At 47.0% G+C, this 71,865-nt stretch overlaps 1 protein-coding gene across 6 annotated transcripts; it reads right to left on the bottom strand.

Annotated features, from left to right (window-relative positions):
• Positions 1 to 10,372: 10,372 nt before the first annotated feature.
• Positions 10,373 to 49,238, bottom strand: ICE1 (interactor of little elongation complex ELL subunit 1). 6 transcript variants are annotated; one of them, XM_080933562.1, is made up of 19 exons: positions 48,994 to 49,238; positions 42,355 to 42,413; positions 41,882 to 41,918; positions 39,863 to 39,879; positions 39,167 to 39,278; positions 37,657 to 37,733; positions 36,857 to 36,894; positions 35,216 to 35,298; positions 34,949 to 34,988; positions 34,808 to 34,864; positions 31,672 to 31,758; positions 30,507 to 30,907; positions 24,075 to 28,670; positions 23,027 to 23,195; positions 21,109 to 21,269; positions 18,098 to 18,288; positions 16,908 to 17,014; positions 14,495 to 14,593; positions 10,373 to 11,568 (listed from the first exon to the last, which is right to left on the bottom strand). In XM_080933562.1, exons 1-19 carry the CDS (start codon positions 49,072 to 49,074, stop codon positions 11,357 to 11,359), a joined length of 6,624 nt encoding a protein of 2,207 aa, XP_080789688.1. In that variant the 5' UTR covers positions 49,075 to 49,238; the 3' UTR covers positions 10,373 to 11,356. The 6 variants fall into 6 exon arrangements, 5 of the variants coding, with proteins under 5 accessions (XP_080789688.1, XP_080789684.1, XP_080789685.1 ...); XM_080933558.1 differs by lacking the exons at positions 39,863 to 39,879; positions 41,882 to 41,918; positions 42,355 to 42,413 and adding an exon at positions 36,507 to 36,572 and having other exon boundaries at positions 48,994 to 49,108; XM_080933559.1 differs by lacking the exons at positions 41,882 to 41,918; positions 42,355 to 42,413; positions 48,994 to 49,238 and adding an exon at positions 36,507 to 36,572 and having other exon boundaries at positions 39,863 to 39,975.
• Positions 49,239 to 71,865: the final 22,627 nt, after the last annotated feature.

Genomic DNA, 71,865 nt, shown 5'->3' on the forward strand with positions numbered 1-71,865 from the left:
AAAACCCAAGCTTTCCCCTGGGCCTCTGTGGGGAGCTTGCTCTGTGTGCCCACATGCAACCTCAGACAAGCCTGCTGCTCCCAGACAGGTCCCTGGGTCACTTTGTGCTCAGAGCACCGAAGGCCTCTGTCCCCAGCATGCGTTCTCCGCCCCACAATACTGAGCTGTTGTGGAGCTGGGGGCTCTCAGTCTTATCTAGTCTTTGGTATCCTGGACCCGAGACAAGGGCTGTGGGAAAGGCTCGGCTGTTTGGAGGATCCCCTAGAATTATAACCTGTGCAATAATTATGTTTGCTAAATCCACATCAAGTCCCCTTCCCCGTGCACATGAAGACTTTATTTGCTGTCACATCTAAAAGAGTGACTGTAGCTCTGGACACCACAAGAAGTTGCCTCATTTCTAGAATGGAGTTCATTCTTTTTTTTTTTTTTCATGCAAACTCTAACATTCACATAAAAAGCATATGATTTTGTGACATATACATCAAATTTGACTTGAAAGAAAGTCTCTCTTCTACATCCTACACACAGAGCAGACATCTTCCTCCATGTTTAGCCACCACTCTCTATCATTGTGTTTCCAAGGGATGTTTCCTGTTTTTTGTTTCTTTTTGGTGTGTGTGGGGGGATATATGTGTGTGTTTCTGCATGTATGTGGTATATACACATGTGAGTGTGTGTTTAAGTAGTATGTGTGAGAGAGAGAGTGTATGTGTGGTGTGCATGGTTTTGCCTTTATAATTTGAAGCATGCCTTTGTGCTTCTAGGAGCTTCATATGTCCTTCAAGCCTTCTTAAAATTTTTATAATCTCTCCTTCTGGCATGCTCTCCGCTTATGCCTCTATTAACCTCTAAACACGCTGAGCTCCCTGCTGCTTTGTACTCTGAGCCTGATACATAATGAATACAGTCTCCTGACCCCATGCACAGCCCTTTCTGTTGGTTGTCTTGGAACATTTTCTCGGGCTTCTCATGTTTTTACATTTGTAGGTATGTGAAGCCATGCTCCTTGAAAGTTTGTCTATAAGAATCCTCCTTTCTCCCTTTTTCCTTTTGTGGTGGCAAGGTCTCACATACCCCAGGCAGGCCTTTAATTCCCAGTCTTTCTCCCCACCCTCTGAGTTTTAGGATTACCAGCCTGTACCATCATATCCTGCCCCTGCTGGGCCAAGAATGCCAGTGAGGAGAGCAGCATTTGCCCAGATCCTCAGCTCTTTCTCCAGCAGAGCAACTGGTTTCAGCTCCGGCTCCAGCTCTGGCTCCGGCACTCCCTCTGTGGCCAACTCTTCCCTGTCCTTTCTCACCTCTAAGAGACTCCTTCACTCTCTGCCAGCTCACCTGTGCAGGGCACAATAACCATCTGGTACTCCGTGTCGCAGGGACAGTCTCTATGGGAATCCCTCCTCCTCTGCCTGTCAGTCCTGTTGTCAACCACACTGTTCAGACCACCACATGGCCATGTCAACTGTGCACATTCAGACTCTAGGTAAGAGACGAGGCCCAACCTATTAGCTAAGGGGCCTCACCATCACCAAGTCTGCTGTGCAGAGCACCAGAAGGGACAGCTTTGGTCTGCTTGCAGGCTACTTCTCCATCACAGCTGGAGAAAAATGAAATGTTGATGTGATCTCTACACACTCTGTAGTGCAGTGACCATGCCCACCCTCAGAAGGGTGATTCCTGCACCGGCAGACAGACCCTACCTGTGTCTTCCCCGTGTCTCACTCCTCTCTCCTCTCAGATGCTGCAGTGCTGCTTCTCCAATGAAGCCCCGTCAGCTGGGCTGCGTGAAGGACCAGCAGATATTTGAGCTGCAGACAAGCAAACTGACAATGTTCTTGTCTTTGTGGAGCCAAGTTGCTTCCTGTGGTAGAGCAAATCCACTGACCTGGGCAGAAAAAGAGCATCTTTCAGTCCCCAGGAGACAATGGCGCCAGCTACCAAGCAAGCCAGGCCTTTCCACATCTGCTCTACCCTTCTTCAGTTACTGGAAATGTCCAGATATAGGTCCTGGACACACATCTTACCTTTGGTGAACAGGCTGTGGGGCCCAGAGGGCAGGCTCTACAGAAAGTACCTTTCAAAAGACTCTGCTGTCACCGAGTTGTAGTCTGCCCGTGCCTCGGGCTCTAGAAGCAGGTATAGTGAAAACAACACTCTGCCCTGAGGAAGACTGAGTGTTGTATTCCTTGATTAAAAGAAAGTGTATTCTCTCTCCAGCAAGGAGGCTGAAAAGCTCACTGAACCTCAGCCTGTAGCAACTTTAATAGTTAACAAGGTGCGCTGGGATACTCTGAACTGGAACATAAAAACAAGTCCTGGCTCACCCTCACTCATGGTCACCAGTCACAAACTAAAGTTAGGGCAAGGCAAAGCAACCCAAACCTTCCCATTCTGGTTGGACACTTGCTAGTTCTGTTGAGATGACATGGAGTCAGACTCTTCCTGGGCAATGGGACAATGAGTGTTAACATACAATGCTTTAAATGTCACTTTATTAAAACTGTATTGGCACTTCATACCCACAGTCCACTCAAGAGACACAGGAGGAAAGAGTAGGAGACCAGCCTGGACTACAGGGTGACTTCAAGCCAGCCTGGGCTACAGAGTAGGGCAATGTCTCAAAAATTATTTTGTAGTTTACATGTCTTGCTTCATCTTTTCTACATACAAGCATGAGGTCAGAGGCCTGTCCCCAACTCATTCTGCACCTGAACCATGAGAATTCCAGGAAGCCACACAGTAACCGTGCTTGAGGAGGCATCTAAAGTCTCAATGTTGCCTCTGAGGTCCCTCCCTGGCTCCTTAGAGGCCTGGTCACATCTACTTTACCTCTGAAGAACTTGTTCATATCATCTATGACCACAGTAGTAGACCCTTTCCTAATACATGAGAGGCCCTGGGTTTGACACCCAATGCAGCAAATGGATGCATAAGTAATAGGGGCATGAGAAGGAGGATAGAGGTGAATTGTTTGAAAGACATTTTGTTCCTAAATGTGTTCTGAGCAGAAGCCTTCAGACCAAGGCGCAGAGCACCCCCTGCTGGGAAGTGGAGGTTGCCAAGGCAGATTTTCCACCTGGCCTTGGGTGGCCAAGTACAGGGACCTCTGTCTTGAGACTTCTGCATTCAAGCCCTTATTTCCTGTCTAGCACTAGCTCAGCCTTACTGTAGAATCTGAATGAACAGGACACCTGTGAAAACAATGTCAAATATTGCCAGATGCAGTGTTTCCCCCTTGAGTGCCTTTAAAGAAGGTGTACTTTTAAAGGAGACATGCCTTTAAGAGGGTGTGCCTTTAAGAGGGTGTGCCTTTAAGAGGGCTAGGCAGTTAAAGAACTGGAGAAAGTATGGAAGAGAGCTTGCTTTCTGGATTTACATCTTGCTTAATTCCCCAAATTCAGCAAGATTTATCCTTAATAGTGAGTTGCCAGGCAAAGATGTGGGTTTGGGGGTTGCATTGCAGATTTATCAGTTGGGGTAAGCAGCTGTCTAGTTGGACCAAGGCCCAGGCCAGAGAGAGGCATCCATCCATGCCTGCACTGTAAAGCTAGTCACCTACCCATGGCTGGAGAGGCCAAGGAGCTGAGAGAAGAGCCAATATTGCCACTTCCAAAGACAACATGACTTTTACCTGTTTTCATCTGTCCAGGTGGGTGAAGTTCTCACCCTTCACTAAGGAAGTAACAGAGACTCTTAGGGAGGCACACACCAATCAAAATGCAGAGGATAAGGCATTGTGTGTGTTGGGGGCAGTGAAGTGATACATGACATTCTAAAAGGACAATAAAATTTAAAGTTACACAAAATCATAGCAAAACCCAGAACATTTATTTTCTCATTACCAAACAAGCTTCACAAAAAGGGTGTGTTTGTGAATACACAAAATATACTTGAAGTATGACTCTGGACCATGGCTGATGTGATGAAGGTTGAATTTCAATCTCTACAAATGTAGAATAAAAGCATCAAGAAGGAGGGAGTGTTTGGCCCAGGGAGTGACACTGTTGGGAGGTGTGGACCTCTTGGAGTAGGTGTGTCACTGTGGGTGTGGGCTTTAAAACCCTACCTCTAGTTGCCTGGAAGCCAGTATTCTGCTAGCAGCCTTCAGATGAAGATGTAGAACTCTCAGCTCCTTCTGCACCATGTCTGCCTGGATGCTGCCTTGTTCCTGCCTTGATGATAATGGAATGAACCTCTGGACCTGTAAGCCAGCCCCAATTAAATGTTGTCCTTATAAGAGTCATGGTGTCTGTTGAAAGCAGTAAAACCCTAAGACAGAACTGTGCTTGCTCGACTACAGTCTTCCTGTTAGGCCCATTGTGAATGGATACTATTTGCTTAGGCCACACCTCGCCTGTCTCTCTTCTGCAGTAGATATACAGCAACCGCCTGAGGGTGGCTCTGCAGCATCATACACTTGGATCTGCAAACTCAAATCGCACAAAGAATGTGTTTGCATTTCAAAGTACCAGCAGCTGGACCCAATTCCAATTTGAGGCCTTGCTTACTATTTTAGATTTAGTTTCTAAGGTATCCCATGGAAGAGAAAGTGTGGTGCGAGTGTAAACTCCACACGGTTCGGAGAAGTTGGACGCATACCCTGTCGTCATCTGTAGTCAGTTTCGGGCTGTGTGGCTGCACAGCAGAGCCTCTTCCTGAAATCCGGCTGCTCAGTAGGGAGGACTCTCTCAACCCCACCTCTCTGGCCACCATCACTTTACTCTCAGCTTATATAAGAAGCTTTTGTATGTTCCACAGGGCATCATGGTACTTGGTTTTTCTGTGCATAACTTGGTTTTGCTGTGCCTAACTAAGTTCACTTAACACAACATCCAGGTCTTCTTTTAAATTGGATATTTTAAAATTTGCATTTCAAATGTTATCCCCTTTCCCAGCTTCCTCTCCAGAAACCCCCTATCCTATTCCTCCTCCTCCTGCTTTTATGAGGGTGCACCCCCACCCACCCACTGCCTCCCACCTCCCTGCCCTGACATTCCCCTACACTGGGGCATAGAGCCTTGGCAGAACCAAGGGCTTCTCCTCCTGCTGATGCCCAACAAGGCCATCCTCTGCTACATGTGCAGCTGGAGCCCTGGGTCAGTCCACGTGCACTCTTTAGATGGTTTAGTCCCTGGGAGCTCTGGTTGGTTGATATTGTTGTTCTTATGGGGTTGCAAACCCCTTCTGCTCCTTCAGTATTTCTATAACTCCTCCACTGAGGACCCCAGAAGATGGAAAGATGTCCCATGCTCATGGATTGGCCAGATTAATAGAGTAAAATGACCACATTCCTGAAAGCAATCTACAGATTCAATGCAATCCCCATCAAAATTCCAACTCAATTTTTCATAGAGTTAGAGCGATTTGCAAATTCATTTGGAATAACAAAAACCCAGGATAACGAAAACTATTCTCGACAATAAAACAACTTCTGGGGGAATCACTATCCCTAGCCTCAAGCTGTTATTACACAGCAAAGGAGATTTAAAAATCAACAACAAACAAAAATCTGTATGGTACTGGTACAGAGACAGGAAAGTATATCAGTGGAAGACCCAGAAATGAACCCGCACACCTACGGTCACTTGATCTTTGACAAAGGAGCTAAAGCCATCCAGTGGGAAAAAAAGACAGCATTTTCAACAAATGGTGCTGGTTCAACTGGAGGTCAGCATGTAGAAGAATGCAAATTGATTCATTCTTACTGCTCTGAAAAAAGCTCAAGTCCAAGTGGATCAAGGACCTCCACATAAAACTAAACACACTCAAACTAATAAAAGAGAAAGTGGGAAAGAGCCTCAAATACATGGGCACTGGGGGAAATTTCTTGAACAGAATTCCAATGACTTATGCTCCAAGATCAAGAATTGACAAATGGGACCTCATAAAATTGCGAAGCTTCTGCAAGGCAAAGGACACTGTCATTAGACCATCCAGTTTGATCCAGTCACAGCAACATGATTCTGTGAGCATATACCACATTCTCTCATGTGTGCATACAGTTATTTTCTTTGCTTATCAGTTGATCAGCTGGTGGATGCTTAGGCTGGTTCATAGCTCCTGTTCAATGTAAATGGAGCTGTCGACAAGGGGGTGCAGATGTCTTTGCAACAAGCTGACTCCATTTCCTTTGGCCATGTTCCCTAGGAGTGGTCTCAAGCTTCAGGTTAAGAACATCCTCACTGGAATGTTTATCTCAAGCCACACTCATCACCCTATTATGCGGTTTCACCAGCAATAGACACATATATTGGGATGGAATGACAGACAGTTTCCTGTGACTTTTACCTACATTTTTCTGGTGATTAGTAGTGAACACTATCGTGTATGTATAAGACATTTCCACATAGTCTGAGAGACATCTGTTTGGGCAGCTTGCCCATTTTTAATGGGTGTGATGATTAATCTTGATTGTCCACTTGATGGGATTCAGAATCACCATGGAAACAGATCTCCAGGCATGTCCGTATGGGATCCAGATTAATGAGGTTAGCTGAAATGGTTAGACCCACTCTATGTATGGCTGGCACCACTTCCACAACCTGGGGGGCTCAGAATGAGTAAGATGTGAGCCGACCATACTCATTCAGCACCCTTTGCTTCCTGCTTGTGCACGTGCTATGAGCAGCCACTTCACCCTCCTGACACCACGCCTTCCCACCAGGATGGACTGCGTCCCTCTGGACGGCCAGCAGAAAGATTCCCCCTCCCAGTGATTTCATCTTGGCAATGAGGAAAGAAACTATTTGCTTGGATGCCACCTTCCATCCTTGTGTGCTCTCCATGTTTAGCTGGGACTGATGCACTTGTAGGTCATGTTGTCCGTCCTGTGGGTCATTTCTTCTGGCTGTTTCGTTGCTAAGCCTTTTAGTTGGATATGATCCCTATTGTAAGTCATTGCATTTTGTTTGCCTAAGCCTTTGAGGTCTGATAAGAAAAACGAAAAACAAAAATCTCCCCACAGCCCACCTATTCCAGTATCCTGAAGTACTTTCAAGTTTCCATTGATTAGCTTGTTTTGTTTTATGAGTTTCCATCCTCTTCCTAACTAGTAAACATATATATTCAATTCCCAGCACAACCTGTTGACTTTTCCCCACTCTGTGTTCTTTCAGAACTATGTGGATGTTGAGCTGGTTTAGATATGGAAGTGTGAGTGCAGTTTTCACTGATCTGTGAGTCTGTTTTTACATTAGCACCATGTGTTGGCTATCATAGCTCACAATGCCTTCCGTGTTGTTCTTTGTGCTCAGACCTGCTGTCCGTCCTGTTGGGGGTTTCTGTGGCTCTGAACAGCATTCAGACTAGAGGTTGCACAGTTCTGTGAAGAATGTCCTGCGTGATCTAGACTGCAGTAGATTTTAGAGGTTTTTATAGTAACGCTTTTTAGACCCCGTGAACTTCATGTGTGCATCCACTTGCTTTTTTTTTTTAGGGTGTTAATATATTTCATTTCTTTTGTTGTCTTTATTGCCTCTGTTGCTGCTGCCCACATCTCACTTGAATGATTCTTGTTTTGAGATTTGTGCATTCTTTAGTCCTAACATTTTTGAAGGTCTCTTTACAGTCACATTATCTGCAGTGACAGTGCCCTTCCTCTTTTCTAATCTTACTGCTTTTTTTCTTTTACCAGTCCGATTCCCCTGTCCAGGACCTCTAGAACAACAGTGACTGCTCCTTTCCTTGCTCCCATTTGAGAAGAAGAAGAAAAAAAGGCCCGTCTTTTCTAATTCAATTTAACACCAGCCACTAGCTAATGTTAACCATTCTTGGTTGCCACTGATGTGTTCTTCAGCACCAAGCTGGTTCAGTTTCATCTGCAGGGATGTGTGTCCTGAACCCACTCAGAGATCTTCACAGGCTTCATTCTTCAGAGAAGTGGCAGGCTGCCCTGGGAGCTCCCAGCAGGAAATGGGGAAGGGCTGGGGCTGGAGCGATGGGGAGGCTGGCACCAGGAAGAAGTACCCAGGGTTGTGTCTCACTGAGCCTGCTGAAGACCTAACTACCTCCACAAGCACAGTCCTCTGCCAGTGCTGCACACACAGCACCTGTACCTAACTCTCTGGCCTCTGACTCGGTCTCTCCTCAGCTGCACTCAGAATGTGGTAAACTGATGACAAAGGAGTGGGGGTCAAAGATCACTGAGATGGCAATGCCTTGATATAAAAATAGCATCTGTTAATACTGTGTTTAGACGGGCAGGAAAGCGGGTGTCCAGTGTCATCCAGGAGGAAGTGTCAGATAGGAGGCAGAAATGGTTTATAAGCTAGTTCCTTCCTTAATCTAGAAATTCAGCTTCTAGATCCACCCCATTAAAACCTTTGCCTTGTCTCTGCTGTGAGCTGCCAAGTTGATAACTCACGCTTTTAGCCGCTGCCCACACTTTACTGCTTCCCACAGGAGCAGATCAGGCTGGTGAGAAGCTCCTGCTCTCCAGGTGGCTGTGCTGCTTGTCAGTCAGGCCAGAACGCCATGCTTGCCCATGGTCGGTAACCCACCTGGACACATGGGGACCTACCCTCAACATTTCTTTGTGCCCGTTACCTTGTCACCCACCCTGCCCGCCGTGCTCTTTAGAAATAAGCCAAACTGGTAGCCTAGGATTAGAAAAGTGCTTCCTGATGAACAGCCAGCTGCTAGTCAGTCATCTGGCTCTGCTCAGAGGACGGTCTGCAGCGCCCTCTGGTGGCCACAACTCAAATCCATCCCCTTTCCACAAGCAGCTGCACAGCCACACCTTTTGTAAGGAGGAAAGAACAAGAGGACCACCTTCACTGGTGTGACAGTTCCAAGGACATGTCGCATCATCGCCTTGGAGGTTCTTGGAGAACCAGCAGCTATGTCTGAGCCATTTGGCTCCACACAGTTCCATTTTTCAGTACAGATGATAAAAGCCCTCACCTGTACTCGAGGGGCACCAGGATCCATCAGCCTAAAGCTCTCTCACCCACAGAGCCATACATCACCATGGGTGACTTCTGTCCTGGCAGATGTACCATGAATGGATGGATGTCAGCTAGAGTTGGAACTGGTGCTACTAAGCTGGAGAATGCCACTGTCTATGGAAAATTCCAGATGTTCAACCACTGGTCACTCAGATACAAGAAGCTTGGCCTCTCCCTTCCCCCTTGCTCTGCCACCTTGACAGGCCACTCGCCAACAGATGTTTCCCTGCTTTGCCTAGCACAGGGGCATTATGCTTTCCCTCCCTGTCCCACCTTGCATCCTAGAGGGCTGAGGTGAAGCTCTCTCTAGAGAAGGAGAGGGATGGGGAAGGAGGAAGAGGAGGGAAAGGTGAAGGAAGGACGTGAATAGGTGCAAATGAGCAAGTTAGCATTCATCTCCATCAGCTACTGATCCCCAATCTCTGCCCTGACCTCTAACAAACCCCGAAGTGCTTAGGACTCCAGGCCACTAGCAACTGAACACTGTGCATCCAAAGTAAATGGAAAACATTCATCTGCAATCCCTGCCACTGAGCCCAGTGGCTGAGCATGCTGTTCCTCACCTGTACTTCAACACATCATTTCCACCTCTTGACCCATCTGCCCTGACCACCTGTAGTGCTGCCTGTCTCCTCAGAGGGTCCAGTCTGTGTCCCTCACCCTGTGTGGATCCTTTGCTCCTCCCCCTGCACCTGTTAAGGTCCTGTGTCAGTCAGCCTTTCTAAGCATGCCCTGTGCATCCTTTACCCTCAGCATCCCCAGTAAGAGCCATACCTCTGGAGCCTCGGGTTCCATGGTGACACCTGAGGTCCAGTTCTAGGTACCCTAAAACAGTCACTTGCATTTGGGGCCCACACCTTCTCACCCTCAGAAGGGCTTCTGTACAGGGCTACCTTTACTTCCCAGGGGTGCTACCACTCCCCCTTCTTGGCTGATGCTCTTCTTCTGGGTCCTTCTAACTTTACCTCCTCTGAGGACCCAGATCTGATGTCTGTGCCCCTTCTCTGTGATTACAGCCCTATCACTTCCAGGTCCAGTGGGTGATGACTTAGGAGATTTACCCACTCACAGGTCAGACCTCTGAGAATACTGCTCTTAACAGGCTTATTGAGCAACAGCTCAGAGCACAGGCAAAGGAGGCACAAAAAAAAAAAAAAAAAAAAAAAAAAAAAAGAAAAGAACAAAGAAAACCTTCCAAAGGGACAACCCACTCACTCAGGTTTGTGAAAGCTACTTAAGAAACAGATGTAAGCCACCAGAATCATTGTCAGTGTGACTTTACAGGCAGTAATTATACAGAACAGCAAAGTCACAATAGAACCATTTGACACTCCACAATCTGGAAATGATTTTTATCTGCACTACAGATGGGACATGAAGCACCACATAAAAAGTCATAACAAGTGTGTATGGCTTACTTTTATTTTATTATAAAAACACATACAAGAATTTTAAGAAATGATGAATATAAGACAAATCAGAATCACAGTGAGTTATTAAACCCATTTCTATATACAAATAAAAAAATTCCGAAAGTGGAATATCATCCAATGTGAGACACATCATAGATACACTGTCTGTATTCCCACCCCCAGAGCTGTCCCTGTGCACACACCCCACAGGGCTGTCCCTGTGCACACACCCTACAGAGCTGTCCCTGTGCACACACCCCACAGAGCTGTCCCTGTGCACACACCCCCACAGAGCTGTCCCTGTGTACACCCACAGAGCTGTCCCTGTGCACACACCCCACAGAGCTTTGCTGCTCCCTCAGACCAGCCATCTCTACTCAGCCAAATGGGTGTCTTGCACTGTTATGTTCAGGACATTCAGAGATGGGAAGAAACACACTTAAGTACACTTCCACCAAGTCTGTCCTACTAGGGTAACTATGCACTACGTTGTGGTAAAACTTTTGCAGCCATTTCCAGCTATGACAGAGAAAGACTCACTTAATTCTTGTTTTAAAAGCCAATTTGCATTTGCCTAGCCATTTATTTGAGCATAAACTCTAAAAATGACTCAGGTACCAAATCATGTTTTGTATGTTTAAGATTATTATAAAAATGACATTCAACCTTCAAAAGCCACGAAAAAGGACACTTTTTGCAGCCAAAAATTAAAAAGGGCTAAGTTCAAGTTTTTGTTGTTTGACCAAGACACAATAATACACTCTATGTCTGTGAGCACACAGCCATAACTGAAATTCACGTGGACTAGGGAAATGCAGCTCCCTGCTTCTGTCCTCATCAAACCAGAGGCACACGCCGTGTCATCTGCACCGCGCCTTCCTCTGCCTTCCGTGCTGAAGACGGGTACATCCTTTACAGGAAAGCTGGCTGACACGCTTTTCTCGCAGTGACCATGACCATGCTAACCCTCCTGTCCGGGGAGCTGAGCCCCAGCTCTCAGGGCGCACCATCTCCTTTGCTTGTAGAGCCAGCGGAGCCTTCAGCACTCAGAGAGCCCACCTCTTCCAGGCAGCTGACAATTGCTGATGGAATAGTGTTGGAAGTCTGTGTCCGCCAAGCTTCTAGAGTCTTGGATATCTCTGCTGGATTGCTAGGACTCAAGTCACAAAGGGCATACACAGCTGCAAGCTGTACACCCCATGGGATATCTGAAAAGAATTTTCATGTAAGTTACAACACGTCAACAAAGAAAGCATCTGTTATTCAGCATCTCCATGTAGGACCTCAAGAAAACTGTTCAGACATGGACTATCTCCTGACACTAATGAGAATTACATTCCAAAGAAAAATGTCTCACAATAAAAACATTCATTAAAGACCTGTCTACAAATGAAAAATAAAAGCTCCCTGTCCCTCTGGCACAGGCTGTTATGAGAACTTCAGGGCTCCTCTAACCCCATACAGCTGAAAAACACGTGGATCCTCTAACAACCAACCAATATAAACTCTCAACCAGCCTCCAGCACTGTCTCTAAATGGACGTCGACATAAAAATCATAACTTTAGTCTGTTTTTACTAAATAGCCCATTTATACAAAAGCCTACCCTTCTGTCAACTGACATCAAATGAGATTATGATTCTAAGCCAGTGTGACTCCAAACCAGTGTCACTAGGTTAGTATGGCTATAGGCCAGTATGGATATAGACCAGTGTGGCTCCAGGTGTGACTCCAGACCAGAATAACTCCAGGCCAGTGTGGTTTCAGGCCAGTATGGCTCCAGATCAGTATAACTCCAAGTCAGTTTGAATCTAGGCCAGTTTAACTCCAGGCCAGTGAGACTCCAAGCCAGTGTGACTCCAGGCTAGTGTGACTCCAGGTCAGTGTGATTCTAGGCCAGTGTGACTCCAGGCCAGTGTGATTCTAGGCCAGTGTGACTCCAGGCCAGTGTGATTCTAGGCCAGTGTGACTCCAGGCCAGTGTGACTCCAGGCTAGTGTGACTCCAGGTCAATGTGATTTTAGGCCAGTGTGACTCCAGGCCAGTGTGATTCTAGGCCAGTGTGACTCCAGGTCAGTGTGATTCTAGGCCAGTGTGATTCTAGGCCAGTGTGACTCCAGGTCATTGTGGCTCTAGGCCAGTGTGATTCCAGGCCAGTGTGACTCCAGGCCAGTGTGACTCCAGGCCAGTGTGACTCCAGGCCAGTGTGAATCAAGGCTACTATGGCTCTAGACTAATGAGTCTCTAGGCCAATGTAGCTCTAGGCCAATGTAGCTCATTTCATGTAACTCCAAGACCAGCATGGCTCCAGGTCAGTTTGGCTCCAGGCCAGTGTGGCTTTAGAAAAGTGTGATTCTAGGCCAGTTTGACTCTAGACCAGTATAATTCCAGGCCAGTGTGACTTCAGGGCAGTGTGGCTCCAGGCCAGTTTGATTTTAAATTAATATAACTCCAGGCCAGCATGGCTCTAGTCCCATGTAATACCAAACCAGCATGGCTGCAGGCCAGTATGACTTCCTGACCAGTGTGATTGTAGGCAAGTGGCTCCAGACCAGTGTGACTCAAGATCACTATGGCTCTAGACTAATGAGTGTCTAGGATAGTGTGACTCCAGGCCAGTGTGACTCCAGACCAGAATGGCTCTAGGCCATTGTGACAGAACTAGTTTAATCAGAGTGGCATTATCCCTATGTAGGCAAAAGTTTACTTTTCAAAATCTAACTCATTCATTTATAACTTAGTTAATGTAGTTCACTGCGTTTTAAATGTTTTAGGAGCTAAGCTATTAGCCACCGATCTCCGTCTTCTATGAGCAAGGCAGGGATAAACAGGCAAATTAGAAGTTCAGGTGTGTTTATGATCCATACATGCCTTATATGCATAGCAAAGATAATTTAATACAACAAACTAACACTTTCATGTGATTTAGCAGTTTTATAATAGCAATTTCACAATTGTGGTATTTTGTCAGTGTTTAAAAAGTTTTAGATTTTGGAATAGAGACAATATCCATTTTCTGTCAAGGGCAGCTCTGGAAGGTTCTCCTCCTCAAATAGAAAGCAAAACACCAGAGAAATCCATGTCTAATGTAGTTCTGATAGCTTAGGAGAATCTCGCCCCTGATTTGAAGAATCAAGAAAAGCAGAGCATATGGCTCCCTCCAGAGCCAGGACTAAGTGAGACATGAAGGAAGCACCGCAGCCGTAAGCAGGCTCATGTGGCCCGTGCAGACTTACAGACTGCAGCACACAGGCTGCCAGGCACTGCCGGCTCCTTACTCTTCCCTTCGACATGTGGTGTATGGAATGAGGACAGTCTCTTCCCACCACGAAAGCACCACAGTCCAGGCTGTACCTTAGTGGGACAACTTACCAGCTATGACCCTGGCTACTTTTTATGTCAAGTAGTATCCAAACTGTCATCAAGAGCATTTCCTATGGAAGCAATGAACACTGCCTTAGCAGCAGGACAGTGTTGCAGCGAAAGCACTTAAAGCTGCTGTTCACAGGCCTGGCACATCAGCCGCCCAGAGCCACCAGGTGTCTAAGCTGCCACTCTACACATCCAGTACATTACTCACTCACTGCTCAGCCATCCAAAGAGAAACCAGACTCATCACTGCTAAGGGTTCCTCTGAGTTAAGCTTTACCCACAAAAACAAGACATTAAACTACATGTCATGAAATCCATAAGGGTTAATGCAAGGGCGCACTCTGCCACAGCACTCACCTCAGGCTGCTGTGCAGGCTTTCACTGAGGATACAGCACAGAAGGCAGCCATGTGGGTTTGTCAACTGTGGTTTCCTCCTCTCAGATGGCTGTAGTTTGTGTCGGGCTGACACAAAGCTAGCTAGCACACTACCTACCTAAGGAAGCAGCAGGCACTTTGTGCTTTCATACATGCATGGGTGAGAGGTCAAGCCGCTCTCAGGATGCTTCCTGAGTGACAAGGCCCCAGCCCAGGAGCAGAGTTCCCTTTTCTGAGGAAGGACTGTTCAACAGGGCAAACTGACCCTTGAAGAAACAACACATCACAAAAGGTCAAAAGCACATGACCCTAAGTTGGAGGGGCACTGCCTCATGTCCTCAGGACATGCAGGGAGCACAGTTCAAGGGTAATGCAGCCATGGTCTTACCTTCATCCTGAGCGTGCTGTATGAACATACCAATGACTGAGCTGATATTCTTCACAGCGGTTGGAAATCCCTCCTTCAAACCCAACTGACCTAATCGACCTGGAGAAACAAAGTATGGCAAAGTAGACTTCAACAAAGGCTGGCTAGTATGTCCTGGAAACTGTACTCAGGTCTTGTTTTGTTAACTTTTCTCATTGTCCACCATACACGGCACAGTCTAAGTCTGAAGATGCTGTAGTGCAGTGGGAGCCACCACTCAGTGAGAGCTGAGGCCACAGCGCTCACAGCAGGATGTGACGCACCTGCCACTCAGGCTCTTACCCATGTAAGCACAAACACCTGCCTCCTTAGGTACCGTTACGATAGCTAGTGTGATGTCAACCTGATGTAGCATAGCCACTGAGAAGAGGCCTCCGCCTCCATACGATCAGGCTATAGGCAAGCCCACAGGGCACCTTCTTAATTAATGACTGCAGCAGGAGGGCCCACTGTGGGCGCTGCCATCCATGGGCAGGTGGTCCTGGGCTCTCTAAGAAAGCAGGCTGATCAAGCGGTACCCCTCCACAGCCTCTACATCATTCCTACCTCCAGGTTCTTGTCCTGACTTCCTTTGATGATCATCTGTGATGTGGAATCACGAGCAAATAAATCTTTTCCTTCCCAAGCTGCTCCGGTCACAGAGTGTTTCATCACTAAACAATGTGACCCTAACTTAGACTGGTAGGAATGCAGAAACGGAATCTAAGTAGAAGTCACCACAGGCAAAACATAGGTAAATTCAGCAGTTAACAGAGAAGCCTGTGGTCTCGCCGACAGACTGGTGACAGAGCAGCAGTGAGAGAAGGAAGGCAGGGCTTCCCGTACACTCTGAGGGAAGGCCACAGATCACAAGGCAGCACAGATAACCACAGCATCAGGGCACCTCGTGAAGGAGGCGATTCTTCCTCGCTGGCACTAATGCCAATCTCAATGAAGAAGCTGCTTGATGGACAAGGCATAGCCACCTCATTTTTCATCCACTCTGGACCATGGCGCTCACGTGTGATACAGAGGTTACGGCAGTGCAAGTCGAACACTCACAGCACACTGAGCACAGGTGTTGTGAAAGTACAGCCAGACTGAACTGTGAGTTCAACCACTTGCACCCCACCCTACTTAGGAGCTCTGTCATACTTAGGACCCCTGTAAGTATGAGCTGGTGCATGTGTTTTGCTGTATGTATTGGTAACATTTGGAAGACGTGTGTAATCAACTATTCTCCAGGTGAACACTGCAGATCACAGAACTGAAATTCGGCAAACCAGTTTCTTCGCCATGAAAGCTAGACGAGTGGACTTCAGGTTTCACAAGTAACTAAGAACCGACTACGTCAGCAGGAGCCGCAGCAAGACCCCATTTCCGGAAAAACAAGGTGGAATATATCTACGAATATTCAAAATGGTTACCGCAGCTCTTACTGTTCACTTTCACTGATTACACTCTGCTCACACTTTCACTGATTACATTTTGCACACACTTTCACTGATCACATTCTGCTCACACTTTCACTGATCACATTCTGCTCACACTTTCACTGATTATATTCTGCTCACACTTTCACTGATTACATTCTGCTCACACTTTCACTGATTACACTCTGCTCACACTTTCACTGATTACACTCTGCACGCACACACGTACACTAGCTGATGCTCAGTTTGCCAGCACAGGCCCTCTGGACTACTTTCTTCCTGCTCAGCCCACAAGCCTGAAATGCCCACAGACTGTATGGGACCCATACCTATGGCTCTAGCCTTGACTTGGCAGTTGTGAATGCCTAGACTTTGACCAACTCATTAACAACACCATCACACACGTTTTGACTCATTTCTCATAAAGTGTGCACCCACCCATACTCAAGTTTTTGCCTTAGATGTCTTATACTTGTTCTAAGCACAGTATCCCTAATTAGTATGTGCAGTTCACAAGGAAGAAGTGAATCTGTTGATACAGTGACATCAGCAGGGACACTGTATTTCCCACTGTGTACTTAACAAGGTTCATTCGTGTAGCATATTCCCAAATGTCAACATTATCACCAATAGTATTGTCTTTGAGCTTTAGTTCAGTGGAACCCAATGGGCTCTTTGAAAAAACCAGCTTATAGGAAGATATTGGATTTGTGGCTTCCGGGGACTAATTGGGAGCCGTCTTTAGAGGCCGGGATTAAACAGAAGCTCTTTAGCTGCTGGTGACTCTGTCCACTTGTCCTCTCACTAGCCCATGATGACATTTTAGACACTGAATAACTTGTGAACCTGTCTGTGCATGTATCAACACCACACCTAAAATTGTCACAAATAGTCAGAGCACTGAGGTAAGAACGCAGTAAAGGAAGAGTAAGGGTGGCACCGCTGCACAGACCAAGACTTACCAATCAGTCTCAGCACAGACGCCACAATGACATCGGGGGTGTATGCGATGTTCGAATGTCCTTTCCTGTATTTGATCCATTTGTCCATCACAGGCCACAGCTCCTTACTAGAAAACAGCATGACAAGATGCATGCCCATCACTGTGTAGACAGTACTAGGTACGTGCCACTGCACTGCTCCTATAATCAGCCTTTGCTCTCTAGCGCCCCCACCCGCTTCTGCTTGTACACGTAAATGACACTGAGAGATGGTGCTTTCACTGCCACTGAAGATCTGCCCTGCCTTCCTGAGCTCATAGGGGACTCCACCCAAGTCCTGCATCCTTGCAGATCAGTCACTAGACAGAAGCTGTTATTTCCTTATGTAGGACTGAGTGAGCGGGGCATGCTTCTCCACGGGTATGTGCAAGGGCCTCCTCACAGACAAGCACACTGACACAGACCTCATCTAGAAATGGACCTAGTCTCAGTTCTCAAGTGTGAGATCCAGGTGTCTGTCATTCCTGGAATCAGGAAAGTGGGAAAAATAAGACTCTCATGCCCAAACAGCTTGACTCACAGAAACCTTCAAGCATTTCAAAGACACAAGTCACTATCTGTGTGGTAAATGGCTTAATGTGACATCTTGTCTTAAACCAGGCTTTCTCAGCCACAGTTCAAAAGCAATGTCTTTATTTGAGGGTCAGGCTTCTCTTAAGGAATAGTGCATGGTTGGTGCCAGAAGCACAGGCAAGCTGAGAAAGCTTAACGGCTTCAATGGCTGTCTGGAACACCAGGCCCCACCATCTCCAGTGCAAAGCAGCTAACTGGTAATCTGCACACATCTGTCCCTCTGGTTGTGGCTTGTCAGTGGCTGCAGGTGACAAGTGCAACCCTTGGTTAGCTTGTGCTTGCTGAGCTGCCTTGTGTGGATGTGTCTGAGGACAGAAAGGAACGGAAGGCCCTTACTCCCATTGCTTCTATTGGGGAGACGTTAACAGCGCAGTAAAGAGTAGTCAGCAGCAAAACAAAGCTCAAGTCTTTAACAGAGACTTGGACATTTTCAGGGTATATCTGTTAGCTCTTATAAAAATGAAAGTTATCTGTACTTTAAATGCTTGGTAAGATGGAAGGACCAGTCAGCCCACACTCCAGGGTTAGCAGGTTATCTTCCCTTAACTACCTTCCCTTAGAGCAGCAAACTTACTCACCTTATGATGTTGTCGTGTGTCCAAATCCACCTCTGGTGGCAGCAGAGGAGGTCGATGGCAAATATGTATTCCCAGATGTTTGCACTTAGGTCTTCGCCAAACTCCTCACTCGACTGAAATTCTGTTTTGGGGCACAGCTGTATGGTCAGAAGCAACTTAGAAACTACAATTCCAACATCTATAGGAGCATTCTAGAAAAGAAAAATAAACATGTTTTTAAAACAGGAATATCCTAGGTGTTAATGACCTGAGACTGTAACAAGCATCTGGTGGACTGCCATTTACTCTATGAGTAACTTTGAAGCGGCCTGAGTTTGAACTAGAAACTGTAGAAACAAAAGCACTGGAGCCACAATCTGCAGCACACACAGAACTGAGCTACAATTCAGACAGAAGCACAAACTGCATTTGGTACAACCAAGGATTAAGGTTATAAAATATAGTTACAATTTAACAATAGACTAACTCTTAAAATTCTATAAATTCTGCCCTCTGCAAATGTTGACCCATCTGCCAGAAAATAATTCCCAGCTTCCTTCACTTTTGAGAATATTCTGGGCAAACGGTTTAAGCACTTCTCTTCCCTGCCAAGTGGTAAATCACATGGGCACACTGACTGATGGGCAGCTACCTCTACAGAGCACACACCAGACTGTACCTAGTTCTGCTTCTATGAACATTCATTCAACCTTTTTCTTTTTTTTGGATGAAAAGCTTCCTCTCCCTTGAGAAAGGCCCGGGTGGGACTGCAGGGGACTGTGTACAACTCCCACAAGGCTGCACTGCTCAGCATCCCATCAGCACTGCAAACAGAACCTATCGCAAATGCAGGCTCAGATCAAGAGAGGAAAGCCTCAGCTTGGAAATCTGCCTAAGCTACCGACAGATTCAGGTTTCCACAAAGGTGTACTTCTTGGAGAAGTCAGCAACTTCGGAAGCTGAGAAGATGCAGAAACAAATTCAAACACATCTAGTGGCTCCCTGGGTGGAGACTGAACACAGGAGAGTCGGCAGGATTCCCAGTCTAGGCTGAGGATATGGTTACAGTACCAGGAGCCAGCAGGAAGCAAAACGTCCAGGAGATAGACTGTACCATGAAAACAAATGCTCAGGACAGCTCATCTCCATACGCTCAACTTGACCTTTGACATTAAAAGTTAAGGGCTCAAGAAGATCCTACTTGTTAGAGCTGAAGGTGCAGTGAGAAGTCCTTCCGAGGTATGTACTCTACTGTCACTTACAATGTTCACAAGTAAATGAAGTTTATAAAGACTGCTCATTAGGAGATATGATCTACTGTATTGCATTAGCATGACACTAACCAATGAGCAACAGACATCCTACCTTTAACTATTACCCGATTTATGAATGGAACAGACTCAGCATTACAGTTTCAGATCAGGAACACTCAACATGTAAAGCACACACAAGTATTTCAAATTTAGAAAAATAAAAATTTAAAAACCCAATAGACAAAAAGGAAACCAACTCTGAATCAAACATTCCGAGTTAAAAGCATTTTGTATAAGGGATGCCACCTCAGGACAAGGGCAACAGAGGCGTGTGGTTTGTAGTGTGCGGGCTGCACCGGGGGCTCCTCATGCAGCCCGCCTTCTCCCCGTTTGTGCTGGAGTAAAGCTCAGGAAGGGCTGGGCCTCTCTTCACGTCAGGGGCAGAACTGACTCAGGTCCATGACCATCTCACAAGCTTGTTCACTTGAGACAAGGTCTATGCAGTCTGGCTGTTCTGGGGTTGCGATGTGGACCAGGCTGTCCTTCGAGTGCTGGGATTAAAGGTGTGGGGCCCCAGGCCCAACCGGGGCTATATCTAAGGAGGTGGTTACAGACTTTTGTTCTGCTCCTTCGCATAAACATAGAACCAAACACAGATTAGGTCAAAGAATACTTTAAAAGGAAATCACAATGGCACACATACACAATATATGTGTGTATAAACCAGATAAAGTATAAGCATTTTCTAAAATATTTGAGGTGGTACATGCTCATAAAAAAAACAGAAAATAACAAGACAAATGTAAACTCCACAGCAACTTCAGCATCTACTTTCATGGTTTACTAATATCAACTAGAGTCTCACTAGGTGACATCCAAGACGAAGCAAGTGTCAATCCGAATACTATTTTAATGAACCAGAGATTAAAGAAAAAACAAAGGAAAAGATAAAAGTAAAAAGAACAAAGACAACAACTTCTCACCTAAGGTCCTTTTGCAAAATCAATTAATTTACAGTCCCTTTCTCTGTGGATTACAGACCAACAGATTTCATCAGTCATAAAACCATGTGTCAAATGAATGTCATACGTTTGGAGGTTTGCAATACTTCCTGGGATGTCTTGACTACTCAATGAATAAAATGCAGAAACTTAAGATGAGAGGCCATTTTAAAAGATCCGCTGTGAAGAACATTTCTACAGTGCCTAAGAACAGGCTGCTGAGATGTGGCTCAGTAGGTAAAGGTACTTGCCACCAAACCTCATGAACTGAGTTTGATTTCTAGAACCATGAGTGGGAGGAGAGAACAGATCCAAAGATTGTTCTCTGATCTCTATTGTACAGTAAGCACACACACATGTACGGTGAGCACACACACATGTACAGTAAGCACACACACATGTACGGTGAGCACACACACATGTACGGTGAGCACACACACATGTACGGTGAGCACACACATGTACGGTGAGCATACATGCATGTATGGTAAGCACACACATGTACAGTGAGCACATGTGCATGTGTAGTAAGCACACATATATAGTGAGCACACACATGTACAGTGAGTGCACACATGTAGAGTGAGCACATGTACATGTGTAGTAAGCACACACACGTACAGTGAGCACACACATGTACAGTGAGCACACGCATGTACAGTGAGCACACACATGTACAGGCACAGCAAAATAAACAAATGGAGACAGAGCACACAGCTGACCAACGCCACCTATGCTCATCCTGCAGCACTGCAGAGAAGAAATAAAAACAAAGTACCTTTTCCCAGCTCAGGAAAGCTCGCAAGCAGTTCAGAACCTCTCCTCTGGCGCGCTGCCTGGCAACCAGCTGCATCGCTTCACTAATGGCTGACTGGGAGAGAAATACCTCACGCCACATGTTGGCAATGAACAGAGTCAACTTCTCAGATTCTGGAAAATCTGTAAGAAAAAGGGACGAAAAGAGACTTTTCATTTGTCTCATCCAGGAAACTGATCTAAAGTGAGGCACAGACTTTACTTCATAGGGGCCTACAAGGCACCGGCAGCTGTTGCAAACAGAAAGGGTTGTGAGTGGACAACACCAGGGCTCTGGTCTTCTGGGTTTCAGAACCTGCTCTGCCTCCATCTTTAGTCCCCCTTTAAACCGTCTTTTGTTTTGAGACAAGTCTCATTCTGTAGTCTTGACCTCCTGCCTCAATCTCCCAAATCCTGGGACTGTGAGAGTGAGTTACCATGTCTAGCTCGGCAGTGTTAGGTTTAAACTTTGTGCAAACGTCCATTGGAAAGCAGATGTTTGTCTAGGCTGAGGCAGGACTGGGGACGCCGTCCTGTCAGGTGAGGGAACATGTGGAAGGGCTAAGACAGGACAAACCCTCACCCTCTGCACTGGAAACTTGTTTATGATACCAAGACGCATTACATACTGAGTTCCAGCCCTAGGTACATAACCAACAGAATGGAAACATCCTTACAGACTTAAGAACGGGTATTTGTGATGTCTGAGCTCACGCCAGCCTATAGGCTGAAAGAAACATAACGGACAGGACAACACTTATCTGTTGAATGACTAAATATGACATGGCCGTGCCTAGCAGACTCCTCGTGCAGACAGATACATCTCAGAGGTTAGTTTGCATATGTCCGAAAGGGAGAGCACATGCTACCTAGTTACACTAAAGCCGTCATACCTACTGGATTTGTAGTGACACCAAACAGATTTGGGGTTCTCCATCTGGGGATGAGGTGCTCAGTGAGAGTATGTTCTTGTTTGCCAAGTTACTGTGTTCTAAAAGCTTTGTCCTATTTGCACTGAAGGCATACCTGTTCAGAACTTTGTTATCCTCTTACAGGGGCTAACAGACTGTAGGTCAGAGTAACAGCTTGATGCACTATTGCTGTACACTTGTTCTGACGCCTGCTTCCTGCCATGGCACTTCTCCATGCCCACACAGCGCATAGGACTATGGGAAATGATCTGAGACTTTTATGAAGCCATAAGGTGATGATGGACAATCCCTTGTAGGAACAGGAATGCAGGCTGAGTGAGCCCACAACTGGGTTACAACAAGAAATGCACGGGATGCGGCTGAATCACACTCTTCCCCCACTGCCTCCTTTGCGTTCCTCGGTTTAAGTCTTCAGCCCTTTCACGGTCACACAGCATGCATGCCATGACGGGTTACTGAATATCTGAACAGCAACAGCGTGGGCTCACTGACAGACGCCCTGATGCAGCACTGTGCCGCAGTCCCCATTTTTCCTGTTTGTGAATACTTATGATCCGACAGCCCGGCTCCTCTACCTCCTCCTCACTGAGCCACAAAGCCCATCCTACGGTCACTGCCAGTTAGGCAGAGGCACTGCAGATGGGCAGTCATTGTACAGGGATCCCCATGGCTGCAGCACAGGAATAAAGGAACTGCACAGTGGCCAACAAGAGACAACTGATACAAACACATGCCCATGCGGAGTCTAAACCATCTACACAGACACCAGGCCATGTGCCCATGTAAGCCCAAGCAAAGTATGCTGAAAGCTAGTATGAGTAGGTACAGTTGCTTAATCTTTAAGATAGATCAAAACTTGTTTTTTAAGACAGGATATCTAGACTATGTAAAGAGAGAGAAGCAGGTGTACGGTAAGCCGTGTCCTGCAGCAGTGGGCGTTCACAGCAGTGCTGCCCCAGGCACACACACCTTCCTTTAGAAGGCTGTAACAGAACAAGCGAGCTCTCTCCAAGTCTCCAAGCTGCCGACAAATGCCCACATACACTCTGCACAGTGCATGGATGTAACTGTGGTCCAGAGAAGTCTTCTGAATCTTTAGCTCTGAGAGAATAGAGCGAAGTAAGTATTCTCCTAAATGCTAGATTGGGAAAAAGATAAAAACAGTTATTAGTGATACAAGAACCAATCATTCCGTATCTATCAGACAAATACAACTTTTATAGCACCAGAAGGTAGGCCACAGTAATGGGAAACAGCTGCCTAGCGCGCTAGCAGAGGTGAGAGAGCTCCTACGACTGAGCACGAGAGAGGACTAGAACACCACAGCAAGTCTGTATGTACACCATCCAGATAAAGTCTCATGTGTTGTTTCTGCTAAAACTCCACGTGTGCAAATGAGCTCAGGCTAGGCACAGCATTTATTTGTTTATTTATTTGTTTGTTTATTCTGTTGTCTAGGTTGGGTATTCCTTTCCCTGAAAGAGAACTATATCACTGAAAATGAGATAGCTATTCACACAGAAGATAATCTCTCAAAGTCACTTCAGCGTTGTCAGCTTTCTGAGGCAGCAATCAAGGACAGTTATTCCACAAGGACATCCTGGATGGAACGCTGAACACTGGAGTGTCAGCAGGCACTGGAGTTACCAGGCAACGAGCTGAGGGATGCTTAGCACACATAGCTACAGTCCTCAGGAGCTACACAGCTAGTGTGTACAACGCTGACACTATCCAGAAAAGCACAAGGCTGCCATGTGCTGGCGGTGAGGCAAGCTGAAGGAAGCATACTTTAAACTTAAAATGCCAGCAGCCCTGGAGTGTGTGAATTTGCTCTGACATCTCCTCCATAGTGTTGCGTGTCAAGTCCCCACTGTCTGCCTGTATATAACCTACAGATGCAGCTAGAAACACACAGGCTCCAGTGTTGAGAGGGTAACCTTCAGTGTCACCTGCACTAGCCAGTCCCTGCCAGACACTCATGCTTAACACATCCAGAGAAAGAAAGGCTGCCACATACCTTGTTTGTTGTGCTAAATTCATAAACAACTTCTTTCTCTTGATCTCTCATGACAGGCTTTTTGGAGATATTTCCCACATACACGTGACTACGAATGACAGGCAGAAGGTCAAAGGAGGACTCAGCAATCTTCCTCAGAGCCCGAGTTATGGCTATGTTATATGACTCTGCCATCTCCCTTGGGTTTGCACGCAGAAGTGGCGCTGAACTGCAGACTGGGACATCAGTTTGCTCTTCCTCAGCTGGTGCGACTTCGGCAGGCGGGGGGACTCCTTCCCCAGGGACCTCCCTGGTCTCTGGTTCTGGGGACTCACTGTCCAGGCGCAGTCTTTTGGCGCTCTTCAGCATGGACACTGCTAATGTTCTTTTCCCACCTGCATCCCGTGACTTACCTTCACCACTGTCACTGCCAGCGCTGCCCCCTGTTAGGACAAACGCAGTTGATGTTGAGGTTATAGCTTTGAGTCCTAGAAGAGCACTAACACGTCCTGGTAACACCTTTCCATCTACAGTGGAGCTTCGGGAGAGCTCCCCTTTGAGGAGGCTGAGGGTCCGGGCTCTGGCAGATAACTCTGGGTACATGGTGTCGAGGATTTTTACCGAATTCTCCTGCGGCCCACTCACAGCAGCATGGCCTGGTGCACAGGATGGGAGCCGGCCAGGCACAGGAAGTGCATGCTTTGGTGTAGCAGCACAGAACTGCAAAGGAGAGGACACTATCCTTCCACTAGCTGTTGCTGTGGAGGAGGACGGAGAGGGATCCAGTGGGGAGGCCTGCTGGAGTTCCTCAGGCCATGGAGACAACACAGAAGGCCCTGGAACGTCACACAAGGGGGAAACATGGCCAGCAGGTGAGGACCTTGAGGGCAGACTAGAACTTGGTATGGGAGGAGACAGTGTCCGTGATGTCCTTGGAGGTGTGGCTATTAGTGGGGGAAGCAAAGGAGGCAACGGCGGTCCCACTTCTTGCCGGATCTTGCTCAGAGTGTCAGGGGAACAATTGGTGGGGGTGGACATATCTGTTCCTGCCATGGTTGGCTGAGCTTGGCTTCTTGGAGTTTTAGTATTTGTTCTTTCCCCTGATACTGGCTGAGGGACTTCACTCAGATGCACTTCCTCTCTGTTGAGTCCTGGTGTCTTTGCTAACTTGCTTGCTTGATCTTTATTGGAAATCTTTGATCGAGGCTTATTTTTACCAAGTGGCTCTAATTTCCAGTTACAATATGTGTGATCAGATGCAACTTTCTCAGTCTCAAGTGTCTGGTCGTATATCTGAGAACGAATCCAGATGCTAGGTTTCACAGGTCTGTTCCGAAGACGACTCTTATCAAAGTTGGCACTCTGACCACTGCTGGAAACATCCTCCTGGGCACCAGAGAGATCACCACCACATGGAGGCTCTTGAGGTAGAGGGCCAGGACTGGCTTCGGGGGACTTCTCCATAAAACCGTCGTCTAGGCCTCCCTGATCCTGGGAGGGAGCAGCATCCCCAAAAGTGTCACACAGAACTACTTGTTCCATGCCGGGGGAGATGGCCACACCGCTGATGATAGTCCAGTTGTCTCCCTTTTCAATCACAAGGTCTTGATCCTTATTTATAAGGACACTTATCACTTCGGAGGTCACTGCAGAGATCTGGTAGCGAAATGCCGTCTCTGTCACACAATCAGGGCTCTGCTCTAGCCTGGGTGGGTTTGGAGAGTCAGAACTCAGGGTCAACAGCTCCCCAGGTTCTGCTAGGCCCTCTTCCCCAGTGCTGAGGCACTCCCCAGGACTGGGCCCATCCTCATACCCGCTCTGAACGTGTTCAGGGTCAGTCCTGCTACTTAGTGGGGAGCTGCCTCCACCATCCACAGCTGATGGCTCAGGCAATCCAGCAGTGTGGGGCATGGGGCTGGGCTCCTCAGGCAGAGCATTTTCTGGCAGATCTTTAGCAGCCTGGCTGGGATGCATATTCATGAGCAATGCATGCTCAGTGCCCTTCCCAGTGCAGTCCACGGGGCTGGTCTGAAGTTCTTCCCCAGTCTTGGTAAGAGCATCGGATGGCACTTCCAGAGGACACTGAGCGTGCTGGCATGATCTCCTCCTACAGCAGGCATCTCCCTCTGACTCAGCCCGCTCCTCCGAGGCTCTGCGTTCCTCACAGAACCCCTTCCCACATTTCTTTCTGGAGACTTCACTTTGCCTTAACTCTTTCTTCATTTCTTCATTTAGGTTTCCTCTGCTAGAACATTCTGAAACAGAGGCCCTTGAACTATAATCCCTTAACTGACAGCTTTCAAGAACCATAACCACTTCAGATGTGGAAAGCTTGTCAATGTAAAAAAGGGTGCTTAAGTTACACTCCTGAAGGGCGGAGGTCAGATCCCCGACATCTGAAGGGTGTCTGGTGTCAGCCACCCCAGCCTCGAGGTCTCCCGAAGGTCTGTGTGTGTCCCCTGCTGCATCCTGCTGTCCGTGCCCCATCACAGCTTCAGTCTCATGCTCTCCCTCACTGCAACTAACAGCCTCATCCTCTACTTCAGTGTCTTCCTCCCCTCGTTCTCTGATACCCGTGTAGCAGTAGGAAGCCCCGGGGAGACTACTCTGGGAGGTTCCTTGTGTCTCCTCATCTGCATGGCCAAGGCCGGGAGGGCAAACAGGGCCCGTGGGCACACGAGCTCTGAGAGGACCCCTGCTGGGCACTAGGGCAGATGCACTGGCATTCTGTGGAGCACTGTGAGACTCTCTGGCAACTATAGGGGCTTCAGTGTTTGCCGGGTGACAGGGTCCATGGGGCATCTGTTCAGCAGGGAAGACTCCTGATGTCACCCCAGATGGAAGCAGCTCCCTAGCCTCCAGCCTACTGGCACCTGACTGTGTGGTTTGGGGAGACTTCCTGGGCTTCTGCAGCAAGTGTTCATTCATGACACACTGGAAGAGGTTGTCTTCAGAGGAGAAAGGTAACTTACGATCTGAAGAACAACCAGAATTCTCTGCGAGCAAGGGGCCACGAGGAGAATCACAAGTAGGTTTTCGCCAAGACACAGAGACTTGTGGAGAAGGGATTTCTTCATCAGCTACCTGCTCAGGGACCTGTGCTGTGTGGTCTCCATTTCCAACACAGGCCGACACCGACTGCATAAGACCTGGCTCCTTGCCACCATTTACAGCAGGGCTCGGTGTGCTCCCACGTGGCCAGGGTTCCAGGCTGCTACTCTTGGGTCCTGCCTGCTTTGTTATGACTGACACTTGGTTTGGCAGCAACGCAGCAGCTGCCTTAAATTCCAGAGGGATGGTACTTTCTCCAGGAGGTCCAAGCGTAGCTGTCAGCCTGCTGTTCTGTGAGGCTGGTGCTGATTTCTCTAGCTGAAGCCCAGTCCTTTGCTGGTATTCTGAGGTAGCTCTGGGGCCACCCCAACTACCTCGCCTTAGGACCTCACTGCGGTGCCACGAGGTATTGTCGGCAGAACCAGGATTCCTTTTGGTGAAGCTAGCCTGCGAATGTGCCAATGAAGTCCAGTCTGACTTAGGCAATGTGAATGTAGTGCCTGGACCTCGGCCTCCACACTGCCCACCTCCTGTTGGCTTCTGAAATACTGACTGGGGAAGTGACTGTCCCTTCGTTGTGCTTTTTAAACTGCTGAAAGATTCCAGGCCCCTGCTCTTCCAATCACTAAAGGTAGATGTTCCTAATTTTGACTTCAGGCTCAAAGTAGACAAGCTGTTTTCTGGGTCATTTTCTTTTAGAGGACGTGCTGTTGGCTCAGACTGCAGAAGAAATGTGTTTAAAGTTCTAGCTGGTGACTTTTGTTCTGAACGATGCAGGTCTGTGCAGGTTACTTCTGCTGGAGTGCCTACACTGACAGACACTGGTACCGAGGTAGCAGAGGAGGAGGGAAGACTGGCTGAACGCTCAGGACCTGCTGCGGCTGCACATACGCCTGACTGTGGAGTGGACTCCTGCACATCTCTGTCCCTTCTCTGAACAAGGCCAGATCCTGCCACATAGTGTGACTTGGAAGCAAATCCATCAATGAGTGTCCGTTTAGAAGGTTCTGACGGGGCTGGGCACAAAGCTTTTGATGACAGGGTTTTCCCTTCAGATTCTACAAGCTCGCTGAAGGTCCTCTTGCCGAGGGGAGAGTGACAGACCTCGGGCTCCCCAGCTCCAGCTTCCTTTTTGCGCACTGGGCCTCGAGACGCTGTCTCCAGCCACAGCCTCCTGTGCTTCAGCCGCCCTTTTCCAACCTGCACAGACTTATCCACTTCCCTGGCCTCCACCTTGCTTTCTGCCTCTTCTACAGAGTCTCCTCTGTCCCTCACAAGTCCAGATGATGCCGTCCAGTGCCGTCCCTGAGCTGGAGATGACACTGAGGGCTCTTCCAGTGCTGTACTTCCCGTAACAAACCCAAGAGGTGTCAGTCTGGTTCCAGCCTGGGCAGCTTCCAGCGACCCGAGCTTTTCCAAACATGTGTCACTCCTTTTAATTTTTTCAAGCAAGTCAAAATAAGCCCGTGATTCCGCTGTGTAATCTTCCAAAGCTGATTCCATAGTGTCTCTAGGTGGGACAGAGTCACTATCGCTGGAATCCGTGAACTCTCCAAAGAAGGATTCCTTAAAGTCACACAAAGCACATAGTCACTGTCAGCAAACTAAACACACTTAAAACTCTCATTGCCACACCTGTGAGGCTGGGCCAGGCTCTGGAGTGGCGCTTGCTTTATCCAACTCTTAAGAAGTCGGGTCCTATATAACCAAGGCCCTCCCAGTCCCAGTCTACAGAGCACCCAGGCTGGGTCTGTCCTTTCAGCTCTCATGTGTTCCTAGTCCTGGCTCTGTTAAAGAGGAGACTGTATTCTGAAGCTCACTGGCTTCTGGCTCCACCACCCTTTGGTTCCTCCTCTGTCAGACTCATGCCAAGGCTAGCCCCTTAGCCATGCTATTATTCTGAGGACTGCACAGATCCAGAAACACTTCTCTAGCCAGTGTCAAGTCACCTCCACTCCAAACCCTCTGACATGCTCAGCTAGTAGCTCCCATCTGGGTTAACTGCCTCTCTTGTCACCAAACCCTGCCCTTTATATGCATGAGGGAAGGCTGAGCTCAGGTGCTGGAACCTAACCGTCCACATGTAAAACCCCCACTCACCAACGCCTGAAGTTAGAGGACATCTCTCTCCCCCACGCCCCCACCCGTCTCTCTCCCCGGCCTCTGCTTCTGCTTATTTGCTGGTAGTTGCCAAGGATTCTGACTGGATCTGCACCTTTTCCATTGTCTTACAGAGCGCCAGCAGTTACACGGCTCCACAGTACACCTGCACAGACTCTAAGTGTCTATTCCCTGCTCATCTCCATGGCAGGAACCATGTGTGCTAATCTTGGATGAGACAAAGCAGAGGTAAGAAATCAGCAGGAAAATCGGTAGGTATTCATAGTAGATACTTTGCAACCATTTTGACTCGGTTTCCCCTAAAGACCACAAGGAAAATGTTACCAAGTACCACTCCATTAGTCATTTTTTAACTAGGCCAGCCTTTCACCACCTGTGCCCAGATTATCAGGACCTAGTCCTGACCAGCGTTCCTCCTCCTTCTGAACTGTTGATCCTTTCTTACTCATACTGTGACTTCACAGAAACTTTCTTATGAGAGTCTGTCACAGCCCATGCCTTTAAAGTCAAAGATTTCCCACTCCCTAATACACAGTTGAGGTCCCTAGGAAGACTCATGGCCCTTCCAGAAATAGGCCACAAGAAGTCCTCCCAAGCCATGTCTGCCTCGGGTTGAACACTGTTATAGAGCGGCTTCTCTCCTGAAACCACCCACTCCTCACAGCTTCCTTTCAAGGGCTCCTCCCTTCTGAAAGCACATGTGCAGCCTCTCCTAGACGGGCTCTGTAGTGGAGGCACAGTGTGCCCTGCAGGCCAGCAGAGCTCTCTTGGAGCAGAGGAGCTCCATGCTGGGTTCTACTTTCACACAGCAGTCCGACCCTGTATCCTCCATCGATCTGAGCCACAGTACCTGACTAGGTGTCTAGACAGAAGTGCATGCCAATCTCCTTAGGGAGCAAACAGAATGTAAACGTTTGAAGATACCCCAAGGCTGAAATGCTCCTCAGCAAAGAAGGGTAGACTGTTTGACATGGAGATCTTTCTGTCTCTGAAAATGCCCCATGTTTGCAACAATGTGTCATTCTCTCCATGCTTGTCTCATAAACACCACCTTTCTACATAAGAACCATAAAGATGACTGAGAGCAGCGCTGAGCACAGTGAGGAGCCACAGCACATATGTTGACCCAAAGGATCCTGGCACAGCCTTGTATTTCCTTGTTACTTCACAGTAAAGCTGCCTAAAGCGAACAGTTTTCCTGCGTTTACTAAGACTTGTGAAACAGCCTGGACAAAGAACAAACACACCCTAATGGAATTAGAATTCAGAAAGCCAACTCACAGGTTGCAGGGAAGAAGGCAAAGAGCCCGATGCCACTGGAGGGGGTGAGGGCACTGGAGACAGAAGAGGAGGGGGAAGTTTGAAGAATTCAATGGCAGCTTGAAGATCATCATCAAAAAAATGCTCGTGGTCATAGACGTTGGTCCTGTTGCTGTCGTCAGGCCTATGTCCCGAGACGTCAGGATGCCTCTCCTCATCAAGATCGTGCTCAGTGCCGGGGCTGACCCCAGTGGGCAGCTCTTCTTCTGCACTTTCGGAGGAAGTGAAGTCGCCCTCCATCTCCATGGACAGCTTGGTGAAGAAAGAGTGCATATCTGAGGCCCTGGCAGGGCTGCCTTGCGCTGGGAGCAGCTCATCTTGCCCAGAGGCTCTGGGTGCACTGTTTCCTTTGGCAGGTTTTTCTGAACAGGAGAGAAGCAGGCATCACATATTTAATAATGCCAAGAAAACTTATGAGTTACAATCTGTTTGCAGGTCAAACTGCTAGCACAATTCCCTTGAAATGAGTAGCCGGCTTTAAGAAGGTCACCAATCAGCTTCTAAAATTACCAGACTAGGACAGGGTTGTGGATGAAGAGTGGTCCATTGAGGCACCAGGACTAGCTTACAGCACAGCAGCAGGGACAGAGTCCTTACTGCCCTACCATACACTGGGAGATGCTTTTCCTTCAACAATAGTATCATGTACCTTGTATAGGAAGCCTGTGGGTAGGTTTGATATCAGTTGACTGTTCAGAAAGATAAAACTGTCTGATTCAGCTTGTACAGATCTACTATGGATATGATCCTGTTCCTGGCTCCCAGAACAGTATCCTGAGCAGAAATGGAGTCTAAGACTAGATCCAGTGTAGGCTGAAAAATGTGACATTTCCACGAGCCCCACAGTTGGTTAAGATTGGGAAGTTTCTGATGAACATTCTTGTGTGAAAATAAAAGTAAAAGAAGCTGCTGTGGAGCTCAGGGAGGTTACTTGGTCTTCCACACACAGCTGCCAAGCATGCTCTGAGGAGAGCTGCTACCACAGGTTGACAGTATCTGCTGGGTTAGTCACACTGCTTCATACACTTCCAAGTACCCACTCCCAGCTACACACTGGAGGCTGAAAGTTTGCCTGTGGCAAATGCTGACACACTCATGCCTTAGGAGTGTCTGTGGTGTCTCTCACCTGGGAAACGTCTGCTGCTCTCCCCGGACAGTCTGTGAGCAGTGTTCACACAGAGCCACAGCTCTTTCAGGAGAACTTTTACCTTCCCTGTAAACAGCAAAGCACAGAGATAAGGCACAGTCCTGTGATGTGGACGTCTGTACAACCGCTGTCCACCTTTCCCATTCCAGTCAACCCAGTCACCACCGGAGGCTCCAGACCCCTGTAGCTAAGAAGCTTATCTGAATTATATGATTTAACCTACCCCAGAGCCTGCTTCCAAATACTGTAATCCCTTTTGCTTAAATGACCTGACCACGGCCCCTGCTTAGTACATATACCCAAAGCAGAGCCAACAAGGAACCCTAAAAACAAAGAAAACAAGTTACTTTTCATCCTCCTGGAGAACAGTCACAATGCCAAGGAGCAAGCGCCTCTCAGAACTGCCCCAACGCTGGCCTTCCCAACAGAGAAACCTTAACTGCAGCTTTCTGACTGAGTAGTGAGTAGGTACCTATGTTTAATCTCGGAAGAGTGTCTCCTTTTACCAGTCTAGGGTGCTTATAACTACTTCTGATTTTTCCACTCCATGGGCCCCATGCATCAAGAGCATCTTCCTTCCTCGTGATGAGCAGATCCGTGTAGCTAGAGCCAGGCTCTGCTCAGCTCTTCCTCTAAAGAAGCTCACTGCTTGGACAGCTGCTCCTAGAAACCCGCGCTGTTCAACACTGCAGGTATGTTTAGGGATGCCAGACACGTTTATGATCTACCCTCCTAAGGATGCTGTGTACTGCCTTAGGTCCTTCTCTAGACACCTTATGGCTCAACTGCCACTTGAAAAGGGGCTGGTCTCTTACTCTTTTTATCTTCAGACAGGTCAGCAAAGCACACTAGAGGTTTGCATGATATATGACACAACAGCAGCACACTCTACTGCTCTAATCCCATTTCCAAGTGAGACTTAACATTCTGTGGCCTGTCATCTACTTTCCATAGAGGCCGAAACTGGCAGTGGAAGCTGCGTGTTCAGAGCCTTCACAGGCACAAGCACAGGCTTTCCTGTTCTTAATCACTTTTACAGTGGGCTGTTTCTTCCACAACCATGTTCCAGCATCAGTTCCAAAGGCTGGACCATTGTATCTGTCATGCTTTCCTGTTTTTATTGACTTAAGGGAGGAGAGAATTTTTACCAATATCACATATACATGTTCAGCTGTATTAGCCAACCCTTATGAAGTTGCTACAGAACTCAGTATGCGGTTTATAGTCCTTATAAATGGTCATTCTAGCAGTTGCTTCTTTAGCCACTTACTGCCCCTCCTTTTAAAGATGCACACAGAAGTCCCCCATGAAGAAGACAAGACCATTTCCTCAGGAATCCCTGGGGGGCTTGTCTAGCACAGTTCCATGTGCTTGGGAATGGAATGTTTTCTTCCCAGACCTCAGCATTCTGAACCCTTTATTCCACTTGGAATTGTTCTGAGACCTGGACTTGCTGCTGGCCTTACTGCTTTCACAGACACTGTGAGCCTAAGTCAGCTCCGAGTACTCAACATTCTGCCTCATTTGATCTGATGCAGGCATGTGCTGCTCGGTACACCTGTGCTTCTGATCAGACTCCTTCCTCCTCATGGATCAGCCCTCCTGGCTATTCGCCCCTGAAAACCCTCGAGCAGGTGAATGCCGAGACTTCTGGCATTTGGCATCTTTGGTGCTGTCCGTTTACGCGCCATTCTCAGAGAACCCACACTCCATCGCCCAGTGCAGGAGTCAACTATCAGTGTAGCAACACTTCCTTGGATAGCTGGTGCTTCAGTCCACAAGGTCCCCCACCTCACGTGATGCAGCAGCCCATGGGCATGTTCAAGGACACTACCAGGTCTGAGCACCTCTCTCTCTCTCATGTGTCAGAACTGGTTCTTTAATCTTCCACAGTCTGAAGGCTTTTCCATGCCACTTGTACTGTCAAAGTTTAGTGAGGGGTTTAGGCAAACTGATGGCAGACAAATTCTTGCTATACTCTGAATCTACCATCAGTCAATCATTGCAGGCTCTCCTTTCAGGAACCCTATGGAAAACTAGTCAGTCGGCTTATTTATGATAATTCAAACAGTGTGTATAAGCATCTTGGGGGGGGGGGCAGGTAACCCTCAAACCAGCTACTACCTACCCAATTATTTCCCCTCTAACAGTTCTCATGCAGAGCCCACACTTTAACAAAACTCTAGGGACGGTTTCTAAACCTGGCAGGCCCTCTGTAGTCAGTTATGTGTAGACCATTAATGCTCTGGCCCTCGGGCCTGGCAAAGCAACCTTTGAGACTGCTCTTTTCTGCTACTGCAACGACCAGCTTCCCATCTCTGTGTCACGTTCCTCTACAGATGCTAAACCTCAACTGCAGTGGTTCTCAACCTTCCTAATGCTGTGGCCATTAATACAGTCCCTCATCTTGTGGTGACCCGCTGACAATTTAGTTGTTTCTTTAAAACTTTAATTTTGCTGAATCATAATACAAATAACTATGTTCTCAATGGTCTTAGGTGACTCTAGACTCCTGTGAAAGAGTCATTTGGGCCCCAAAGGGGTCCTGACCCACTGCCTGAGACCCACTGATAGAAAGTGTCCAGGAAAGCTACTGCTGTTTTTGGAGACAGTGTATTACTAGCCAAGGTGACTTCAGATTCAAAACGCTCATGCCTAGATATTCCACGTGCTGAAGCACCCTGTGTCCTGGCTGCACTGCTGCATCTGCCCCATCTGAGCAGCAGTGTTTGGTCACTCAGATACTGTCCCCAGAAAACACAGTGCAGAGCTGTGGCTAGCTCTGCCTTACCCATCACTGCTCAGCACCCGGGAAACGCAATAACTTAATCTGATAGGGTAATCTAGGCAGAGACCTATCTTTAGTTGCTGATAAAAAGTATTATGTAAATACTTTTCTTTACCCAAACAATGTCTTTGCTGAGTCTTTCATATATTTTGTAAGAAAATAGTTGGCTTTATGCACATGTATAAATAAACCTGTATATATACAAATCCACCCATCCAGAATAACAAAGTATCTGCAAAGCCATATTTTCACAGAGAGTATGGCACATGAGCCAGCCAAGCACAATAAACAACACCCACAAGCCAGGGCAGCAGTCCGTATACTCACTTTTATCTATGTTTCCGTGCGAGTCACTTGAGATTTGTGTTCCAATGTGTCTCAACTCTGAAAACACATACAGAAAAGGGTTTTAAATGATTATTACACACTCAAAATGGCCCTCCACATAAGCACTAACCAAATACTCACCCTTCTCATTTTTCTGTTTGGAAAATTCATCAAGCCTTTCCTGTGCGGGCGGGGGAGAAAAACCAAGAGTGCTTATGCTGTCCACAGTCAGACATGTGGGGCAAAGGTCAGACAGGTGCGAGGGAACAGTGACTGGAGTCACCACTTAGATGCCAGAGGCCAAGTCACAGCTGCAAAGTGTGTGCATCTTTTACTGAGTACCTGTGTCTACACAAGCCCCGTCAGGCAGTCAGGGATGTAAAGCATGTGCATTGTTTTACCCAGTACCTGTGTCTTCTTAAACTCCTTTTCAAGTATTTTCTTTTCATTTCGTAATTGCTTGAAGTCCTGAGTTTGCTTGACAGCAGCCTCTATGTTAACAGGTACAGCAAAGCAACAGAAAAGGTATGGATTAGTGACCCCCAATCAAATGCAATCCAGCACAAGCTTCTTAGCTCTATGTCACAGACAGAGCCTATTCATCAAGCTACAGAACTGACTAAGGCTCCTTTCCACACCAGGCACAGCAACTCTGAATTCTGCCATACAGCTGGTCAGGGACAGCATACAGAGCTTTAGAAAATAAGCAGATCATTCGTTTCTTCTTTGGTTTAGAAGCTCCAAACAGAGCACACACACCAGCAAGAATCTAACCAGAAGCAACATGAGAGAGACATGTATATGCACAGGAGAGCAGCATCATACAAGACACCAACAGTTGGAGGGAAATTACTTCTGTCACATGAAAAACAAAGGCCACATTTAACTTCCCCGAAGGTCTGGTCTCGAAGTTGCATACATCCTCTCAGGCAGTCCACTCATCTCCACAGACGAGGGAGGACAAGCCTGAGAGCCCTCATGCACTTAGTGCTTGTCAGTGTTCACAAGGCGGGTATTCCAAGCATCCGCAGTTGGATCTACACTGAGGATGAGGAAGAGGAATACTTCATCACTCTTGTTCTAAATGGCCTTTGCAACTAAATTTGAACTTTGAAGTCCAAACCTTACATGGAAACACCTCATTCTGAACCAGAACCCAACCACTGAGATGCTAGGAGTCGACGCAGGCAGACACCTGGTATACCATGTTGGCCAGAGAGGCATTATAGAAGCTGCCTGTACCAGAGACCACCCATGAGTAACTACAGATAAGGACAGTCCAGTCTGAGCTGGCTGCTGAAAACACCATTAAGATGTAAGGACAGAACAGATCCCAGTGTGGCCCTGTGCTTTCTGCCTACAGAGAAACAAGAAGCACCAAATACAAGTGTGGCACTTCACAGAATTCTGCATGTGCCAGACTTGAGTCATCTGAGTGGAGAGAACATCAACTGAGGAAAGTCTCTCACTCCCAAGATCAGGATGCAGGCAAGCCTGTGTGGCATTTTCTTAATTAGTGATTGGTGTGGGAGGTTTCAGTCCATTGTGGGTGGTTACATCCCTGGGTTGAAGGCCCTGGTTTTCTTTAAGAAAAGCAGGCTAAGCAAGCTACAAGGAGCAAGCCAGTAAATAGCACCCCTCCATGGACTTTGCATCAGCTCCTACCTTGGCTTCCCATAATAGATTGTGAGATACAAACCAAATAGATCCTCTCCTCGCCAAGATGCTTTTGTAATAGTGTTTATCATAGCAATGGAAATCTTGACTAAGAAAAATCACAAAGTGATAACCTCTTTTAGTAACCACCTACTTCAGTTGAAACAAAGAAAGATACACCAAAAAAACTGAGTCACTGCATTTCCTTTCGGGCTGCCTGTTCACAGCCATGGCGACAGACAAGAGAATTAACCGGAGCGCCCGCAGACTCATCGCCACACAGAGCTGACTGCAGAGAGTGGCACACATCCCTTCCTGGCACACCCACTGATACTGCACTGCCTCACTCGTAGCACACATCTGTAGGATACTGGGGCGTGGCTGTACACGTACCTTCCAGCTTCTTCACCTTAGCTTCTAGTTTCTTCTTCCTAACAATAAAACCTTGTCAGTTAGATGGCCAAAGAAATTTAGTTTCACACATATAAATCTTACTAACTAGAATGATATAAGAGATTTTTCTCACAACAACTATCACATATCACCTAAATTACCAGCATAGAATCTTATGGTAGAAAAGCCTGAGAAAGAGCACTGTGCCATTTAATGTACAGTGTTTCTAAGATGGGGTTTTTAAAACCTCACTTGTGTTTGAGAAACACAAAACAGGCCTAACACATGGGAAGTACATGTCATCTCTCTGGGTCATCCAGCACCTAACACAGCATGTAAGTGAGCGAGGGAAGCAGCAGTTCTGAGATGGATCTCTGACTAAAGATAGGAAACCCAAAACCAGTATGTAAACACTATCTTGCCCCAGCCCCAGCAAACAGCGACACACACAGCTCCACAAGTGCTCCAAGGAATGTGGCTGATCTACCAAAGCTGATTGTAATGAGCAAGATGCTTCTATCCCATTTCACTGATGGCAACAGATGCCCCTTGCCAGTGAGATACCGCAGATGATCCTGTAGAGGACTGTCACAAAGACAGGACACCCAGGCACAGCTCACACATGACAAAGTTTGTTCACTAGCTCTGAGCACTGCTGAAGCACCAGATGGCCTTAATCTCAGGAGTGCTGACCCCTCTGAGACAGAGGTGGGGACTAACCAGTGAACAGAACCGAGATGGGGCGGGAGAAAGGAAAAGAAAGCACCATTATTCACAGCTGTTCTAGGAACGACACTTACTGGGCATCAGTTCTCAGGCATTCTTCTTTCACGCGAGCGTATTCCTGGTGAGTGTCCTGATACAGCTTCAGAGAACTCTGACAAGGAAAACAGAAAACAGTCATCAGCCATGGCCCGTCAGCAAGGCCCAGGAGTCACTCGGCACCTCCACCAACAGACTAGGTTCCTAACCAGCTGAGCTGACAGCAGGGCAGAGCAAAGCTGCTCAGTTCCCAGATACACCACCTCATACCAGATGCTGATGTGTTCACCTCAGCGAACAGTGGCAGAATGGAAGCTGATATTGGTACATTACTGCTGTCAGAAAATGGAATTAACACAATCAGTATTAATGGAAATACATGAATACTGACTTATCTGCTGTGATGACCCTATGGACTGGGAAGACACTGTGCCCATGATGTGGTCTCTACTTGGCACTTCTCTGACACTAAGCTCTGAGAAATGAGCTTTATCCAGCCCTTCCCAGAATGGACTTGACAGGCTGGCTTATCCCTGCAAGTCAAGGTCACTGAATGACAAGAGTCTCCACTGAGCTCTGACTCCAAGGTGCACACTTCCTGAGGACACACTGCAGATACTGTAAGACAGAACACTCACTGAGTGGACAGGAAGAGCAAAGGCACACTGGTGTGACCTTCATGGAGTACAAGTACATCACTACTAAACCACAACATGAGGAAGACTAGTGACAGACAGTGGCACTCTTCCCTGAGAGGAGCCATCAAGGACACAGGGAGGGATAACCATGGATAGCCTGACTGCCTCTAAGACCACCCCACCATGTTACAGATGCTTCTACATACAAACTCCATGGGCACAATACTAGGACCCTGTAAAAAATACTAACAAGCACGCAGGAAAGCAGTTGGAGCATTTTGAGCTGTTTCAGGGGCCTGGATTTGAGGAAGAGAGCCTGTGAGAGGTCAAAGTATCAGTTTCCCATCCAATGCGTCTATCTTCTTCCTCAGGTAAAGTACCAAACCCTCACCTGTGGGAACTTGTGAATGAATGCTGCTCTCTGTGGACCTCGTGACCCTGAGAAACCACAGGACCAAGCTGTCAAGAGCATTCAAATTAACTGGCTCAGGGTCCACAAGAGGTCCTCAAGGACGTCTGAACTCTACTAGCGCAGAGGCCCTGAGTGCTGAGCTGGGCTAGACCAGCTCAACAAATGAAATCCAACTGCCCCAACACTGCTACCCAATGATTCTTCTATCACTGATTCTGAATGTCTATGTTATTTCTCATTTAAGTCAAGAGGAAAAATTAAGTTAAAAAAGGACAGTTACTTAGAGATCAAAAAAGCCACAATTTACACTTAACCCTCTCAACACTTGGGAAGAGTCCCATGAATCACTGTGAAGCCATGCATCAGCTGGAGCGGGATGCTCAGAGTGGAGACTCAGGGGGGTTTCCACCGGCTCTTCCATCCTTTGCCAACATGAGCAAGTACACAGCTAATCCTAACAACTGACAAAGGCCCTCCATAGGAAAGAGGTGTGGACACCTTTTTCTCCTCCAGCTCAGCTTTCAAGGATCCCAATTCTTCTTGACATTTCTGCAGAGGGGAGATTTTCTGTAGCATCTGCTCTACTTGGTGATGCAGTGTGCTGTTCTCTCTGAAAATGGACAAAGTGTTGGCATCACTGAGCGGAAACTACTAGAGTGTATTAATAAACACTAACGTTAAATGCATTCTTCCTGCTCACAGTAAAGGTCATAACTTTTTAATGAAACTGTATCAAAAAGCAACATAAGATGCCCATCCAACAGACATCAGTCCATGGGAGAAGCCATCTGAGGACACTGCCAAACATCGGGCATTTATAATCTTCAGCTTCTCCCCATGCATCCCAATTAAATGGTACAGCATCTTACAATCTGATTTATAGCTCCATGCTAGCTTCTAAGTGACAGCTATAGTCAGAGCATAAAACACCACTACAGCTGTAGTGGTTTTATTTTGGTATAAACACAAGATAAATGGCAGAACTGATAGAACAGCTTCAGCTCACACAGTGCTCAGCATAAGTTACTGAAGCAAACCATGAGGATGCAATGTGAAACCCACACCATAAAGACATTAGAGCCATTTGATACGACAGTGCAATCTGCTTGTAAGGGAGCATCCAAGTCAGGTCTCTGGCCTCCACCTCTACACAAGCATTCACGGGTGTTATCACACAAAAGCCAAGCAGCTCACCTTCTTGCAAACTGCAGCTGTAATCCTTGTTAAAGAAAACTCATAACTTCTGTCTTCTGATGTGTTTAAAACTCTCTCTTATGGTGATCATGTACACCTAGGCTAGATAGAGCATTAACGGTACACATCTGCCTCTAACAGTGGTGAATCTGCATTAATCCTACTTACCAGTGTGTTCACACCTGTGGTGGTGTGAATAAAAGTGGCCCACACAGGCTCATGCATTTGAATGCTTAGTTACCAGAGTTGCACTATTTGAGGATTAGAAGGATTAGGAGGTGTGGCTTTGCTGGAACAGGTGTGGCTTGCTGGAGAAAGTATGTCACTGGATGGGCCTGGAGGTTTCAAAAAGCTCACACTAGGCCCAGCATATAAATCCATTTATCTAGACACCTATATATCTCTGTCTGTCTGTCTATCTATCAGCCTACACATCAGAAAGTTGCTTTCAGCTACTACTCTGGTGCCTGCCTTTATGCCACCATGCTTCCCACCATGAAAACAGACTGACCCCCTGCCAGTGAGAGCGAGCCTCCGGTACAATGCTCTCTTTATAAGAGTTGTCTTGGCCATGGTGTCTCTTCACAGCAGTAGAGAAGATAGAACACAGTCAAAACATCTATTTCTGTACTAAAGCCTTAAATAAATGACTAATTATAATGACAAGAAGTAAGACTGATGAGGAATACTTTTATTTCTGTATACATCAGAACCTTCAAACAGTCCTGCAGATAAAATGAGGCATGCACAAAGCACTCGGGACCACACTACTTCTCAAGGTAATGAAGTGAACATTCATTCCTTCTCCCCACTCCACTACGGCCACAGAAGATGTGCTCAGGTTCCTCAGAAGAGGCAGGATAGGGGCTGAGCTATAGTAAGCCTAGGATACTGTCACCCAGAGGTAGGAGAGTTTCACTTCTGAGCTGTAACAAATATATCCTTGGGGCTAATGCCAAAGTGGTTCTAAAATTAGTTTCTGTAGCTGATGCCAAATATCCCATCACAAAACAAACCTCTGTATCTCAAACAACAACTGCAGGCTTTATCTACTTAAGGGACCAGCTCTGGGGCTGGCAGTATGGCTCAGTGGTTAAGAATAAGCAGCGTTTCTAGCTCAGAATGCAGCACCTATAGGAGGTGGTCAAAGCCACCAGTGACTGCAGTTCCAGAGCTCCAGCGCCCTCTCTGACCAGCATGGGCACTGCACTCACGTGCACAAACCCACACAGACACATACTTAGTAAACCTTGAAGACAAAGAATCAATTTGTTTATTTTTATTTAAGTTTTGATAGGGAAATTTTAGAAAATGAGGCCACTTACTCTATCATGAAATTACAAATGTAATTACAAAGAAGTTTATGCCATGTCTCTCAACGTGCTGTAGGGACCACTGCTCTAAGTGGCTAAACAGTACTGCAGGGACCATGGATTTTCCCTCTGCAAGAGCAACATCTGCCCCAGCACTGAAAAGAGCCCAATCTCCACAGGTCTACACATATGGATTTTTGTTCTTTTGAGAGAGATGTAAAGGAAGGCAGCTGTTATAAAAAGATGAGGCAGAAGCAGCCAACACAGTGAGTCTAGGCTGAGAATTGTATTACAAACTGCATTGCTTATACAACTGTGGATATACACATTAATAAGAACAAGATCGATTTCTCAGTTAAAGACAGCGATCAGCAAGCGTTACTGCAGCTACCACGATGCATACAGTGTTATACCCACAGACATGAGGAGCATCAACTCATTAAAAAGCCAAGCACCCGAAGAAAACCAGAGCAAGCAACAGAAACAGAGTCTGCTCGGCTACCTCAGATTAGGATTCCCCACCACACACCCTTTGCTACCACACTAAAGTCCTGCGGCTGGCTGTGTTTTCGAGATGGGCTCCCTCCCATTAAGCCAGCAGACACTGCCTTTTGAAGGTGAATTGTTAAGTGGAGGCCCTCTTATCTTTTTGAGTCATCACACATAAGTCAGTGCCGACATCCAAAGGGAAAAGCAAGTAAAGGATATCATCGCATTTCTTCTGATATTCTGTCAGCAGGTTACTGCAAAAGAGAAAAGAACAGTTAGGCCCCAATGTCACTGGGCAAGCACACCACAAGGAGGTATGGCTCAGATCACGCTGGGTGGCCTCTCAAAACAAAAGCATGCTGGGCTGACATCACCTTGATTCCTTAATGCACTACATAGGAGCTTTTGATCTACAACATAAGACTAACAAGGGATATTAAAATAATCTCACAATGTACCATGAAATGGTGAGGCAATTTGACACCCAACAGACAGAACAATTTTGGAGAGAAAACAGCTTTTAAAATCAAATTTGGCAAATATAATTTTATAATTAGTGAACCACTAAAGCACAGGGCTCAAGGTTTCTGCCCTAGCCAGCACCATTGGGCCCGCTGTGGACTCCAAACCACCCCGCTTCAGCCAGCTGAAGAGGCCAACAGAGGTTTCCCAACACACAGATATACTTACTCTGTATTAATAATTTTTTGTTTCAAGGCAATTAATGCTTCAACATATTCATTTAAGTTCTGAAAGAAAAAAAAAGCTGCAGTCAGCTATTAGCTTCTGTGGCATTTCACTATATGCAACTCTCCCAGGACTGTCATTGTAAAAGCTGGCTTATGAGCCACATCATCAGAAATGGGCGCCTCCCCATGCACCCATGGTGAGAACTGCCCAGCGCACCGAGCTCAGAGGGCGGCAATCGGCACTGGCTGCCTACTACTTAGCAGACACAAAAGCTGTCAGTAGATACAGCAACGTGACAAAAATTAAGATAATGTGACAGATCAAATATTATAATGGTTTCACAATCAAGTTTAAAAGTAATTTTGTGAGATCTGTGCTACACTGCAGGCGCCAATCAGAAGCTGGTTCCAAATCCTGTTAAGAAACTGAAGATTAAAGCATTCTTATTACACTGTCGAGGCATTCCCAACAATTAAAACAGATTTTTCTTTTCTTTAGCTGAGTTCTTTAAAACCTTCCAGAGTAACATCATCAGTGTTTTAAGTACAGCGCAGTGGTGTTGCAGCATCTCATACCAACAACTCTGCACGCAGGGCGACGCCCACCTTTCCCATCTCAGAGGTCAGCCTCTAGTCAATGCCAAGGACTTAAGGAGCAGTAACATTTCTGTTCAGAGAGCCCATGCTTTGATAACTACCTGCACAAACCAGCTCAAACAAACCAAAGCCCAGGCTAGAATCCATGTGGAAAAGCACATGTCTGCTGCACTCTCCACACACCTTTCTCAGTTCTCTTCTGAAGGCAACTTGGTCCTGTTTAGTCTTTCTAACAGTGAGCAAAGGATGTCCTTGCTTGGGATGCTTCCCCTCAGCCGTGCTCTTGAATAGTCTTAAAGGAGTTCCCATTAGCATTTACTTACTGGTTTATTTTTGTGTGTACAAGTGTGGTGTGGTGTGTGTAGAGGTCAGAGGTCAGCTTTGTGAAGTCAGGTTGTCAGGCCTGTGTAGAAAGCGTGGTTCCTGGTAGGGCCCCTCCCCAGCCCCGCCCTACCCCTCCTCAGTGGTGAGAGGTCTTCTCAGTGACTTCTGGGCATTCTTTCTTCTTCCTTAACAAGCTGCTGGTATAGCACTTGCTTGGTGCTGCAGCTGCCATGGTAAACGACGGTATTTGATAGGAAGCAGCCTCTCATCAAATGCTACACACATGCATGCCTGTTAAATCACCATCCAGGACATTCATACAGCAACCAGACATGGCTATGTACTGACATAGCTGAGGATGTCTGAGTATGTGCTAAGGCTTTGTTTCCAGAAGCAAATTTAGCAGGTTCTTTATCAGATGAAAATGAGATTTCTTTGATGTATTTGTTGTCTGTAACAACTTTTTCATTTTACAAAAATGCCACTTACAAATGGATGCAAAAGTTTGTACAACAAAATGGACGAAGCAAGTACTCGAGAGTCAACAGTGGACACTGCTAACCTGAGCGGTGCCTGCTGTACTTGGGTGCCAGCTCCGGCTTTCTACTGTGAGGGAAAGTGTTTCTCTGCCAACCAGAAGGAAGCCAGTCTTCCACACACTTGGGGCATGAGTGTGGGCCCACGGTGACCCAAAGCATGGGGTCAGGGGACCTGAGTAAACTCTAAGAAGGGCCTTCATTTCATCCCAGTCCTTGACTTTCAGGATGCACGGTGCCCAAATGCTGGCACCAGCTCTTCATCCATGAAGACTGAACCACAGACACAGTCCTGCACAGTCTGGAGACACCATAGGCCCTTCCCAAGCTCCTAATACACCACCAAAGATTTCCAAACCTCAACTAAAATGAATGAGAAAAGGGAGACTAAAGCCAGACTTCAAGTAAACAAAAGGAGACAAGCAGACAAGAAAACCTTAAAGGCACTAATGCGCTAATAGAAACAGGCACACTGAAGAAGCCATATGGTGGTTAAAGGAACAGAGAGAGCACTTAGAATATCAGACACAGGGACATCCACTAGGGTGCCTGTAAAAGAAAGGGACAGCTAGTGCTGACAGGGATGAGAAAACTGACTCCTAATCACAGTTGAAGGGAGTACTAAGCTGTTGCCACAAGGCTAAGCATTACACTCCTGGGCATACACTCAGAAAAACAGAAGACATATGCCCATGGCAAGTTCCCTAGCAATATTTACACCAGCATTCTTTACACTACAAACAGAAACATAAGGTTAGTGCTCATTAAAGGATAAATGGCTAAGCCACCAAGTACTGAGAATGAAAAGCAACGAGCAATCTGACTACCAAATGAACCCTTAAATACGACACATCAGACCCTGCACACTAACCCATTTCTGCGGGCTGGGAGTGGGTAACCACTCAACTGCTAGATGATTTATAAATCACTGACTAACAGGACACATTAAGAGGATACATTTTACATGAATTAAGTTATAGCCAAATTAAAAGAGTTTAATTACAGACTCAAAAGTTCTCACCAGAGAACTCAACAAAAGGTCTCAGAAAAGAAAGCAAAATCAGAGGTGAGAGAAAAGAAAAGGTCAACAAATTTTGGTCTCAGGCCTAATAATAAGCGTTCTGGACAAATCCATGGAAAAGACAGAAAGACATGGGAGATACAGTGTCAAGCCTTGGGCCCCATCTCCAGGTTTCCATTATCAGACAGAAAGGTTTGTCTCCAAAAAGATGTCTCCAACATCTAGCCCAAAGTCTATGGATTCCAACAGGATGCCGCCCAGGGAACAGAAGTAGGATTTCAGAGGGGTGGAGATGGGGTGAAGATCCTCTAAGCAAGCTGAACACAGCACTCACCTCCCAGGTTCCTGCCTGACTGCTGGTACGGTGAGCACATGCCTCATGCTTCTGTGGCATCTCCCCCACCATGGACTGTATCCCCTCAAACCATGAGCCAAAACAAATGCTCCTTCAACAGATTTTGCTAAATTTTATCATAATAACAAGAAAAACTAAAACTAAAATCCAACTCCTGAACTAGATAGACATTGTGGTGTGCGGTTGTAATCCCAGCACTGGGAGGTGATGGGAGGTTAAGAAGCTAAACTCAGCTACACAGTGACTTGTTTAGTAGCTGAGGCCAGCTATGTAATACGGCCTTTAACATATATCACATATACATATATAAATGCATTTATGTGAGAATTAAGGCAAAAAGGCGATGAAGGAATGCAAAGGTAATAATGTAATCAGAGCACGCCTGTCTCTACTTCACTAACTGAAGACCTGCACCCCAAGGACAGCAGCAAGAGGTGCAGAGACAGGGGCCGTATTAGTGCACCTCCCTCAGATTCCAAGATTACAGACCTACACTAAATGTCTTCAACCAAAATCAAGTAACAAATTTACTAATTTTCATTATAAAACACATCCATTACTTTTATTCACATAATGTAAGAAATTAAGAATGGTGTCTTTTGGGAAGACGGGTACAGGTAAAGTGGTAGGCTGTCTGAATAGAACAATACATACAGTTTCTCTCTCAATCACATATTGCCTTAGAGAAACAAACGGGACTAAAAACCTTAAAACCACAACAACCAATCCCTTGGCTTAACCTAAAACTGTAATTCAATGCTTGTCTAATTTACATGCACCAACAGACTCAGCCCGGCATTGGTTTTTGTCACTACTGAGGTTTACTATGTGTGGCTGCTGGGCTACAAATCAGTAACAAATTACTACAACCAAAGGTCAAGAGTGCTCTGTGAGACTATGGAAAGATACTTAGGCTGCTGGGAAGCATGCTGCCTTTAGATACATTTCTGACACAACGATAAAAAGGCAACTGTGTCTTTCACCTTAAAGAAAACAAGGGCCAGACCGACAGAAAAGTGTTCTGCAAGCAAACGACTATTCAGTTCAGAACCTGGACCTGTTACCCTAAGACTCCAAGTCAGAATGAAGGTCCAGCACCAGAGCAGGTGCGACTGTGGGAAAGACTATGTGGACACCTTCTGCAGGAACCAGAAGTCTCAGTGGCTTCTCCTGATATTTCTCTCCTGAGAAGTTTAAGCTACACACAGCAAACACGTGCAGTGGTGATGTCCAGTCATTCTTCTCCCAACAGGTCAGCAACCCAGTTCCAGTCTAAGTCTCCTTATCTCTTCCCACCCCTCCCCATTCCATTCTTTCTTCTTCAAGGGCCCAGACCCAGCTGCCAGATTCTCTTCAGAAGCTACAGGTTGTCAGAGCTCCAGTAACTCAAAATACCACCTAACCCTTCCCCGAGAAAAAGATTCTTATTATAAACTCCAAGCCCACAGAAACCTAAAACTGGTTTCCACTTCCTTGGAAGTAAATTAGAACATTGCAAATACACTTCACAAACATCTGAAGAATAGGTAAAACTCCCCAGTTCAATGTTTTAAAGCTTTAGCCTCAGATTTCCAATAACCTTTTCACCTCAGCTTCCTTTCCTTCTTCCACCACACTTTGAAGTCTTGGTACCCTCCACATCCCAGACATGAGAACCATTCCAACACTTCACCCTACCCTGCTTCTCACACTCAGGGCTTTCCCTGCTACCATTCTGTTCCCTAGCACTTTGATGAACTCCTTGCTGTAATGCTCAGCAGGTCACATTAGTGACATAATTTACCTTTGGTCAAGCACCACTCCTGTTCATCAGTTCATCTTGTGCCTTCCACCTGTGACTTTTAAACTTTTACTCCACACTTTGCTTTGGTGATGTTAATGGACAAAAGCTTCCATCTCTCAACATACAGGAAATAAGCAAAGAGCCTCCTAGGATGTTCAACAGTCTCTAGAGACTCATCTTCCCAGAATTACTTTGCAAATGAAAGACATGTCCCAGAGACAGAACTCAAGATCTCTGCATCTACCCCTGAAAAGTCCTTTCAGAAATCACCCTTTTCTTGGTAGAAGCACAGCCCTAGGGCTCTTTACTCTTGTTTATGGCTGCTTTCACATCTCAATGGCAAGTGAGCAGGTGTGAACAACTTCCCAAAGCACAGTTGTTCATAATCTCGCCTCTTAAGGAAGAAAGTTTACAGACTAGGTCTGTACAGAGCTAAATGAACCTCTCCTCTATTCACTGTTCACCAAAGTGAAAGTGTGGCTTGGAGGGAAGAGAAAAAAAGGTGCCCTTGGGAAGCAAAAGCAATAGCTTCTAGGCCATAGGTTAGAATACTTCCAACAGCGAAGGTGGTAAGAAATAAAGATGGATCCAGGCTGTCAACTGAGGCACCAGGATGGTCACCAGTTTCTGACCTAAGCAACCTAAAGAACACAATGATACTGCTGATTCAACAGGACAGGGACTCCTGGTGGGCAGTGTGTGGATGCAGCTCCCCAGAAGGCTCAGAAGCATGGGTCTCACAGCCGTCAGTACAAATACCTGCAAAGACTCACCACGTCCTCTGGAGAAGCCCAAGCCCATACAACGGTGTGTGAAGATCACACAACCAGGGCTCTTCTGGCTGTTTTGACATCTGCAGATACTAACCCTTCAGCCTACCCTGGCCTCACGGGCCTTCATGTTCTTCACAAGCACATAAGGAAAGCGACTACTCTAGGCCTCAGGACAGATGCCCGGCTCCAAAGAAATCAAACAAACTCATTCTTTTACAACCTTGCTCAAATGACTACAACATGGCTTGGCTCTCCATCATCTCTATAGACTATTCCCCAAACAACGAGAATATATGAATCGGCGCAGACACTGCATGTTACGATAAAAACCAAGCTTCCACGGGTAGCTACCTGTTCTGCATCCCTTATCTCATCTCACCAACCACAAGGCTTACTTTCACGGGCTTTGCACATCAAAAAACCGTCCTACCTGTTAAAACCGATATACAGAGCTGCTTTTCAACATACGCCACTCCCACTGCCTCAACAACACCTCAGACATCTTCCATTATTTTCTTCCCAATATCTAAAATCCTGTCGGGTCGTACTTTCGCACGTCCGTTCATCTTAACCGTGTCCAGCTGGCTTACCATAATGTGAGCAGTGCCTGAAACCAGGCATAAGAGGGATGAACTGAACAGTGGCAAGAGCGAGTTCCGTTTAGCCACTGACAATAATTGAACGGGAATCTAAGATAGAAAGCTGTCAGAGTCTCCAGAACTGAGAGCACTGAGGGCTATTTCCATTGCATCAGTAAAACCCAGAGGCTATCTGCAGCGATTCATTGTTAAGAACAGAGCATGCCACTGTAACAAACTACCAAGACCTACAAATCTTCATTGAAATATTTTAATCAGACAACTAGCATGCTACTTAACAAATGCTAAGCTTGATGGTATATTAATAGATACGTGTCATCTGAAATGCATCTCTTGAGTCTTTAAGTCTAGCGACCCGGGAACGCAACATAAAATATAAAACCCTTGCCTTCAAGCAACAAATAATTAGGAGTGCGAGGAAGCCTTCATCCCAGCAAGGATGATTCCCTCCTCACTTAGACTGCGTCACCCACCCACCCAACTCGGCCCTGCAAACCCTGAATCGGGCAGGCGAGAAGAAGCCAGGAAGAGCACGCTCACTATCCGCAGCCAGCACCGCAGCAGCTGAACCAAATCGGGCGTCAGGGATTAAACAAAGCACCGGCACCCGCCCCCAAAACAGCGCAAAAGGGTCTGCCAGGGATACTCTCACCTGCTGCAGGGAGGCACAGCCCTGACACCTCGCGAGGTCGGCTCGCCCGGGCGCCGCCGGGTGCGTCTCGCCGGGCATCATGGTGCTGCGGCCCGGCCTGCAGGGCGCGCGCTCAGGGGCCCGCAGCCTCGGCCCTGCTCCGCCGCCCGGGCCACCGCCAGCCGGGCCGCTTCCCGCCGGGAGCGGGCAGTTCCATGCGTGCACCGAGGTCCCCGTGGAGCCGGCCTAAGGCTCAGACCAGCCAAGCAGCCTAGGGCACTAAGGAGCAGCGCAGCCCGGAGGGCCCAAAGCGACGACAGCACTCGAGGTCCCCGCCCCACCCGGCCACGCCTCCATTAGGGCTGCCCGCAGCGCCGCCTTATTAAAAAGCCAGTACGGAGCGGGAACGTACAAAGACCAAATCCCTAGGACGAAATCCTGGAAGAGCTAAACAAGAGCCAGATCCTCCCTTCACTAACTGTCTGTGATCTCCTGTCAGCTACCTCATTACAGGCCCCGTGTAGACACCTAAATCTCTTCAGCCTCCAAGGGGCGGGGTTTTGTGACATCATCTGTATGCAGGACGCCGAGGGAGGACCCGAGCCTGGGTCTGGAAAGTGCAACCACTACTTGCAGAACGGCGGTATTCTCCCAGTAGTCAAGCAGGGAGAGGAAGAAAAACTACAATTCCCGGAGTGCCTCGCAGCAGCTGGGGGCAAACACCTAGGCCAACCTCCAGGGTTCCAAGCTCTGCTACTAATGTGTGGGGTGTGTCTGCATACAGCCAACCCAACAACCTCCTCAAGTGGTTTCCCAGCCGCCATCACACTTCTGCTGGAGAAGCGGAAAGGTGAAATCCCCATTCAGCCTTAAAAGCGACTTGAAATCAGGGTTTGAACTCTCACTGACCTCCTAACAGTGTATCCACTGCCCTCAGAAATTGTCTTTGTTGCTGTCAGTATTTGTCTACTAAGAAGTTTCTGGCAACTCCTCATCTTCTGGTTACAAAGTTCCAATCTCTGAGATTTCGACAATAGTGTTGCATTTATTAAGAGGGCATCCTGGGGTCCTGTCCTAAGTCTCGTGGTGGAAAGCGCAACTCAGAACCCTCACACCCTGTTTCTCCTTCAAGCTATCTTTGACGCTGAAAGACCAGAAAGATATCCAGAACCAGCTGCCTGTCTTATCGCTGTTGTTTGCACCCAAGCCAGACAGGCCCATAACCTGTCTGCGTAGAAGGTCCAGGTTTCCTCAGAGGCTGGCGATAGAATGTGTAAAGTTACGAGAAGAACGTGGATTTGGGGGATCAGACCCAATCCCTGGTAACTAACAAACTAGGCCTGTCCACTAAACCTCAACAGGCCAACTAAAGGACACAATTTATAGTTAAAAGGTATACCAAAGTGGTCACATTATGATGGAAAAATCCAGTAACTACCCCTACCCTCAGCCCTGATCTCAATCCCATCTTCAGACTCATGGCATGGGTTTAGGGTTAAGTGGAGAGCAGGACGTATGGATACGTAGTCAGAGGTCGTCATGGCCCTTCCTATAATAGATGCATCACTGTGTTGGCTCTAGCTTCTGCTGAAAGGCGATCTGACAAGCTGCCAAAACTTCGAGAAAAACTCTTTGTCTAGATGCAGACTTCCGTTCTGGATGGCCCTTGGCTTCAGCCATTTTCTTCTTCTAACATGGGATTCCTCTGGATACAAGGACCCATGGTCTCACAGTGGGGTCGGGGCTGGAACACTGGTTCCCCTCTAGGATATTGTCTGTCTGTCTGTCTTTCTTTCTTTCTGGGGTAGTTAGAGGAGGGAAGTGAGTAGATGCAGGAGAGCAGTGTGACTTGTGAAGTACATCACAGCAACCATTAGGGACCAGGGAAATGGATGTTGACCCCGACAACTGTCCAGTTCTTACCTATGACCCATACAGATTTACCTCCACCGTAAATTTATTCCCCAGCTGAGTGGGTTTATTTTTATTTATTTATTTTTAACGAAAATCACCTTAGCAGAGAAGAAGACCCCATCATCACACTCTAGTACATTCTGGCAAAACAGCGGGCCCTGCAAAGCTGGGTGCTGTTCTTCTGCTGCTGCACACTTCCTGTGCTTGTCTCTTTCCTCAAATGCTCTGCCTGCTAACTTAGCTGTGTGGAAGTCCCACTCGGCCTTCCAGCCTCCCCGTTTCATTCCTGCAATCTGGAGTTAACACCCTCTTTCCTTTTTTGCTTCTTAGTTTCAACTAATTCTTCCTTATTTTTGTTTGTGTGGATTTTTTTCCTAGACAGGGTTTTTCTGTAGCCTTGGCTGTCCTGGAACTTATTCTGTAGCCATGCTGGCCTCAAACCTGGAGAAAAGACCTGCCTGCCCCTGCCTCTCAAGTACTAGGAATAAAAATGTAAGCTGCCTGCATGTGATTGTAACTAATTTCCTAAATGCCACAATTTAAACTGTGTGGTGATTTTTTTTAAACCATAAGATTTTGACATTCATTGATGGCTCTATCTTGGAAGACAGATGAATACAACTTGCTGTAGTTCCCTCCCCCCAACATGTGCTGTAGCTTCTTTTCTCTGTGTGCTAATAAGAGAATGAGAATTTACATAAGCACTTAGAGATAGAAACTCAGGCAGAACAGTAGGATTAGAGAAGGTTATCAGCGTGAAGCCCCTTAATAGGGTGCAGTAGCTGTTCTTTACCCTGCAATTCCCTCCTCAGGGCCGCCCCAGACTTAAGGCCACTCACTGCCAGTTGTTCTCTTTCAGCCTTGCATTACCCAAATCAATCTCTCCTTAAAATCACCCAGTCTGCAGCATTGTTCTATTAGAAGAGCCAAACAGACATAGACATGCTCCGGGTGTGAAGGGGGCCGCCAGCAGCAGGCACCCAGCAACATAGGAATGTCTGCAGCTGAGTGATAGGTTAAGCATGGAAGAACTCTGGAGGAACAGGAACATAGTATGTTCCAAGCGATTTTCTGGAATGTTCTTCTCGGGGCCTCAGAAGATGAGAGTAAGAAACTACTCCCAGGTGGAAAGGAGGAGCCTACTGGGAATTGAGGAAAGGTGGTCCGCACCCTGGTTACATCACCCTGGTTATAACATCTCAAGCAACTTGGTGATTGGACCTATGTCCCAAGGCTTATAGAAGACTCAGCTGGAACGCGAGCCACTAGGACTTTCCAGATTTGCCAGAGGAGACTTGTAAACGAAGCAGGTACACTGAGCTTCAGATCATACTGGCTCCTTTCACTTAGATTTACCATGACAGCAAAGGTGGTAGAAATAGCAAAGTGACTACCTATTTGAATCTCTGCAGCCTAGCAGGGAGAGAGAGGATTTAACATGTGTTAAGGGAGTACATGAGGAATAAGCATCCAACAACTGAAGGGAGTAGTCAGGCTAAGGAGCTGTAGTTGGCACAGAATTTTTCTAGAGTGGGCCCTTTCAGAAAATGAGCCTAGAGAACCCTTAGCCTTACTGCCCGAGGCACCTTGGGTTAGTTTTCTTGCATTCAGCAGGCCAAACACCCCCACACCCAAAGCAATGAGTGTTCAGACATTGCTGTTTAGAGTAAGTGACTTAGAGAAATACCTAAAATTATATATAGCCATCAGGGTGGGGCCTCTAAGATAACCATTTGTGTCTTTGGAGAGGTAGAGAGGCACACCAGAGGAGAAATCTGCTTCCTAATCCACGGTGGCCCACACTGACAGCCATGAGACCCTACAAGAAGGCTGTCACCTGGGTTTAGACTCCCAGAACCATAAGCAGAGTAAACGTCTTTTTAATTCTTACCCAGCCGTTGATACATGGCATTGACAACACAAAATGTTCCAAGACCTACCTCAGCCTACCCATAGGAAGAAGAGGCAGTACTTTAAGAAACATCTAGGTAGGGTTGTGACATGAGTTCTGGTCCCCGGCATCCTAACCAAAGACACTATGCAGCAGCGGGCATTGAGGAGGAAGAGACTGAGGAGCCCTTGGCATGTGACAGATAGTCTAGTGGGATCCAGAAACCTCAGGACTTGTATGAGACTCAAAAATAAGGCCAGAGAAAACTAAAGGAAGACCTAAGGTCAAAAATCTGCCCTTCACACGAGAGCACACTTGCGTGCATTCCCCCTCCCCACAGGTACACAGATACACACTCACAAACACGCACAGACGGACAGACAGACAGACAGACAGGAGGAAGAGGAGAGGAGAGAATCTCCTCTGAGACTTTCAAGAAGAACTATGCTTTTCTGCCCATGCCCTCAGCCCTTCAGGGCGCGAAGAGATTCCTGTGCTGCCCAGTCCCTCCAGCTCTCCAGCTGTTGAGACTACCTGAAGGCACGCATTCTCACCTCACACCCTCACTGCCTCTAGACACCTGCAGTTTCTAGAAGTAACACACCCGGAGTCAGTTAACCAAGTGACATGGCTCAGCTGGGGTGGCTGACAGATTAGGTTCACCAACAAAGGAAGATTAACCATGGGAAGCTATTAGTTATCCGAGGAGCTTGCTGCACAGTGCACAGGCAGGGGCACCGGGATCTGATTCCCAGAGCCCGCATTTAAATGGCAAGCAAACAGAGGCATGCTTGTGATATTAGTGCTTGGGAAAATCAGGACAGACAGATCCTGAACAGCCAGAATAGCCCGCATGGTGACTCCTAGGTCAGCAGGAGGCTCTGGCTCTAAAACCAAGGTGGATGAAGAAAGACATTGTAGGCTGGCATTGACTGTCATGTGCATGCTCACAGAGGTGCATGTGCACCCTAACAAATACATACAAGGAAAGTAGTCTCTCGTTTGATCAATTATCCAAAAGCGGCTGAACTGTGTTATTATTTGTAAAATCCCCAAGCACCCCTTAAACTGTGCAGGCAGTTCTGTGATGTCTTCAGACGCTGTGACTTTCTCCTTCGGTGATGTAATGCTAGAATCTGGACACCAGGTGGCGATATTTCCTTGTGTGTTTTAAAAATAATCCTCTTTCCACTATCTCCTTAGGGGAAGGGAGATGGCCCTTGGGAGTGTCCACAGGGACAGGTTTTGTAGACCTTGCCTTCCACCTGTCAGTCCACTCTGCCTGGTCCCAGGTGTCCATCCAGAATACACAAGCATCCCCAGGAAACAGCAGTTTGCTGAGCTTCTGTTCTATCCTTCAGAATTGGTAAACACAGGATAAACACAGTTCTCAAAGAAAAGCAAGGCTGTCTGATTTTAAATCAGTCATGATCTGGGGAGAATGCAAACCTGACAGAATGAGCTGCCCCTCCACCCCTGCCTGGCTGCTGTCCGGTGACAGGGGCATGACACTGTACTTCCTTATGCACACCTCTTGGCTTGGCTGTAATTGCTGTCACGCGGGAGGAAGGCAGGCCTAGACGAGACATAGGCTAACAGGGAAGCCCTCGAGGAGAGGATATGAAGGGGATGGAAGCATGGGCCACCAGATGATGCACTCGGAATTGAACATGTTCTCTGGACTTGTTCCCAGGAAGCTGTGGGCTGCTTATGAGGCATTGATCAATGGGTACACACATGCAGTAGGCTATATTTTCCCAACACTGGGACAATGAGGCAGGGTTCTGATAGACCACAGAGTGACGTGGAAACAAAACAGCAAGGGGTAGAGAATGGGGGCAGGCGTTTGCTAGCACAGGGCCAAGGCAGGGTTTGCACATCTTCAGAGGGAAGCTGGAATTAACTTGCTCCTATATCTGCCATCCCCAGAGCCACAGCTGTCTGGAGCTCTGACGCTCTCCTGTGACCCCAGCTCATGACACAGCTGAGTAAAATGTGTGTCCATTTGTTGTGGATATCAAGGCAGCTTCCTGGCCCTTTACATCTGACCCACAGTACCATTTAGGTCTCCTGCCTGGCCCATTAGTAGAATGATCCTCCTTTACATTTTGTGTCTATGAATCGCAGGAAAGATGATTCTAGGTCTCTGAACTGCAAGTTAAGCTGATCTCTCAATCCCAACCCTTTCCTTCTGTTATCTGCTTGGTGCTGCAGCAACACAGGGCGTGTGTAGTTGTCCTGCAACAACGTACGATGTGACTGAGCTCATACAGGCTGCTTCCGGCTGCTTTGTTCTGTGCCCAGCCCTCGCTAGTGCTCCTTGGCTGTGGCAGCTCTTCATGCAGCTGCATCTGTATCCCTCACGCAGTGCCTCTTGCAGACACAGTCCCATACTACTGCCTTTCTGTGACACGAGACTGGTTCCCAGTGCCACTGAGTCATACCTCCCAATGCAGAGGCCTTCAAATGTCAATGCCTCTGTCTCTGTCCCCCCAGTGCCCTACCTAGCTATGATACCTAGGAACTACACCAATGACTAATATAGCATGACAGCACCAAGGGGTCAGTAGTGGTATACACGCCTTGCCTGTTACCAACAGCTTCCTAATTGGACTTACAGCTTCCCCAGTCAGGGAAACCGTGCCTGATACTGGAAACGTAGCTAACTCTTCAAAGCTAGTGAACCCATAAATCTCGGAAGAGAGCATACAACTGCCACTGTTCGAAGCCAAATCGATCCCTAATCATCTGAACACCCGTCCTCATACCAGTGGGTAAGTATTAACTTCACCCATCACCATAAGACTTCTCTTTGCAACAGACAGAGAGCATTGCAGAAACCACACCTGATACGAATGCAGAGCCGTGGAGCTCAATCCCAACCGACATGTCCACAAAATAATGTCCTAAGGCGGCAGGAGGTGGGACAATTGTCAGAGCCAGAGGCAGTTGGCTGTGAGATATAGAGAAGCTACACCCATGAGGACTTACTATGGCAGCCTAGACATGACCGGAGTAAAACTGACATCAAGGCGCACATACTAGTGTGAACTGGGGAAAGCTGGTGAGGCCTTGGCCCTACACAGAGAACTGCAGGTAGCCACGGAATGCTCGGAGCAGAAGTGGCCTTCCCCAGGGGAGAGCACCGTTACCCAGTGGCCAACCTGAAAAGATTCATACGAGTAACATACAGTCTGAGCAGGTTACAGTTACCATTGTATGTACTTATTCACAGCCCTTGTGGGGCACGAGAAGAAGGCTTGAATTAGGTTGACGCACCTCATGAATGCATGTCACTGCTGAAGGAGCATGGCAGACTCAGCTTTCACTGTTTCCTCTTCTCCCTGTCCAGTACTGGAGGAATGGCAGCCAGTTGGACAATACCGGGCCCTACTGGAGAAAAGGCGAGCCTTCTCACTCCAAGCCCATCCCAGCTAGATCCTCAATGACAAATTGGAATTCCGGGCTGGGGGAAGTTTTAACTGGATGATAAGAGAGACAAGGGGCTGGGAGAAACTTTAACTGGAAAATAAGAGGGACAGACCTGACCATCGAACTGAAAAGGAGTTTGTGTTTTATCAAAGGGGGCTGCAGGGGCCAAGGTCCATGCCTGAGATGGCCACTAAGCGACACCCCAGTTAAATCCCATGGCAGTGAGTACACATCATGATTGACACAGGGGCCTTGGGTATGCCCTCCCTGGGTACCATGGTCCAGGTTAAGACATGTACGAGTGTCCCCTCTCTTTCCTCTAACATGCTTAAGACATCACTCTTAGTGGACGCCAGGCATATGGTTATTTTCCAGCTCCTGTCCTTCCCCCTGCCCAACTCTAGGTGGCCACTCTTAAGAACTAGATGGGGCACGCAGGTGGCACTCCTTGCCATTCCAGGAGGGAATCCTCCAGGGTCTCCAGGTGCTGCTTTATCTTCTCTGGTTATTTCTGTGCAAGGCTGTGCAAGGCTGCGCAGGATCCTTCTGGATCTTTCTCTTTGCAGCTCCACCCCTCCCTGGAAACATGCATTACTGACTCAGTGGTGGTGTTTCCACAGTTAGCAGTGCGTCCCTCTACAGCCCGCTCTTGCCTCCGAGTGCACTCCTATCCCAGGCTCCCAGCTTTCCCTTAGATCCCTGCAGGGAGGACTTAGTTTCGGCCAAGTCCTCCCAGACTGCCCCACCTCTCCTCACTCAGGTCCTTCACCTCCCAGCGGTGGGCGCTGCCCGAGAGACTGCGACTGGACAGTTTCCAGATTCTTCTATAGCAGTCACAAAACCAAGCTTCCCTTGGTCTGCTCCAAGCCAGTCTTTCTGAGCAGGACATCTATCATTCTCCAGATCTGTGAGATTGCGTACCCTCAGCCCAAACACGCCCAGCTCTGGTCCTTAGGCTCCAGCCACCAGATATCTCCCTCTAATGCTCATCTGGATCATACTACCTGAAATAAATATAAACTACATAAAGTAGCAGAGCACAAGAGAGTTGGAGCCATGTTCTTTTCACCGTTGCTTAGGGCCCCAAGCACCGTGCAAGAGGCGGTTTATCTTGAATGGATAGATGCTTGCTTTAGCAACTCTAACAAGGCTTGTGTTGATTTTAACATGAGTCCCCAAAGGTCCTGTGAGTCACAGAGAAGTGGGAGAGTTTGGACTTCAGCTTGGGTGCCAGGGAAGGTAGAGTCCACCCTGGGTGCCATTTGCTTTATGATCCTTAGCTCTCTCCTGGAAGCTAGCACAGTGCTTTAGACACAACACACTTCCTAACAGGCCCCATAGGGCTCAGCCTCTGGCACACACGGGACTTTTCACCCACTGTGTTCTTTGTCTGCAGTGCTCTCTTCTTCCAGGTCTGTGTGAGGAAGTCCATCTTCCGCCCTTGGAAGAGGTGCTACCACCTCCCTGAAGCTTCACAGGCTTTCCTTTACTACCCGTCTTCCTGCTTCCACCTGCCTATCCCCTACACACCCAAGACCCAGCTTCTGGGTTCTCCAGCACTTGTCCTCGATGCTTGTCCTGATGCTATGATATTACTTTAGCGAGGATGGAGGATGCCCCTCCCAGAGCACCTGCCTTCACCTGGCCGAGAGCCTATGCTGCGTTTTCCTCTCCTTGCTTGTCATCCCAACACTGTAGCAGAGGTTACTGAAAGGAGACCATGCCCTGGGCACCTTTAGCTCATGGGAATCTGAGTGAGAAGAGCCAGGCTTCTCCCTAACACAGTGTGTTCTCCGGGCCTTGTGTCCCACCTCTCTTTGTAAGGAGTCCCCACATCTGGAGACACCAAAGACACTGCCGGCTGACTGATGTCTTGCATCGGCCAAGCCACGTGTGGGTCTTTCCTGTTTGTTTATCGGGTGCTTTGTGTTCCTCCCAATAGGCCTGTTGTGTACCCTGCACCTGCCGAATATCATACACGATGTCGGATTAAAATTCTCCAGAGCCCAAAGATAACCAGGAGCTGCCTCTGGGAATATTCCAGAAGACCAAAGAGTTACTCCCACAGGAAGGGCCCCTGGTGGTGATCCCTGTATCTCATTTTGTGAGGGGAGCATCCTTGTGGACTTAATCAAAACTCCTCTAAGCTGGCCTTACTCTGCGACAGAGTCCCCACTCCATGGCCACTAAAACATGAGATAATGGATTCTATTCACTGTTCCTCTCACAACAGCCCCTTGGTGTCTTTAGTCCTATCTGAGGAAATATATTTCTCCCTTTGTGAGTCTGGATGTAGGCTTGCATCCCATGGGAGAATTCAGAAGACGTAGGATTCCTCAGAGCATCTGTAAAAGTCTCATGGTGTCAGTGTGTACAAGCTATAAAATCTGTCAGGGTATTCCAGACTTGACATGCCCAGTTTACCTGCACTCCTGTTAGCTACAGCCAGCACCCGAAGCTGAGACCTCCTACACAACGGTCCTTTCCCACGAGCACACTCATGTCCTGCCTCTCAGGGTAGCAGCTCAACCAGGGTAACAGCCCTTGCAACCCTAACCCTATCTTCACCACAAGCAGTGTCCCTGTGACCAGCATTTGCCACACATATCAAGACAAAGGTGCTCCCAAATGTAAGTCTCCAGTATCCTCCCCGGATTAAGAAAGGAAACCCCAACACTAAAAGACCGTCAGTGACTCTTGCCTGTATGTCTTCTCCTTCCTGGACAGCTGTGTCCCTTTCCTGCTACCCAGCATGTGTCCTTCTTCCTGACGACCTTTGCCCTGCTCTTCATTTCCTCTGGCTTCTCTTCCTTCCCCTGACCTCTGACCAGCTCGCCCATTCCTCAGTTCCAAGGCTACCCTGTCAGAGAGCTGCCCGGCATGCCCCTCACCCGCCTCTCAGCTGTCATCTCCAGTAGATGATGCCTACGCACTGGCTCACCGCCTCTCTCCCCGGGAGTGGGGGCTTCCATAAAGATAACCCTTCTCCCCGTTTACTGCTGTGTCCACAGGGCTGACATCATTCCTCACACATGACAATCACTCCAAAAATAGCTGTTGAAAGAAGCGTGAGTGAAGGCTGGGAGCTTTCCAGCCCGAATCTAGAGAGACTCACAGCCCTGGGAGGAACGCAGTGTATGAGCATGATGAGCCTCGATAACCGACCCAGAGGGCTTGAAAAGTTTGGAGCACAGGAAAGTGTGCATGTGAGCACAGAAAAACCTTTTCTATCTCAAAACTTGGTGGGGACGGGGGACATGATCTTTAGAAGGTGAACTAACGTCGTGACAGTGGAATATTATTCATTACTAAAGAGAAATGAGTAACCCAGTCATTGAAGAGACTAGGTGGGGGCAGGGTCTTTAAGTGCTGATTCACCCATTAAGGATGCCCACGTGAGAAGGCTTCCTTCTCTCTGATCCCATGGCACATGGGAATTGCAGAACTGTAGAGTCACTGAGGAGGCTGGTGGCTTCTGGCAGCATCAGGGTGGGACAGGTACAAGGCAGGGCAGAAGGAGGTGTCACAGCGGGGCAGCTGTTCTTGTGACTCTGTGATGTATGCATGTACATTTTTAGACACCCGTGGAGTGTGTAACTCAGATGAATCCTAGTGTGGAGTTCTAACTTCTACTAAGGGAGTATGAGTGCGCGGGAGTCAGTGTCTGAGGAGCCTTATACAGGCAGGGACAGGAATGCATGGGGGCGGGGTTGGAACCTCTCTGGACTTCCCACTACTTCTTTTAAAAGAAGCACAAAACCTCTAAAAAGTAAAACCTACTTGAAAATCACACAAGAGCGAAGTGTTGGAGCAAGAACAGAACAGTAGCCCGGTCTGGGGTAGTTTGGTGTGTTGAAGACATTGCAGTCTGGAAGTACTGGGAGATGGCATGAGGCCAAGGCGACGGCATGGGGTAACTGAGGCAAGAGGTAGGTTGGAGAAACATTCACAAGCCAGGGTAGAGAAGCTTTAGATAACGAGTTTGGGAATCAATAGTACTGATGTGTGAACAACACGAACAATGTCCACATGGCTGTCCTAGGTAGCTGACAAGGTAACAACAGTCGAGAACCATACTGGCTGGTTTTGTGTCAACTTGACACAAGCTGGAGTTATCACAGAGAAAGGAGCCTCCCTTGAGGAAATGCCTCCATGAGATCCAGCTGTAAGGCATTTTCTCAACTAGTGATCAAGGGGGGAGGGCCTGTTGTGGGTGGTGCCATCCCTGGGCTGGTGGACCTGGGTTCTATAAGAAAGCAGGCTGAGTAAGCCAGGGGAAGCAAGCCAGTAAGCAACATCCCTCCACGGCCTCTGCATCAGCTCCTGCTTCCTGACCTGCTTGAGTTCCAGTTCTGACTTCCTTTGGTGATGAACAGCAATGTGGAAGTGTAAGCTGAATAAACAAACCCTTTCATCCCCAACGTGCTTGTTGGTAATAATATTTGTGCAGGAATAAAAACCCTAACTAAGACAAGAAGGAAAGAGACCATTCTGTCTCTGTGAACAAGACATCAGGGGACACTTGGCCACTGTCCACACAGGAGAGCAAGAGGGAAAGGGATCTGTCATGAACAGATGCTATGGGCGCTGGCAGAGTGGGAGGCTTGGTGTGCTGAGGGAGAGGAAAAGGCTGTGTTGGCTCCTGGGATTCTAGCTTGAGCCATGTGAAGGGAAGGGAGGGGCATCACTTCCTGTGTAGACTGTCGGCTTTCGGGGTCAACCTTGTGGAGACGATGGAGCCAAACCATGTGGACATTCAACGGCTACTTGCATTCCTAGTTTCACCGATACTTTAACATGTGTGTATTTATTTGTGTGTATTTGCCTGGGTGTGCATGTGGGGGTATGCACACATTGTGGCAAGAGGAAAACGAGCTGTAGCTGATTCTCTTCCTTCGGCATGTGTGTCCTGGACTTGAACTCAGGTCACTAGACTTGTTGGCAAGCACCTGTACATGTGAAGCCGCCTCACTGGCCGTCCTAAGGGGACTGTTCATAACCAGGATTTAAATGGCCGTCCTAAGGGGACTGTTCATAACCAGGATTTAAATGGCCGTCCTAAGGGGACTGTTCATAACCAGGATTTAAATGGCAAAGAGGCGTCTGGTTGGGGGTTACTCTGAACCCCAATTCTTTCACTGTTTCATTTGTTGCACAGAGCATCACTCTGCTCTTTGGGAAGCTTTGTGCCAGGAGTGAGACATAGGAAGGAAAGGCCAAATTGTCCCTTCCACTGGAAACAACCTCCTTAGAGACAGTAATTTCTGGCTAAGACTTGCCTGGATGCTCTGAGACAGATGACTGAACCTGGAGCTTTGCTTATCTGTCTTTGAACGGATACAACAGCGTCATGGGACGTCTTTATTAAAGGTGTGCTAAAAGGAATCACTAGAAAAGTGTTTGCATGTCTCTGGACATTTATTTAAAAAGCTTTATGAAAATGAGACATAAAGAGGAAAAACTTTGGCCCTATATGGGTGATTACTTTAAATTAAGGCAGGAGGAAAAGCCGTGTTTAAATTCCCTTAGCCTCCATCTAGATTACATAGATTAAGTAGCTACAAACAAGAACCCCGAATTCAAGTTTACATTGATGAATAAGTGTCAGGAAAGGAGACAAAGCCAGTAAGTTTGACACACCTACTCCAACAAGGCCATGCCTTCTAATAGTGCTACTCACATGCAAACCACCACACCTGTCCTCATTTCTCTCCTCTTCGAATGAAATCTTCAAAGCTGGAACTCTCTGGCATTGCCTAGAACATTAGAGAGAGAACAGTTCCTAATGTGTTTTATGAAAACTGACAGAAGACTAGAAGTTTCCTAATACGGAAATGCTATACATTTAAGAAGAAAGGAATGCTAACCCTCTTGAATTGATCGTGACTCAACTCCTCACACAGAACTACCACGCTCATCTCTACATAGGCATCATTTTTATTGTGCATCAATTCTTTAAACAAAACAGAATTTAACTGCAGTTTAGATACAAGTGACACTTCAGCAATTGGACATTCATGGGGCTGTGTCTAGCAGTTCTCAGATAAGCCCTGAACCCCAGTAGGGGTGGAAGATAGAGTTCTTGGACTGGACAGGAAAAGAAATCCTCGATGCAGGAAGGATGTGGCAGCTTTCTTTCTGCCTCCAGCCTTCCTGAGTACCAGAGGGAAGCCTTTGCTTCACTGTGGCCTGGCCTGATGTTCGCCTAGAGGCCTAGCTTACAGCCCAGTGCCCAGCAATCCTATGGAAACTATATTTAAATTATTTTATAGTCAGAACAGCAAATGTCTTTAAAAAGATGCTAAGCAACAAACAATACTTGTGTAGTTTTGGAGTACACATGCACACACACATGCACACAGGTGTTTGTGTATATGTATACACACACACACACACACACACACACACACACACACACACACATAACCACAAGGTAAAAGATTAAATGTAAATAGCTAGTACACTTGCCATCTCACCAGTTTTCATGACACAGGGAGAGAATATAAAAACTCCACATATACTCAAATGCACCCCAACTTAAGTGAATGTGAAAAGTACCATGTGTTCTTTAAAACGTTCCCTCCTAACTTCCTGTTTGCTCAGCCTGCTGGCTAAATTTTTGAGGCAGGCTGTATCATGTTCAGGTAAGCTCCTGTCAGCCAGGGATGGAATAACTCAAAAAAAATTAATTTTATGGGGAGCTCAGAGTCAAAGAAGAGAGAGACTGTGCCATCCTGGGCTCCAGCAAACATGCCACCATGACCAGATGCCACAAAGACTTCAGTGAGTTCAATTCCGTGTTTGGAATGTGCTGTGCCACATGGTATCAGTTTTGACTGATCACTCGCTTTTGTCTGGCACTTGTAGTTGGGTCAACACTGTCACTCCAGCTTTCTCTCCTGTACCCTCCTGTATCTACCACAGCATTCCTCGTGTTCCTGTAGTAGCCAGGAGGGAGAGGAGGAGAGTTCCAGGCAAAAGCAAAGAAGGGCTCACCTCCCTGGGGAGCAGCAATCAACTGTGAACTACTGTGGCCTTGGGTCTAGCACACCCATTGGCACCTGCAGTCCAGACTTCCTGTCTGTGTTCCTGCAAATCCAGTTCCAGGGCTGATCTCATCATGGCCTGCTTCCCTCTCCTTCTGGGGAGATCAGCCCCTCAGAGGAGCCCTCTAGGACACTGCCTGCTACCCAGATAAAGAGCCCTCCAGGGCAAAGCCTGCTACCCATGAATAGAACTCCCTACAGCTCCTTCCAACCTTTGAGCAGTCCCCATGTCGTCCCTCAGCTGTATTGGAGATAGCTAATGGAATGTGCTCCATGCATTTGTCCCAAGCATGGCCTGGTGTTCCTCCTCTAGACATTTCAATCTGAGCCTTTGGTTTTTGCTCTGCTAACCTTCCTGCCTCCTGTCACTGACAGTTCATCTGTCCTGCCACTCCCTCCCCATTCCTTTCATATTCTGCCTGCTGCCTGTCTCCCCTCTACAAGTGTTCTCTCCCTCCAGGCTCCTGTAGACTCAACCCAGAGAAGCTGCCCATCTCTTTCTACCCATGGAAGAGCAGACACACACTCCTTAAAGCAACTTGGAGGAAGCAGGGTGTCCTTTCACCCTAACATCCCCCTCACCATATCAGATAAAGACCTGCTGCCACAAGACATCAGTCCCGCCCTCCCCTCACATCTCTGAACTCACCCTGCTGGTAAGTAGGTTAGTAGGTCACAACTCTCAGCCTCCCATCTGCACATCCCTCGTGTTCTCTGCATAGCCCCTTCATGGAGAGTCCAGTCTGTCTATTTCACCCAACTAAAGTTTGCCACCTCCAATTTCCCCGGCCAAGCCCAGCATTTTCTATGATTTAGGATTTAACCTGGCGCACACTAATTGCCCTGCCCTTTGAACCAAGCCGAACTTTAGAATTTAACAGAACCATGTCAACTGTCTCTCCCTCACCCACACCCACTTCTCTCTCCAGCTCTTCTACACTCTTCAACCATAGGCCATAAATCCTAAGTGCTGCATCTCGCCATTGGGTCTCCTCCAGCGTATGCTACAAATCAATTCACAAGGCAGGATTTAACCCGTAATCGTTTACCTGGAACACTTGGGAATAGTAGGCAGGGAATACAGCTTATGTGCAGCCCGTGAGGATGGTGTGAAATACTTTACATAGTAACATCCGATAGCCACGCATGCCTTGTGCTTAAAAACCTTCGGTTTTCGCTTGTGTTTCAGGGTTTTTTGCCCCTAACCAGGGGGTAAGTGTGTTGACTCACAGCTCTGGAATCCCGTGGAGCTGAGCACTGTAGTGTTCTGAAAGTGCATGCTTTCCACAGGGAGACTGCAACGTGACCCACACAGGGTCATGTTCCTTACGAAGCAGGTTTAACTCACAGATCTTAGGTTTGACAAGAGCAGAAAGAATCCAACCATTTAAAACTTGACAGACATGATCTATTGTCCTTGAACCAAGTGGTAGTAATTTAGAAAAAGAGAAAGAAAGAGGGGAAAAAAAGCCTTTCTGCCTGCCAGAGTTTATGTTTCCAATTCCCTTATCGGAATGCCTTCCCATGTTTCTTTCTTAGGGGAAATTCCCACTAGACAACTCTCATATGCTATATATGATTCTCTTACCTAAACACACCACAGGAATGTAAGAATCTATGTTGAGACCCCCGTTTCTGTTCAATCTTTACTGGATTAACCACAGAGCTCGTATCTGCCCCTAACCAGACACTGCTCTGGGGTTATGGAGGTTAAGGAGAATCTCTGCTGTCTCCAAGGTATGATGGAGGCTGAGGACAAGCACTTCTGTCTCCATGTGTGATTGAGGCTGAGAACAAACACTCTGGTACCCAAGGGTGATGAGGCAGAGATGCAGTTCCATCTCTGGGTAACTACAGCCTAACGAGGGAAGTCTGGGTCAAGTGTGGTGGCCACTGTGAGCACTCAGGTGGATGAGCAGGGAGAGGCAGCAGGAACACTTTACAGATGAGGAGACCTTTAGAGTCTGCCAGGGGCACTGTGTTCTCAATGGAAGGCGACAGTCTCGGCAAAGGCACTAGGCATAGAGGACAGACCTCGTAAGGACAGGTGAGAGCTAGCATATGGCTAGAAGAGAGATTGTCCAGGGAGAGGTAAGGAAATATCACTCAAAAGGTGGATTTCTGGGAGTCTACAAGTTCCAGGGGGACCTCTGTAGCAAGAACACCATATTTTCTGTGTTCTAACAATGTGGACTTTCAAAGTCAAGAGCTTGCGGGCGTGGCTTCTGCTGCTTTTTCTGTGGAGCAGAAGTAAAAGCATTTGAAACCCAAAGCTGCCCACAAATACATGCACGTGCACACACACACATGCAGTAGTGCAAGCTCAGCAGCCACGTACTCACTGTCTGGAAATTCCAGAGGGCAGTGTGTTTTTATGCAAACACTTAGGGCACAGCCACTCCGAGTGGCCTCGGTGGGATAATTAATGCCTGGGAAGGTTCTTTACCGATGCCTTCACAAGACGGGGCAAGAGTTCTTGCATTGTGCTGTGGTGCACACATGCGTTGTGTCTGGCCGCTGATCTCAGGCCAGGGTTCTCTGAGCAATGCATGTGCAGCTATGGAGACATCACGTCTGGAAGTCCGGCGCTTACCCATTTTACTGCACCCCTCCTCATAGGCTCAGAGCTCAGACAGCACACACTCCCTGCTGCTCTAAGAAGACGTTATCCGGGTCCACGCCTGTAATCTCAGTAGTGTGCAAAAGCAGGAGTACTGCACAAAGTTTGAGGCTAGCCTGGGTCACATAGTAAGTTTTAGGTCACGTTAGACAAAGAGAGAAACCAAAACCCAAACAACAAACAGCAAACAGGAAGAGTTCACACTGTACTCACTGGCGGAATGATTAAAACACTCCCTGACTGACACAGTTACTCTCAGAACACCACAGTCAGCCTGTGGAAGCCACGTGGTCCTCTGCTGTACAACTGTCCTGGGGGCTTCTTATCCATCTCCACGTCCACATTTTCAGTCTTGTGCACACACAGTTGCAGTCATCTGGTATGTGAGAAACTGAGTTCTCTGTAAGAACAGCCAGTGCTCTTGGCCACTAAGCCACGTCTCCAGTTATCTTCTCTAAAAAAATCTCCTTAGGAAAGTAACTGGAATGTCAGCATGGCTGCCATTCCTCCCTGTCTGATGACTAGGTGTTGGATTCCTAGAACCTAAAAGACAGTTAGTTACAAGAAAGAGGTGCTCATTGTAGGATGGCGCTGAGAGTTGCCAGATTTCGGACTAAGCTTTTTGAAAACAGTTTAAAGAACATGTCTCTCATGGAAACACAGAGAGCTCATGTGGATGACACATTGATCTCATGCAAGGAGATACTCAGTGGCCTGGGAGGCTGATTGGGAAGGGTGTGTTGAAAGTGCTCAGGGATGCCTTAAGGAAGCTACTGACCACATGGGGCTGGGACTTCAAGTGATCATTTCCTAGTCAATTAAGCATGAAGGTTGTGGTCCGTTCTTATCACATCCTCACCAACAAACGAGTCATTGTCTGGCTCCTGTTTACTTATTACCAGTGAGGTCAAATGTTACCTGCACTTCTCAGACATGTGTCCCACCCACTTTACCTGTTCATTTCCTCTGTCCACCCTCCTTCTAGGGAACTCAGCCTTTCCTCCATTCATATTGCCACCATAATTTGCCTTTTCTGAATTTATGAAAGCTTAATAAATTTTTCATTGCCACTCTGGATTTATGCTTATTCTTTAGTGTAGAAATTCACATGCAGTATAAATCCATCAAACCCTCTGGTGTTTTTCTTTATGGTTTCAATTCTTAGATTATGAAGAAATATCCTTTCTTAACCCCAGAACTAAATTTACATCTATACTTTCTTCTACCATATTTTAAGAATGTTATTTTGTACTTAGGCTTGTATTATATTTAAAATTCATTTCAAAATGAGTGGGTATTAGAAAATATCTCCTTCCCCCCAGAGAGCTGGCCAGTCTTCTCAATTCTAACCATTGAATAATTCATCTTTTCTGTCTTACTGTTCCTATGTGAAGTCTGTAAAGATCTTAGCTTTCCCAGAATGTCTGTTTCATTCCCCAAGCCTGCCTATTGTCTTGGCTGAAGGCCACACAATGTAAATTACTGTTGGTTTATATTACAGTTCCTTATCTGGAAAAACAAGCCTTGTTTAAATATCTCTTATTTGCAAATAGATTGTTTTTATAGAAAAAAATTCTGTTTAAAGGCTATAAGTTTTCATTTGGGGGCTAAGTATTTTCCAACTAGAAAGATATATTCACTTCTTGGTGAAGTATCCTGTCAATTATATTTGTGTTTTTAATCATTTGGATATACATTTAGCTTGATTGCATTGAAGGCCAGAACTACCTTTCCCACTATTATTCCCAGGACTAATTTTCCTTTGCCCACAGAACATGAGAATCTCTTAGATGCCGGGGTCATATGAATGTTGGTTGGTAGCCCCAGGTAGGGGACAGTTTGTATAGTCTCAGGCTTAGGAGACACTGTAGTAGTTTGAATAGGTTTGTCCACATTGTCTTAGTTAGGGTTTTACCACTGTGAAGAGACACCATGACCAATGCAACTCTTATAAGAGAGATCATTTAATTGGGGCTGGCTTATAGGTTCAGAGGTTCAGTCCATCGTCATCAAGGCAGGATCATGGCAATGTTCAGGCAGACGTGGCACAGGAGGAAGTGAAAGTTCTACAACTTTATCTGAAGACTTCTCGTGAAAGACTAACTTCCAGGCAGTTAGGACAGGATCTTAAATCCCACACCTACAGTGACACACCTATTCCAACAAGGCCACACCTCTAGATGATGCCACTCTGTTGACCAAGCATATTCAAACCATGACTTTCCATTCTCTAGCCCCCATAGGCTTGTTCAAACATATGATCCTATGGGGGGGGCATACCTAACCATAGAATAATGCAAAATATCTTTAGTCCAACTTCCAAAGTCCCCATAGTCTATAACAGTCTCTACAATGTTAACAGTGCAAAGTTTAAATTCTCTTCTGAGATTCATCCAGTCACTTATCTGTGATCTTCAAAGCAAGGCAGGAAACCAGCTGGGCAAACTCCAAACTCTGCATCTCTATGGCTGATGTCAAAGCAGTTTTAAGATCTCCAACTTCTTTTTCATCCTGTTTATTGCAACGAACTTCTTTACCATGGACTGGTACCACTCACTATTAGCAGCTTTCCTCAGCAGATAGTCTATGACTCAGGCATCTCAAATACCTTGAGCTCTTCCAAAGGGCTGGCGTCACTTCTCTAGCTCTGCCCTCTGTAGTACTCTAAGCTCAGGTTGATCCACTCCACTGCTGCTACTGCTCTTGGTGATCATCCCATGCTACTGGCATCTCCAATACATTGAGACCTTCTGCTGCAACTAGGCTTCACCAATAGCCACTCATAGGCCCCTTCATGGTGCCAAACCTCAAATCTTTTGCATGACCTCTTCAGTCCTGGGCAGTCAAATACAATTGAGGTTGCACCTTTACCAGTGGCCTTCCTTGGCCTCCCATAGTGCCAAGCCTCAGCTGCTCTTCATGCCTTCAAAATGAGCACCACCTGGGGAGACTCTTACACATTACCAAGTCAAGCTTCAGCACAAGGTACAACCTTGGCTGTTTCTGAAACACAGCTTCTTTGTGCTCTCAGAAAACACGTCCCAGAAGATTTCACTTCAGTGATGCTGTTCTCTTCTTAATCACAGCTAATTTCTTACATCCAGCTCACCAGTGTCAGATGTCCCAAGTAGTCCCTTCTATTCTGGACTCTGAAGACAGAGCTATGTGGCCAAAGCTACTAAGTTCTGCTGCTTGCAGGATCTGGAACATGGCCCCCTTGTTATATTACATTATTACTAGCTTTCTCTTTTCTAACTCCTTCACTGCTTAAGCTTGGCTTTCCTGGAACTTGCTCTGTAGATTGACCTTGAACTGAGAAATCTGCATGGCTCTGTCTCCAGTAATGCTGGGATTAGAGGCAAGTACCACCATGCCTGGATTTAAGCTTTTCTTCACCTAGAACCTGCTTTGTCCCACACTGGCCTTGAACTCAGAGATCTGTTTGGCTTTGCCTCTTGGGATTAAAGGCTTTACTACCATGCCTGGAACTAAACTTAGCTAAGTGGAATCTTGCCCCAAGGTCACCAGTCCCTTAATTTGATTTAATATCCTTAAACACAGGATTCACTTCCTGGTGTCCCGTTAATACTCAAACCATATATTTTATATATTTCCTTGCTAAGACTACTATGCTATTCAAAATGCTCTTCATGAGACTTAACCAGAGAACAAAGTCTATGATGGGTATTTCTGAGACTTCTTTTGTCAATGTAATTAATCTGAGACTCTTCACAAAAGGGCAAAAGGCAGCCATGTTCTTCACCAAAATACCACAAAACAGCCTCTAGGTCACATATTTAAATTCTCCACTTAAACCTCTTGGGTCAAGTCTGCACAGTTCAACCCATTCACAGCAACTAATCTTTCATATTCCTACTAGGATTATGTCATTAAGCCTGACTTTAAGCCTTCCACTGCTGTCTAAATCCAAAGTCCCAAAATTCACATTTTTCCAAACAAAAGCATGGTCAAGCCTAACACAACACTACCCTACTCCTGGTACCAATTTATCTTAGTCAGGGTTTCTATTCCTGCACAAAACTTCATGACCGAAAAGCAAGTTGAGGAGGAAAAGGTTTATTCAGCTTACACTTCCACATTGCTTTTCATCACCAAAGGATGTCAGGACTGGTACTCAAGCAGGTCAGGAAGCAGGAGCTGATGCAGAGGCCATGGAGGCATGATGCTTACTGGCTTGCTTCCCATGAATTTCTCAGCTTGGTTTCTTGCAGAAATCAGGACTACCAGCCCAGGGTTAGCACTACTACCCACAATAGGCCCTCACATCCTTGATCACTAACTTTAAAGAAGTGCCTTACAGCTGGATCTCATGGAGACATTTCCTCAAGGGAGGCTCCTTTCTCTGTGATAACTCCACCTTGTGTCAAGTTGACACACAAAACCAGCCACCACACTGGTAGACTAGGGTGTTTGGATGCTTAATGCACAGGGCGTGACACTATTAGTAAGTGTGTTCTTGCTAGAATAGATGTGGCCTTGTTGGAGGAAGTGTACCACTGTGTAGGAGGGCTTTTATGTTTTGGCTTTGCCCAATGAGAGCTTATTTTTTGGTGCTTGCAGAATCCAGTATCCTTCTTCTAGGATCCTTTGGATCAAGACAGAATTCTCAGTTTCTTCTCTAGCACCATGCCTACCTAGATACTGCCATGGTTTCCACCATGATGATAATGCTCTAAACCTCTGAAACTATAAGCTAAGTCAACCCCAATAAACATTGTCCTTTATAAGAGATGTCTTTGTCATGGTGTCTCTTCACAGTTATCAAACCCCAAACTGAGTTTAGTAAGGCTAGATGCTATAGAACGTCATCCTCATAGATCTTTATGATTTGCTGTCACAAGCCACCAGGTTTCCCCAGATGGCTCCATTGGTCTTTCTTGTTCCAAGATTCATCAGAGTGAATGAAGAACAATGCTATGGGGCCAGATGGGTTGCATAGTGCCAAATGAAGACTAAGCTGGCTTTCCTATTGCAAACCCTTGGCTGCTGCCAACCCACGAGTTTCTAAAAGTCAGGGACGGCAAGACAGTGGCACTTATGAGGAGCACCAGGCAGCATCTCAGTGGCCAGAAACTTATGAAAGACTGTGATCCTATCACAATACCTCCAAAATTTGGGAAAGGTACAGTGTCCCTGCTGATGAAAATGACCTCAGCTGTAACTGCTGAAGCCGCAGTGAGAGTGGAATCAGCTCCATTGCAGATCGCAGTTTCCATGTGTATAAGTGGATCTGTGCACACACCAGTAGGGAATGGAGGGCAGAGGTTAGTATCACAGTTTAGAAGGCTCAGGCTGAGGATGCTGACAGTCTCCCATTGTGGGATGGCTAGGGCTTTTTCAAGGATTCACTTATACTGATTGCAGAACAAATTGTATTGGTTTTCCTTTGCTATGGACAGGTTACCTGGAGTTGTACTGTGTAGAAATAGCCAGTTCTGTATCTACTGTCAGATGGCTGAAGCTGGGGCATAGTGAGGCTGGGTTCTCTGCTCAGGGTCTCACTTGGTAAGATCAGAATGGGACCCAGGCTTTCTTCCATTCCTGGGAGCTCAGGAGGACAACTCTGCTTCGGAGCCAGGCAATGGTTCACATAGTTCAGGTCTTCAGGGTTTTAAGGCCATGGATACAAGCACATATATATTCCTCTTCTCCATGAAAATCAGTCTCTCACACTGAATCCCCCAGAAGGACTCATTCTTGGGGAAAAAAGAAAACTGTCACCATTTTATGAATTTACTTGCCTATGTCAGGCTCAGATGAGAGATACCTCTACACTGAAGTGAACTTATTTTGTACCTTCTTGTCATTCATAAGGTCCCAGTCATGAGATTGCCTAGCTAACATAGTAATTGAATGGAATAATTGAATCCATATGCACTGAAAAGGGGCTATCTCAGACACTCTATCAAGGGGCTATCTCAGACACTCAACAGAGCTCTGCCTCCCATTTTTACTTCATACCTGTCCAG

This window comes from Micromys minutus, assembly GCF_963924665.1.
Source record: "Micromys minutus genome assembly, chromosome: 20".
NCBI lineage: Eukaryota > Metazoa > Chordata > Mammalia > Rodentia > Muridae > Micromys > Micromys minutus.

Bases quoted from the DNA above. Each gene is read 5' to 3' on its own strand.
- ICE1 (XM_080933562.1), bottom strand. From the start codon at position 49,074: ATGATGCCCGGCGAGACGCACCCGGCGGCGCCCGGGCGAGCCGACCTC. The intron at 42,414-48,993 runs GTGAGAGTATCC...TTTTTCTTTCAG, and splicing joins GCTGTGCCTCCCTGCAGCAG to AACTTAAATGAATATGTTGA. The intron at 14,594-16,907 runs GTAAGTCTTGGT...TTGTTTCTCCAG, and splicing joins GTCTGTGCTGAGACTGATTG to GTCGATTAGGTCAGTTGGGT.